This window comes from Hibiscus syriacus, unplaced genomic scaffold, assembly GCF_006381635.1.
Source record: "Hibiscus syriacus cultivar Baekdansim isolate YM2019G1 unplaced genomic scaffold, ASM638163v2 tig00109945_pilon, whole genome shotgun sequence".
NCBI lineage: Eukaryota > Viridiplantae > Streptophyta > Magnoliopsida > Malvales > Malvaceae > Hibiscus > Hibiscus syriacus.
In genome coordinates, this window is record NW_024062535.1 from 8,684 (window position 1) to 80,772 (window position 72,089).

The 72,089-nt window shown below is 33.8% G+C and overlaps 1 protein-coding gene and 1 pseudogene across 1 annotated transcript; both read right to left on the reverse strand.

The window, feature by feature from the left end:
- Nucleotides 1–21,493: 21,493 nt before the first annotated feature.
- Nucleotides 21,494–22,771, reverse strand: LOC120210907. The gene is made up of 2 exons (XM_039209556.1): nucleotides 22,184–22,771; nucleotides 21,494–22,021 (listed from the first exon to the last, which is right to left on the reverse strand). The coding sequence occupies exons 1-2, from the start codon at nucleotides 22,769–22,771 to the stop codon at nucleotides 21,494–21,496; spliced, it is 1,116 nt and encodes a 371-aa protein (XP_039065487.1).
- Nucleotides 22,772–25,423: 2,652 nt separating this feature from the next.
- LOC120210935 lies at nucleotides 25,424–29,387 on the reverse strand (annotated as a pseudogene).
- Nucleotides 29,388–72,089: the final 42,702 nt, after the last annotated feature.

A 72,089-nucleotide genomic window follows, 5' to 3' on the forward strand; every position in this document is an offset into this window, starting at 1 on the left:
TATGATTAACTCCATCACTTACACTATTCACTTAGTCTCAAACCTCCTGTTTAATCATTTAGCTCAAGCCCTCTATTTCACATTTTTGATACATATACTACACCTATCCACTTTCATTAGTAAGGGGTGACATCATTCAAATCTTACAAATACTATATCAATAACAATGACATTCTAGTGACATGTATACACTTTTTGACTAAAAACAAGCTCGATTTAGTCCTAGAATCGACTAAACATGCAGCTCTGATACGAATAAATGTAACAACCTTAACTCGTATATGTGTACTATTACGAATTAAAGATGCCACTTTGATTGTTCAAAACATTTATTAACCCAAAATATGTAAATTTTGTTTCTTCCAAAAATTTCCAAGTTTTAACTTTTATTATAAAATAATTTATTATAAAATCAAAATATAATAATATTCTATCTTGTATTTCAAATATGGTTTCAAACAACAACTAGGCAATTATATTCCTTTTTGTATCATAAATAAAAATGTATACTTTTAAAATCCAATTAATTAATACTTAAAATATAATTTAATATAATAATATTTATTCGTACAATTATTTATATTTAATACTAACCATATTGATGATTTGTATACATTTCTTACTCGTATATATGCCAACTAGAAAATTTATAACAAAATAGGATGACATTACTATTACTTGTAAACATTTCTTGGTGATTGATGCCAAGCTCAGGTCCTTACTCCTCTCGCTTTCTTTTACCCACACGTGAAAATCATCACACGCTAAGTACGCACTTATTGAGAAAATCATAATAATAGTCAATGTAAGAATCATACCACTTTTTCTAACATGTTTTAAATCACATCTAAGGCTTCTAATCTCTTATTTACTTCCTTGACAACTCAAATCTACTAATAAACCTCAATAAAAACTCATATTCCAACATACCATTCAAAAACTCATTTTCTTAAATCTCAAATAAATCATTCATTTCTTATTTTTAATCTTCTTTAACCCTTTTTTAAGCCTCTATAACACTCGAGGTTTCAATAACAAACCAAAAACTGAAGAAAAAACTAATTAGATGAAGCTTACCTTTGGCTATGGAGGAAAATACATGAATACGGTAAGAATAAGAAGAAGTGTGGATGGCTTAAATTTTGATTTCCACTTCCCCTTTTTCCTTTTTCTAATCCCTAATAGAAATGAATTTTAAATTCATTTCCCTTTAAAGGACCAAAATGCCCTCTTAATTCATCTATTGTTATAATCTAGTCTAAACCACTATTCCAAATCATTTTTCATCTTTTATCATTTATTCAAATAAATCCTCAAATTTAAAATCTTTTCTATAAAGTCAGAGACCTGATATTCGGGTATTACATTCATATTATGTTAAGTTAACTAAACTCTTATATAATGTATGTGGTTTAAATTCTAGTATTCGGTTTAATGTATTAAGAATACAAATGAAATGAAACTACCTTAGCTAAATTAGAATTCATGGTCCATCGAATTAATTGATAAGTAAATTGATCGAGATTTGATTAATCTTGTATTAAAAATGCCTCTTCAATTGTAATGTCCACTGCGTATGTCTGATTCAATGTTTAATGATCTTGTACTTGCTTATTGATCTCGATAATGCTCCCAATCCTTGATTCGAATTTTGGGGTGTTACAATTAAATGGTAATTATTTCTTTTTGGGTCAAGTCTAGGACTAAATCGAGTCTCATACATCATATAGGATTACATTGAGCCACCTAGGAGATGTATTCAAGCATACTTGTATTCTTGTCTATCCTAAAATTCCGCTTTTTATTCTATCATAGAATGTCGGAAAAAAGAATGGTTCCGGATAGTGAAAGTCCCAAGGGGTCCTCAAATGAAGGAGATAGTGTAAGGATGGATTAGAATCCTAAAGAACAAGCCTATCAAAGAGCCCAAGTTCTTGATCAACAGGGAAATCCTACCGTAAATTCAATCTAACAAGTATGTCTCCTTAGAATTAAGGAGATGTTCGATCAACTTGTAGTCAACCTTAGACGTGATCAACATGTTATTTCTCCTATTGTATCGAACAAGGCTTTTATCAACAAGCTGGCCCAACACCGGGCATATACTTTCACTGGTGCCAATGAAGATTAACCCAAAGAGGATGGTTATTATCTTGAAAACAACATCCTAATTTTGACCAAGAAATTGTAATGCTCAAATGAGCATAAACTCGAGTCTGTTGTGGCCTTGTTGGAAGATGAAGCTCTGAGTTGGTGGGAAACCACTATTCTGACTACTCCTACTGAATATGTTACTTGGAAGTTCTTTATAGAAAAGTTCAACAAAAAGTACATTAGTGAACAGTATTTGGCTGAACGCATGAAGCATTTCTTATACCTTAAACAAGGTGGTCGTCTCATTGAGCAGTATGTGAGCGACTTCTACAAATATTGAAAGTACGGGTCATAATACATCTAGAAGGAGAATGAAAAATGTTGAATGTTTATCAAAAGACTGAATGACGAGTTAATTCCTATATTCACTACCCTGTATATCACTGACTTCCAAAGCTTGGCGAATCAGGCTATCACCACTAAAGCAAATATAAAAGCTTCTGAGAAATGCAAAAGTGGTAGTTCCTAGAAAGATAAACGACCTAGGAGTGACGAAAAGACCTGTTGGCATTCTAAGAAGTCCAAACAAAACCAGGAAAACTCATCCAATCATATTTCTACTCATAACAACAACTATATTGCAAAGCCTCAATTAGTTTCTAAGCCTACAGTCCCGATGGTCTCTGTGGATAGTACAAGGAATTCTAAGAAGGTTGTTTAATATCCTACACGCAAATTTTGCGAAAAACATAATCTCAGTCAATTTATGACTCAGCAGAACTTATGCTACTTATGTGGAGCCTCGGATTACTACATCCGAGATTTCCCATAGAATACAAATAAAGTTCTAAATAGAAATTCTGCTATTGCTAGTTCTAATCCTTAAATTAGAAACAAAGGCCCTAACAGAGCCCAATCAAGATATTAAAATATCATATAAAGGTGTATTAGGTAGTTCATACCCAAAATCATTCATAAACCATTTAGTCAAATATCATATAAAAACGTATAGGGTAATTCATACCCAAAATCATATGAATATCATTTTGCAAAACAATATAAAATAAATAAAAATATGATTTAAATTCCTCTCTTTTTAAATCATTTGAGATTAACTCATCACAAGTCTTCCTCATATCATACATATATAAAATAGGTAATAAAGCATTCACCTGATGCCTTCTTAATAAACCTTACTTTCAATATAACTTCATTCTTGTGCTTTTTCCTTATCTTTAGGCTTGTTTGTAGTTCAATCTTGATCATGATCTATATAAGGGTCATTACCTAAAATATAAAATTCAAAGCATATGTTACTATCCTACTAACACTGGAGCATACTAACAAATAAATTTGAACAAATTCTTTCGTTATTTATTCGATACTAGTTCCTCGTTCAAATGTCCACTTTAACCTTGATAATTCAAAATAACAATTTGAGTCCCTTACTATTTGTATTCATCAATAGCTCATGCAATATATCTAAATTTTACATCTCAATCATTAAAATGAATTCTTTTAGAATTCAACATTTTCAACTCATTCAAAATGGTCCCTTGCCATTAAACTTAAAATTCAATAACCTAATATCATATTCAAGTATTCTAACAATGCATTCAAGGTTAGCACATTTAAATCCCATAATTTTCATAATATACAAATTGGTCCCTATGACTTTTCTTTCTTCCAAATTGGTCCAAACAACATTCTAAAGCTTGTAGAATCATTTACTCATCATTTCTAACCTTAGAGAAATTTATCAATAATTTTCCCATTTTTTCATATAGGTTAAATATACATAGGTAACCCTTGTATGATTTTCAATTTGATTCAAGTATAAATTCAACCTTTAAAGATCATTTCCATGCATCTCTGACATTTCCCATATCAAAATCAATCCAAATTAAATTTTAGTCTTCACAAAATTGGGATTTAACCATTTCTAATGGTTTTCAATCATCATACAAGCATGGAAATGATCTTACATCATCAACTACATCAAAATCAAACCTCCTCTTTATCCACCATATTCATGAAACTAAGGTTGCAACTAAGGTTTCAAGTAAGGAAATCATACCCCTTTTGGGGTTTTATAATTCTCCCCCTTTAAAAAATTTCCTTAAATTTTCAGTACGTGCATATTAAAAAAGGTGATGAAGCATCTTTCTCACATATTCTTCTCTTTGCCATGTCGTATCATTGACTTTGTGATTTTGTCTAAGGAACTAACAAGTAGGATCATTTTGTTCATTAGTACATTGACTCCATGTGCCAGGATCATTACTGATTATTCCTTGTGAGTTAAATTTGGTTAAATCTTTATTTCTCGACATGTGAAGGAATTGATGGATACTTCCAGAGCATCGACACATGAAAAAACATCATGAATCTTGTTCATTTCCAGAGGTAAAGCTAACTGAGAAGCCACCGAACCAACTCTTTTCACGATCTCGTGCAGTCCAATAATTTTTGGGTTTAACTTCCCTTCTTGCCCATTCCAATTTTTAGAAATATTTTATCACAGACTTGATATTTCATCTCTTTTCTCTATAAATCTGAATAGGATTTTTGTCGTTAGATAGAAGTCTTTGTTAGAGTATGCCCAAAGACCAATCATGTGATGATTGTATTGACATACTATCTTTACTACATTTATTGAATAAATGTATTACCGTTATTTTCTTTTGTTCAATTTCTATGTATTAAATAAACTAAAAGATAATAATGTCCATATAATAATATGATTATTATTGAATAATCCTTGGTAGAGTATAATTATGAGCATGGACAATAATAATACATTTAAAGTTTAAAGCTAACATGTTTTCGATTGATGACAATCCGTTGTCATTGACATAGAGATGTTAGAATCAATACATGAATATGTTTTTAGAGAACAATGATTGGCTATGATCATATTTCTTGGATTATTATGTAATGGTCATGATATTGCTCATTGTGACAACTATATGTATGATGCTTAGACTTGATATCATTACTATCTCAACATATATTGTTGTATGTTTTGATACAGTTAAACATACTCCGTAACTGGTTGAACTATAAATAATGATATTGAACATATCACGATATATGTAGTGGGGTGTGAATGATCAAGATAGGATTTGTCCTTCCTACATAATAGTAAACATATAACATGCCACTTGATTGAGTGAGACTACAAATGCATGGCGATGCTTGAATAAGTTTATATGATATATCAAAAATTATTCATTTATTATAGTCTAATCTAGATCTCAAAAAAATAATAGATGGGTTATACAAGTGTGACTATTCCAACACTTGTGCCTATTCTAGATAAAAAAGACAAAAGTATATAATACATTAGAAGAGTTAATCACGAAGATGCTATGTTGAATCATTACTTCCTAATATATTGCTAGATGCCACTCATTATTTGTAATATTATAATGGTTCTAATAGTTACTACTAATGTTACACGAACCTACAGGGTTACAACCCAAGGTTGAAAAGAGCAATTTATAAAAGAGTTATACATGTAAAATTTTAATTGTATATGTAGAAAATGTATAATTAATATTAATATATATATTTGACATATATATGAGGTTGTAATTTTAATTATACATGGAATGTCGATTTAATTAAAAGAATATAAATAGAGTAATTATATTCTTTTTTATAATTTTCAAAATTAAAATCGTAAGGGTTAGGGAAACACAATATAAAAGAGATTTTATTGGTCTAACAACCGCTTAAACCCTTTTGAAATGAATTTTCTCAAAATAGTTTATGAGGAAAATCAATTGCTCTCAACTGTGTAGAGGCCGAGACATTGTACCAATTCAATTGTGTTAGGCACATTTTTTTTTATATAAATCTTAATAAGGAGCCATCTTGATGCTTGCTTGATAGTTGTTCTTATAAGTAAAATATGTTAAAGGAAAATACTTTTCCACAAACCTTTTAATTCAAACACACATACTCTTAATATATTTTTCAAAATCTAAATAATTCACTTTGATTGTCCATCTATCTGTGATGAAAAGTTGTGCTAAAATTAAGTCGAGTACCCAATGCTTTATGTAAAGACTTCTAGAATTTAAAAGTAAACCTCTGGTATATATCAGATACTATCAATACTAGCATTCCATGTAGTCTAACACTTTCCAAAATGTATAGTTCAACATAATTATCCATAAAGTAATATTTTCGAGCTGAAATGAAGTGAGATAACTTGGTCATTCAACCAACAATCATCTAGATTTAATATTTCTTATTGGTGTCGAAGGTAGTTATGTTACACAATCTATTGTAACTCGTTCTCATTTCCACTAAGGAATGGAAACATGTTGCAACAATTCAAAAGACACTTGATGGTCTGCTTTAACTTGTTGGCGTGTGAAAGATTTGGAAAAAAATTCAGTTATAGTTCTTTTCCTAACTAGCTACCAATATCGACTTCAACGAGCTTAAGAAATAGAATACGTATACCCATAATATATATATGTATACAATAAAGTTGAGTTATTCCGCTAAAGCAATTGGTTAGAGAGGAAACTCGAAATCCCTGGCTTTATGAATAGATTACATTCAAACCATGACATTGATCGGGTACTTGGAAATCTGGTGTATGCTCCACTATGGTTGTCAAGTCGAAGACTTTGTGACGACATGAATCCTTCAGCTAGCCTGATAAAGGCAATTATAAAATATATGTGCAATAAAGATGAATTCAGCTAGCCAAACATTGCCAAATTAAATCAAATTTAATAAATAAAGAGTTTCGGTGAATATGGACTAAGGGAGTTGAGGAACACCTGTTATAGTTAACTTCACACGAGCACTCAGAAATCTCTTTTTTAGATCGCTATTTCTACACTGCCTTGATTAGAGGAGTCTATGAAGGTTGAACAAATAGAAGATTTTAGAGAACTAAAACAAAAGTGTTCTAAAGAGTCTAGCAATTAACTATGCTAGTTGTGACATTTTATCCGCCTTTGATCAAAATGCCAAACCAATAAAGAGGGGAATGCCATGATCTTCAAGGTGACATAATATATGAAAAAAACTCAGAGTTTAGGCAGCTAACCTCGAAACCAACCTTTCAATCTTGATATTTGACAAAGATTTGCAGCTATCAAAGATTAAAAGAGAAGTTGATTCTTTTGATATCCAATGAACTCCTGTTTATGATTTGTTTCAATTGTGAAACTTAGATGGAGGCAATATTTTTTCAAAACTCTTTTGATATTTTTCAAAATTTTGAAAATCTAAAGGAAGAAAAACATTTTCAAACAAGATAAGTTCTCCGGAAGTATCTTAGGTCAAGGTTTGCAAGAGTACATTATGGTGGAAAATGAAGATTGTGCAACTATTGCATAAAAGGTGGTCGCACAAATCCCTTGATAAGGCATCGCAACACATGAATAAGAACGTGAGAGCTGGGAGTCGGTGAACACTTCCAATAAATGAGTACAAAATCTACTCCATCAGATCAGTGAACATCAAATAAATGAGAATACCAAATTTTGACCAAAAATAACCACTTGAGACTTTTTTTATCCTTTCTTTATTTAACCATTCCTCAAAGATAGCAATAATATTGACACTTGTCAAATAGCTATAATTTATTGAAGGATTAAAAGTGTAATTAATTCTTTGATATCCAATGAACTCTTGATTTGTGTCAATTGTGAAACCTTGAAAGGGGTAATATTTTCAAATCTTTGATTAAACATTTTTGAAAACTCTTTTAATTGATGTTTTTAGACTTTTTGAAAATAAAAGAAGAAGAAAAACGTTTTTCAAACAAGATAATCTCTCAGGAGTGGATCTTGGTAGTTGACATATGGCTCTCAGACACGAAGCTCAAGCTTAGAATCAGTGCTGAAGCAATCAATATTAAAATTTTGGGGCATCTTTGAAGCAATCAACATCGAATGTTGGGGAATCTTTGGGAATTCAACATCCTGATATGAATGATCAGATCTTCTGAAGGAATTTCCTCCACCAGCAGGAACAAGCAGACTATCAGTATCATTTGATGTTGTTTCTCTCGAAACAAAGTGTCGTCCCACTAGAGACAGTTTTCTTAAAAACGAATTTTGTCTCTAGAGATAGTTTCTTTTGAAAAAAATATTTGAGTCTATTTTTTTTGAAACAAAGTTTTGTCTCTCTTGAGACAGTTTCTTGTGGAACAAACCTTTGCGTATGTTTCCCTTGAAACAAAACAAACCATTTTTGAGTCTGTTTCTTTTGAAACAAAACCATCTCTGAGTCGTTTCCCTTTAAACAAATTTAGTCTCTTTTGAGACAGCTTCTCTTGAAGCATCATCTTTGAGTCAGTTTCTCTTGAAACCATTATCCCTAAAGATAGTCTGTCATCCTCATCAAGTAGGAACCGTGTCATCCCCCGACCAGACCTCCTCATTACATAGGAGTCATGTCCCCCTTAGATAATCAGTTATCCTCGTCAAGTAGGAACCTTGTTTATTCCTAAACATGGTCTACCGTCCTCATCACATAAGAGCCATGTCATACCTCGACCAGACCTCCTCATCACATAGTAGCCATGTCACCCTAGATAACCAGCCATCATCATCGCGTAGGAACCATGTTATCGCCCTTCCTAAAGATGACCTGAACTCTTCATCAAATATGAGTCATGTCATCCACCAACCAGATCTCCTCATCACGTAGGAGTCGTGTCATCTTTAGACGACCATAACTCTTCATCGCGTATGAGTCGTGTTGTCCCCCACCAACAAACACATCAAATTTTAAACAAACAAAAAAAGAACTAGACAAAAATTGGTTGTCCTTTTCGTCTTTGCACTATTCTTGTTAACACAAGAATGTGCAAAGAGGTGCAGTTGTAGACAACCGTTTTTTTTAGTCTACCAAAAATATTATATTATTATTATTATTATTATTACTATTATTATTATTATTATTATTATTATTTATTTACATATTATACATTACTTTTGTAGGTTACTTGGTCAAGCCCAATTACAGTTAAGGCCCAACACCCCAAAGCAGCCTAGACATATCAACCCAATTACAAGCAAAATCCAATAACCCACTCGGTTCCAGATTACAACCCAAAAACATCCGACTCGACCCAGTATTTGACCTGGATCAGACCCGAATCCTTATCCGACCCAGCCCCTAGGGTTTTTGAAACCCTAACCCTTAGGGTATGATATATGCCACTTGTCATTGTTGTCACCGTCGACTGCTCCTGCACCATCACAGTGACTGAATCAATCAGTCCATCAAATAAAATCAAAGCAAATCAGTCTAAAAATCCTGAGGGAATTTATTTTCAGATATAAAGCAGACAAAAAATGAAACCATTGGGGGATCAAATAAAAGAGGAGATGGGGGATTCGGTGAGAGGAGTGGGGAAAAAAGAGAGGGTTTTCGAAAGAAAAAAAGAAATGAAATAGAGAGAACTAGGGAAGCTTTTTGAAGAGAGAAAATAGAGAGAGAGGTAAACTAAATGGTTCCATAATCAAGAAGAAAACAAACATCAAAAGAGAAAAAAACAAAGAAATGAAAGGAAAAAGGGGATAAAAAGTTTACCTTTTTCTCTAGATCTGCACAGATCTAGCCCCCATATCGAAAATCCGACACCAGATTTGTGATGAGAGGGAGGAGACGCTTCGGGTGGTGTCTTCTTCCCTCTGCTCCGTCGTCAACAGACAGTGATCATCGCTGGCAAGCAGCAGTCAAATTAACGGATGCTCTCTATTTTTTTGGAGTTTCTTAAACTCCAGTTGAGAGCTCTCATGAGCTCTTTCTGTCTCTCTTTCTCTCTCATTCGGGTAAGAAAAAGAAAAAAATGAAGTTGAGGGGATTTTGGGTGTGATTTCTAACTTATATACAAGCTTCAAAACGATGTCGTTTCAAAGGGGACCTGGAAAGCATTTTCGCACGTGGGTTATTTACTAGAGAGGTCATTTGTACTTTGTACCCTTCTATTTTAATCATTAATGTAACTTTAATTTCTTTTTATTTCGATCTCTTGTTTCGTATAAGTTGTAATTTAGTCCTTGTTCACATTTGAACGCTTTTATGTTTTATTTAAAGCCAAGGTCGTCATGTTTTAGTCTATTTATACTTTAGCAGTCTATTTTATTGGTTATCACATTTTAGTCCTTATATGGTTGGTTATTTCATTTTATTAATGTTTGAATTTGGAAATAATGTTTGCAAATCTTGTATTTTAGTCACTGCTTGATATATGGTTTAATTGTGATCTAGACATTTGTGTTTCTACTTATTTCATTTTAGTCCATGGTATTATTTTATGGGTTATTTTTGTTTTTGGTCCATGTATTTATTTTAAATTGATTATTGGGGCTCTGATTTGTTCATATTTATTTATTAGGTCCTTTCTGTTTCTGTTAGTACCATTTTTAGTCCCTTAAATTTTTATTTTTATTATTTTAGTCCTTTAAATGTTTGTATTTGCTATTTAGACCCTTAAGTTTTGACTTTTACTAATTTAGTCCTTTAAGTTTTGTTTTTTCTATTTTGGTCCTTTAAGTTTCTATTTTTCTCCATTTTGGTCCTTGTAAGTTCAAATACTTACTTTTTTTCTCATTTGTATTTCGGTTTGTAATATTTATTTGTTTTCATTTCAATCCCTTATGTAGGTACATGTTGTCATTGTTATTATTTTATGTTGTAAATATTTTATTTTACATCGTATTTGTTTCTGTTATATTTCCTTAAATATTAATATTATTCTAATAGTTTCGAGAACGATATTGGTAGAATGGGCGTGGAAAGCACACTTGATCGAAGTGATGTAATCCAATATGACATTTGAACCAAATATGAACTTGAAATAATTCAATTGTATTTTTGCTAATTATTAATTCATTTCTTTTTAGGTAGTACATTGCAATGAATGTCTATAAATAATAATTTATTTCATTTCATGCAAATTGTGGATCTTCATTCTACATTTTATATTCGGTTCATTTTTTTAGTTAATCAATTTATTTTGTAAATGTAAACGTCGATTTTTTAAGTTATTTGATTCATTTTTTCAAATTAAAGATAGAATATTATTTTACGAATGAGAAATGCTTGAAATAGCTTTCCCAACGGAGGATTGCAAATTTCACGATTCCTTATCGAGTAAGAGGATTTTCTTTAAATAATCCATTCGAATCAAATTAATTAAATGTTTGATAAATGGATCATAATTTAACTTTATATTTGATTTATGATTTCCACCATTTACGACAACAAGTAAGCGACAAAGTACCAATTTTGAGCGCTTTGGGGGTGCTAATCTTTCCCCACGTGTAACCGACTCCCGAACCCGTTTTAATTGAATCTTTGTAAACGCAGACTAGTTTTTTTGTTTAAAAATGATTTTTCTTAAAATTGTTTTTAAAAGACGTTTTTAGGTATTCGACTTACATATCCCAAAGGTTGATGGCGACACATTTTCCATTTTATTCAAATCAATTCCAAATCACCAATTTTTCCAAATTAAAGTCATAATCATTTTTTAAAATAATATTTAATTGTTTTATCAAAAAAATGGTTATGACTTTCGTTTTGATATTTTTGAGCTCATTTTTTTAATATTTTTTGGATTGGGGTTTGTATCTATATTTTTCCGCTTGATTTTCGACTGAATTTGTGTGTAAAATTTTTGATTGAATTTGTGTGTAGGATTTTCATGAATTTTATTATGTCATTTTGTTGGCTGTTAAGCAATATTGAGTGTAGAAGCAGCTCCATAGAACTGCATTGGATTAAAGAATATGGTTTTCCATTTTCCAGCATTGGATTCCATTGTTTATAACATCATTGGTTGGGAATTCTTCAGTATATTTGCTTCCAACCAGGATTTCCCTTCAATAACCACTCACATTCTTGAATGGTTTAATTTTATGTCCAACCCAACTAAAATCGTTTCAGCATTCTGGTTTTCGACCTCTCAAAACCTAATATATATGTTCTGGACATGTTGCAAAATTTGTCTGTAAATTAAGTATCAAAAATTTCCCTACAACAATGTGGTATTCATTTTCTATTTATTATTGAATCTAATTAATCTACGTTGATTGGTTTAATCAGGTCTCACGACGACAGCTCAGCAGCTCCAGGGGATAAGCTCGACAACTAAGCGAACATGACAGAAGAAATTGGGGCTAACTTTGATTAGTTTAGATATTAGTCTGCAGCAGTGAGATTTAAAACCACATTCTATTTCTTTGTTTTTGTGTCATATGTTCTTCCTCTGCTTTGTCCGAAACATGAAAACCTTGTGGGCATATGGCAATTCATTGGTTTTTTGAATCCAAAATTCTCTACATTTTCTATTGTGATTTTAGCCATGCACTTGGCGGGAATCTTGTCACTAGGGAACTTTACTTGACAAAACAGATATAACTAAATACAAGTATGTAGGAATGTTAAACCTAGAGTAATTTTGCAAGGGAATTTCTTTAGGGGTATAAGTTGAGTCTATGTTGTTGCCTGCCTATTAGATCTTTTTAGAATGCTTTAGATTATCTACTTAGACCTAAGCATTATTGATAAAAAGTGCACCCCTGTTTTGAATAAGCTTAATATCTGCAATTTAATTTTGCTTCCTGCTATGTTATTTTATGTTGCTAGTACCTTACCTAAACTCTTTCCTTTCTTCAGTTGTTTTCCTTCAAATTTATTCTCTAAGGAACGATTGCTGCAGTTTGTTCATCCGGTAAGGTAAAAATATAACAACTTAGGAACAGTTAGGGAGATTGTTCTTCTAGTTTACCTTCTTTGGTGCCCTCAAAAAGTATAATGATGAACAATGTCTTAATTATTGTTGTTTGCAAGCATGAAAAATATGGAAACATGGTGCAACACGATAAAAAAATGGATCTCCTATGCGTGGAGGATAGTCCATTTGATCAACCGACGATGTTAGCTGTTATTTCAATCCTAAATGGACAGCCCGTGTTTTCCACTGGGAGGAGGATTGCATAAACAAATGTAGGGGACAAAAAGATGAAAAATTACTGTCAACGACCTAACCATGTCTACCATGGTGGACAATCTTTCGAATCTCAAGTGTATGGTGGAGCCATCATTTTGTCATTTCATGGAAGCATCTTAACTGGTTTCATAGGTTCATACTTTGTTTATTGTAGTGAACAATGTTGAACTATATTACATTTTACTTTAATGAATATAAATTTTGATTTCTTTTTTATTTAATATTTCTAATTAATTTGTGTCATAATTAAATTTTAAGCTTATTGTTATTGGATAATGTTATAGGATATTAAATATGCGTAATACAGAGCAAAAAATGATATATATTAAATCAATTATTATTAGCGGCGTTCTTAAAATAAACGCCATTAGAAGTCACGCTCTTTTGCGGCGTTAGTTTTAACTGCACTTTTTGTAGCATCGGAAGGGTTTTTAGCAGCGCTTAAAAATATTGCTATAAGAATAAAAAATACTACTAAAAACATGTTTTGTTGTAGTGTACAGAGGGAACCCTAGTGTCACATAGCATTGAGATAATTCCCACAAAACATACTGAATGATCTACTGGTCCTCACATAGCCATCAAGTAGATCACTAAGGGGGAACCCAGTGTCACATAGTATTGTACAATTCCCGCCTAATTGAAGCATTGTCTTAGTCTCACATATCCTTCAAGTCGAGCTTTATCATATCTGACATACTGAAATGATGGGATTATACATGCATGACTAACACAAACATGAGGTAGGTCTGGTGGTGTGGTCAAAGGAATTTTACATGCATCATAGGGCAACACACTAGCCTACATTGTATACTCAAAAGACTCGGGGTAAGAACCAGAATTTACTTGTATAGGAAGCTTACCCAACTGAACTAGACTGACATAACTACCCATGCATATCTAAGGTCCACAAGCCATATAACACTAACATCGGTAACCCACTCCTCGCGAGTGTTCAGGTCTCGCACCCTAGCTAGCCCTTAAAGTGCCTTGTGTACTGGTAATGCCCCACTAGGGAAACTAAGCTAACCTGGGTACACCTTAACATATTTGGACTCACTAAAGTGAAGTTAATGTCATATTAGTTGCTCTCGCTCGTTCTCTCATCTAGAACGTCATGTGAATGCTTACTTATTAACTAAGGAACTAACTAGCTCGATATCTAGCTGGGGTTCATTTATGAGTAGCGGTACTCTATTCAACATTATCGTACTTCTCTTGAGAACCTCTTAATGTGGAAAGGACGACTTACTCTTCTTGGGTTCACTGACATTATTAAAACTTATGTTTTTCACTACCACTGGATTTGGCATAATCATCGTACTATCTATCAGATGTCTCCTATAACGATCATCGGTCCCAACTATATGTATAAGTCCTCGATTGAAAATACTTTGATGTATTACACTTAATATGATACACCTGATGTAACCTTCTCTTACAAGTGTTTCTATGTATGCTTGCCCATTTATGTCCCTCGCGAGCTAAGTCTTACTAATATAGATCGTACTTAGCTCTTGTATGCCTCAAACGGGTCAAAACTAACCATTCAAAGAGAGTAATATCGATGCTCTTCTTGTAGTATCGATATCTTAAGGTCAAGTATTTATACCCTTATGAGTATCGGTACCAAAATTGTATTTTGTTATGAAACTGGGGCCTCAGTATCGATATTGTCACACTGAGTATAGATACTGCTTGAGCAGTATCAATACTACCCATGGTAGTATCCTTACTCCTAGTCAAAATCCCTAACTTTTGCCCCAATTCATCTAGCATCGATATTGTTTATTCCATTATCGATACTCAAACCCTGAAATGATTGTTTTAGGCTCAAGAATCACTCAAAAATCATTCTAAAGGTCATAGTTTGATTATAAATCATGTACTAAAGTTTTCGAGAGTTAACTAGGGTCCTTAGGTATCATAAAACGCATTAATGACACCTAGAACATCTTTTAATCTTAAAATCAACTTTAAACCCTAATATGCTAAACTACACAAATATTATCAAATACTTGAAATTTATGAAAGATTAATACTTCAAATGATTAGAAATACACTACCTTCATTTTAGAAATCCAAAATGAACCTCCTTTAGCTAACAAGTACCTTCTTTTTTGAACTTGGTTGATTTTCCACCCTTTTTCCTCTAGCCAAAAAGAAGACAATTATTTCTAAATACAAGATTGAAATGAGGAAGGTTATGGAAGAATTTTGAAGCTTTGGGGAGCATGGAAGAACCTCAAACACTTATCTTCAATTTTCCATAGCTATGGAGAAGGAAGATGAATGAGGAAAACATAAATGAATAAGAAGAGATGGGGAATAGAAGACCCCATGTCCAAAACAAATAAAACCCCCAAAATCAACTTCCATTTTCCCCAATAGTCTAATTACACTTTTTGTCCTTTGCATTTTGTCTCATATTCAAAAATACCCTTTTTAAAGCTAATTGGGCCCAAATCCAACCCAATTAAACACAACGGCTTAAATCTTAAAATCTACGGGTCACTTACCGCTTAGGTAAACCCAAAACTACTAGCCTAGAATTTGGGGTGCTATAATAAAAGCCAAATGAATGGCCCAAAGGAGGTGAATGAACCTAATTGTGAGAAAAAAAAGTGTCAAAATACATTATGTAAGGACTAAAAAAATGAAGAGGCACCTTTTGTCAAAACAAGTCATGCATCCTTATATGTTCAAAGACTCAATTTTTTCTATTCCTACTAATCTCACAAGTTCACCCAGTGTTTTTATTTTTCTCTACCAGGATTTTTTTAGAAGTATTAAGAGATCCACCTAACAGATTACCGTCGAAAAGAGGAAAGCAACACCAAACCAATCTAATTCAAGGTTCTTTCATACCTCATCAGAAAAATAATTTCGAAGAAACCAAAGAGTTAGATTTGTTGCAAAAAGTCCACACTCAGAAAAGCCTTAATAACTACGTTATCTCTGTGTTGAATCACGATTTACAAGAATTCAAAGGTAAGTATGTTGTTACTCATTTTAATGATATTATAACCTATTTTTTTATCTTTTATGCAGGTTAAGCCACTTAAAGTTGTTATCCATACTAACCAAAAATCCTTTAAGTAGTCAAAAAACCAAGATTCGAGGGTGAATTCTTTTAAGAAGGGGGAATGATACATGCTCCAGAGTCCATAATGATGATAACACATTTTTCTTTAGATTTATGTTTTACTCGAACCTATCAGAAGACTAAAGTCTAAAAAATTCAACGCATATCTATTCGGCAGGCATAATGTGAATGAATCATTAAAAGATTCTAATGTTTCTTCCTTTGAGTTTTCAAATTCAAGGTCGAATATTTTTGAAGAGAGAGAGGATGATACATGCACACAAGCCTAACATCAAAGGAAGATGGACTAACGCTTCTAATTGATCCACACGACCAAGCTTTGTAAAAAAATAATAACAGAGCAGTAAGACTTCAGACTATTTTTTTAATGGGATCCTAATTTTATTTGGTCAAATTTCTTCTAGAGTTATGACCATCTATCTGTTATTTTCCCAATGGTTATTGAATTACATCAATCCGATATTAGGAACTCAAGATACGCTCATTTTAGGAAAAACCAGGCATGCAGAAATTCCTATACGGGATTAATATGAGAATGTACGCAAATGTACCTTAGGTTCCCTATAGAATGTACACGAATGTACCTCATCGAATGTAAAAATGTATACCATATAATCACTCCATCTCATGTCATATCAATTGTACCTAGGACTTTCAATGCATATACAATGGGTTTTTCATATCAAAATCATATAGCATTTATTTATCAAAAGTATCCATAGATACTAATATATCAAAATATCATATAAGGTGTATTGGGCAGTTCATACATGAAATTATCCATAAACCATTTAGTAAAATACAATATAAAATGTATTTGTAGTTCATACCCAAAGTCATTCATAAACCATTTAGTAAAATATCATGTAAAAACATAAAAGGAATTCATACCCAAAATCATCTGAATATCATTTTGTATCAAAATAAAATTTAAATTGTTTTCTTTCGAAACCATTCGAGATTGAATAATCGTAAGTCTTCCTCATATCATACATATATAAAATAGGTAAGAATACATTCACATGATGCCTCACTAGTAAACCTTACTTTCGATATAACTTCACTATTGTGCTTTTTCCTTATTTTTAAGCTTGCTTGTATATCGATCACGATCTATATAATTGCCATTACCAAACATATACAATTCAAAGCATATGTTAGTATCATATTAACATAGGCACATACTAACAAATAAGTTTGTAGAAATTATTTCGATATTTATTCAATCCTAGTTCCTCTTGTAAACGTCAACTTTAACTTTAATAATTCAAAATGACAATTTTAGTCCCTTACTATTCGTATTCATCAATAGCTCACATTGTATTTTTAAATTTCATCTCAATCATTAAAATGAATTCTTTTAGTATTCATCTCAACATTTCCAAATTATTGAAAATGGTCCCTTGCCATTTAACTTCAAATTCAAGCACCTAATATCATATTCAAGCATTCCAGCAATGCATTCAAGCTTAGGACATCAACTTTTAACCAACTTCCATTTAAATCCCACAATGTCCATAATATGTGAATCGGTCCCTATGACTTTGAAAACATAGAAATTGGTCAAACAACATTCTATAGCTTGTAGAATCATTTACTCATCATTTCTAACTTTAGGGAAATTTTTCCATAATTTTCTCATTTTTTTCCATATGGGTCAAATATACATAGGCAACACTTGCATGATTTCCAATTTGATTCAAGCATGAATTCAACCTCTAAAAATCATTTCTAATGGTTTCCAATTTGATTCAATCCAAATTAAATTTTATACAAAAACCCAAGTCTTGGTCGAAATGGGATTTAACCATTCTAATGGTTTTCAATCATCATGAAAGCATGGAAATGATTTTATGTCATTAACTACATCAAAATATATCCATAGAACATCAAAATAAAACCTCCCCTTCATCCACCATATCCATGTGTTGAAAACATTTTTGTGTTTCGATATAACAAATTAGTTTAAATGAATTTTAAGATTTTACAAATGATTTTCTAAGTATATTCGATTCAATTAATCGAATATCAAATTATTACTCCAAGTCTTTTAAGATCAATTTCAAACCTTACTAAATGTGTAAAATTGTGTTTTATACTTAATATATTTTTGAAACAATTTTCACAAAGTATTTTGAACCAAAATCAAGCCTAAAATCAATTTTTCAGAGTGATGCACCGATGCACTAATCCATGCATCGATGCACCATGAATTAAATTGAACATCGAATGCATTTCATGCATCGATGCACATACCATGCACCGATTTACTGAGGATTTTATGAAAACATCGAATGCATTTGATGCATCGATGCACCAGCCATGCATCGATGCACTCTGGCTATTTTTAAACATCGAATGCACTTGATGCATCGATGCACTCTTAGTGAACCGATGCACTAAGGGTTCAACAGTCAAAATATTTGAATTTTACACTGATGCACCATGGGTATGGATCGATGCACTGACGCTCCCAACTGAATTTATTAATTGTTTTCACACTTAAACGAATCTATTGACTCAACTAATCATCCCCAACGTTTAGAATCATTTGAAGGTGTATTTAAACAAGCTTAGAAGCCATTTATCAAGAACAAGAAACAACAAGCAACTAGAATCAAGAGAGAATCAAAGAGAAAGTATCAAACCTCAAGTTTGAGCATTTCAAGCCTATTTTTCATTCAATATTCATTTTTCTTTCAAGAACACTACTTGTACTCAATTATATTCATTCTTGAGTGTTCTTTTCTTTGTTCTAGAATTGTGCAAACAATCTACCTTGTGAGGATTTCCTTGTAACTTTGCAAATTTGTATTGTTCTCTTTGGGAGAGAGTGTTCTTAATAATTTGGGGTATAATTCTTGAGGGTTTGTAAGGTTACTCTTTGTCCTCAAAAGAAAGACAAATTAGTGAATTTGTGAAAAATCGTTGTGCAATTACTTTCAATTTTCTGCAAAAGCTTCCACCAAATTTTTAATTATCAATTCACCCCCTCTTGGCCGATTCCGTCAATCGATTAACTCAACATCATGAAACTAAGGTTCAAATCAAGGAAATCATGAATAATTTATACCAAGTGATAGAGAAATTCATTTCATTTAGATTAATTTTCTTTTTCTTTTTTTGGATAATTTGATTTTATTACCCAAAAGAAGGAAAAGAAACGTGCTACAATCAATACAAACTACTAAAAGACATTAGGCACCAAACCCCTACTAGCAACCTAGGTAACAACCAAACCAAATACAGCAAAAATAAACAAAATAAGAAAGCAAGTAGCAAAATGCAAGCAAGGGCAAGCTCCCCATAAGCAACCGCCCATAGACCTGCACACATCTGCAAATGTAGAACCAAGAAGCCCTCAGCAAATCAGCAACCACCAACACTAGCCAATGCTCCATTCCAGGCAAAGCTGAAGATTAACATTGTCAACCTTGTTTATGCTATATCCCTATAACCTAGCCCCAACCGATCTCCTAATACTTTCAAAGATATCATCAGCTGTCCTAGAGAAGTCCCTGAAACACCTAAGATTGCGTTCCTCCCACACAAAGTATAAAAGGCAAATCCAAGCCAATTTCAAAATACAAATCAACAAAAATTTACCCCTGAAATTGGCTACTGTCCAAGCCAAAGAATCACTCCAACACAATTCCCTGTGGGGGATTCTACAAGTCTGCAGCACCTTGCTCCAAATTCCCCTAGTAAAAACACAGTCATTGAAAAGATGGTCCATGTCTTGAAGCCCAGCATTGCAAAGAACACAACCTCCATCCAACTCCATTCCCATATTGTTGAGTCTGTCCTTAGTAGGGAGCCTATTCAAAACAGCCATCTAAGCAACAATTGACATTCTTGGGACATGTAAGGGGAACCAAATAAGGTGTTCTCATCTGACCTTTTCCCTCTTATCTCTTAACACCTCCCACACCCACTTACTTTTAACCATATTCTAGTTCACTATACTACCAAATAAGACAGCAGCTTTATTCCTAAGCTTAAGCAGATTTCTCAAAATCCAGCTAAACTGAGGTTTAGGACTGACTTCCCAATAAGCAGTCCCCTTCAGAGCATATTCTTTGATCTAGGCCACCCAAAGTGACCCTACATTAGCTAAGATGTTCCTGATCAGCAAGAATTAGCACACCTTGTTCCAACAACCAAGACTCTTCAAACCCAAACCACCCTCTGATTTTAACCAACACATTTGCAACCAGATCACTCTAGCCCCTAGCAGGAATGTCACCACCCTTCCAAAAAAATCTCATAGAAAACTGTTTAACCTGCCTAATGACCTCATTTGGCTGAACCAGCTGCCTACACCAGAAATTTGAAATACTAAACAGGACAGATTGAATAAGCTGCAACCTACCCCCATAGCTCAGCTTCAATTTAGACCATATGTTCAGTTTACTTCTAATCTTATCAATCAAAGGAATTCAATCCTTGACAGTTAATTTTCTAGTGACTAAAGGCACCCCAAGGTACCTAACAGGGAGTCTTCTCAATTTAAATCCAGTTACTGCCAGCATCCTACTTAAGATATCATTTTGCACCCCATAAGAAAACAGTTCAGATTTACCAGCATTAAGCTGAAGACCAGACAACTCATAGAAAACCTCCAAAACCCCAACAACACCCAAAATAGAGCTCTCATCACCATGACAGAAAATAAGCAAGTCATCGGCAAAACTAAGATGGGTGAGGGAGACACGTTTGCATTTAGAATGGAACTGAATTAGGCCATTACAAGCAACATCATTAAGAAAATGAGACAGCACATTCATAACCAAAACAAAAATATAAGGGGACAGAGGGTCCCCTTACCTAATCCCCCTTCTCCTTTTAAAAAATCCCACTAAGCTCCCATTAAATGCCACAGAGAACCTTGCACCAGTGATACAAGCCCTGATCCAAACTCTAAATTCCTCAGGAAGCCCTAAGGCAGCAAGAACTTTCAACAAAAAATCCCAGCACACATAATCAAAAGCCTTACTAAGGTTAATTTTAAGAGCACATCTAGGGAACAATGAGCTGCGAGAGTATCCCCTAACTATTTCCTGAGCTAAAAGGGTATTATCAACTATGTTACGACCCTTAATGGATGTAGACTGATTCGGTAAAATCAAGTCTGGAAAGAAGCTAGCCAAACGATCAACAATGATGCTAGTAATGGTTTTATATACAACCGAGCAGCAAGATATGGGGCGAAACCCCTTAGCCATACCTGCATTAGGAGTCTTAGGCACTAGGACAATGGTTGTAGCATTGAAGGCAGGCAGCAAGACACCAGTCTAGAAGAAATCTCTAATGGCAACCAAAAAATCAACTTGAATAATATCCCAGGCCACTTTGAAGAAGTATGTAGTATACCCATCAGGCCCAGGACTCTTCTCATTACCTTGCTTAAACAAAGAAGCCTTGATTTCCTCATTAGAGATCTCCTTCACTAGGGAGGCAACAGTAGCACAGGGAAGTTCATACCCTAACAAACCCTTAAAAACATCTGCATCACAGCTTTTAACACAAGAGTCCTCCATGCCAAGTAGCACTGTATAAAACCTCACCATCTCAGCAGACATGGTCTCAAAAGTATCCAGCCTAGAGCCATCCTCAGTATAAAGCAATCTAACAGTGTTCTTTCTTCTCTTCCTCATCACAGCATAATGGAAGAACTTTGTATTCCTATCACCCTCCCTAAGTAAGTAGACTTTGGCTTTCTGTTTGTAGAAAGAAGCTTCAGCCACTTCAAGGTCATGAAGCTCATTTTGAAGGCTCTTCTCCTCATCAATGTAGCAACCAGCATGTGAAAGATTTGCAAGCTACACTTGCTCAAGTTGATCCCTCTTGTCCTTAACCCTTTTGGAAATATCCTCAAAATAACACTTATTAAGCTCTTTTAATCTTGGTTTGAGCCTTTTCAACTTAGTAAACAGACAGCACATGGCAGTTCCTGATACCGCAGCCTACCAAGATTCGTTTACTATATTCAAAAACTCCCCATGCCTAGCCCAACAGTTGAAAAACTTGAAAGGCTTGGGTCTATTAGCATGATTTTCCTTAAAGAAGGAAACCAAAGCAGGGCAATGGTCAGATACTCCTTGGGCTTTAAACTCAACAAAGGAGTTAGGAAATTCCTCAAGCCACTTAGAGTTAATGAGAACTCTATCCAGCTTACGGGCTAGGAAGTTCATATCCTGCCTATTAGACCAAGTATAAACAAGCCCCACAAATGGGTGGTCAATGAGCTCTAAGGAAGACAAACAATTTCTGAAAGCTTCCATATCAGCAGATTCATATGGGCCTAAACTCTCAAAGTCATAACTTTCAACAACATTAGCAATGATGTTGAAGTCACCTCCAACAAGCCAAGAGGACTCATCTACCAAACCTTCCACCTCTTCCAACTGCCTCCAGAGATGCAGCCTTTTTGCCCCATTGATACTAACATAGACAGCTGTAATGACACAACTGTGACCACTAACCTCACCAACCAGAGATAAGGATTGATCAGAGACTTTCAAAAGAGAAAAATTGAGACATTTCCTCCAAAAAAATCCACAGCCTACCATTCTCAGAGAACTCGTGATTAGAATAAATATCCCAATCCAAAGAGTAACAATCAAGAACTCTATTAATATTGGCAGTCCTCACCCTAGTTTCCATAAGGCAAATTACATCCACATTTAACTTGCCAAGCTTCGAGAATACATGTACTTGCTTCAGAGGGCTATTGAACCCCCTGACATTCCAAAAACAAACAATCATTGAGCAGGTAAGATCTCCCCCCCAACAGCTCCAACAGTAGCTCCCACATACTTTTTTTTTATTTTTCATTTCATTCAAAAGGGAAGCAATACCCATAGAAGCAGCTCGGGGTTTCCTAACACCTTCCATACCAGCAGCAGCTACTAGGACCTCAAAACGATTGGAGGAGCCAACAAGTTGCTTCTTATCTTTACCTCTCCCCTTAGCCTTCTTCTTCTGAGAAGAAGCATGCAGAACAGGCAAATCAACTGCTTGAGGCAAAGAAGCAGAACCATCAGGAATATCAGTAGTACTAAAATGAAAAATAAATTTCTCACCTTGCTACGGAGTTCACGGCAAAGGAGGAAGAAGTTAAACCAAATTCATGAATTTTCTAATCAAATATCTAAGTACATTTTTCATTTTAATGGTTAAAATTAATTAAAAATTCATTTAATGAAAAATGACAAATACTCCCTTAAAAATTCATGATAATTACCATGCCACATGTAAATGTCATCATTCTTAAATCATCCTATGTCAAATAAGAACAAATATATTCAAATTTTCCAACTTTTCCCTTATATGTTTCTAAAAATTTCAATCTTCTTATTTTTCATCCAACGGTCTCGGTTTAACTTGGAAAATCAATCTTAAATACAATGATACATGCTAATTCTACTAATTTAGAATATGGAAATGACATTTTTAATCTTTTCCTATCATCCTTTAGAATTTCTCAAAAAATTGATTGATCTGATTATCCTAATTTTTCTCAAACTTTATCACTTTATAGCCTTTAATACAAATTCCGGATCAAAAATCTAAAAGACACGAAAATACCATTCTTTGGAGTGAAATATTCATTTATGGGTCAAAATACATAACTTTTAAAAATTACACTTTAGTTCCTAAACTTTTCCAAAATTTATACTTTGGCCACTAAACTTTTAGAAATTAAATATTAGTCACTAGACAAAATTTTGGGGTTTTACAAGTTCACTCAAACAAGGTGTTTAACTCTCTTTTCCTTGTTCCAAGTTGTTTTTCTCTTATTGATTTCTATAGTTTCCTCATCCCCTTTGTGGTTGATTCTAGTGTGTAACTCCCGTAGCTCTTTCCACAATTTTGATGTTGAATTTCCTCGGTTTGTGTTGACTGATAAGATGAATAATGATCGGGATAGTGGAGGGAGGGTTGTACATATGGTTTCATTTGATGACAGATCGGTCTAAGTATTATTTCTTAGGACGTCCAATTATTATCACGACAACTCTCAATCAACACATATTTGAAACATTATAAATAATCACGCAATAAAGAGTAAAGACATACACTTTTCTTCTGCTAGGCATTGATATGAATCACTATTTTGAACGGTGTAGATTCATTGATTGTATCCCTTATAAAAGGCGGAGCTCCATTGATATGAACCCTATATACACACATATAGGGTTGTAAATAAATCAAACGTTTAGCGACTCGTTTGACAGGAAGATCATTTATGTTTATTTATTTATTAAAGGAACGAATATGAACAAGATTTTTCGTTTGGGTGATTAAATTAACTAACATGAACAAATGACTCGTTCGATAATTTACGTTCGTAAACACTCAATAATCAATTCGTTTATGTTCGTTCGCTTAATTAAATTTATATTAATCTCTAAGAACTTTTGCTTGATTTAAAAGGAAGCTACTTTTTATGTTTGATCATTTGAGTTCTTTTGTCGTCATTTATGATATTAACAAACAAATATGAACGAACAAGAATACGTTACATTCCTTAATGAACGAACACGGACTATCGATTAAAGTTAAAAGAATCAACATGAAAATATCATCATTCATGTTCGTTCTATTCATTTACAGCTCTACTAACACGCATAAACATTCGATTCTTGTTTTGCTTCGTTTTGTGATAATTACTGTCCTTGTAATAGTTTACAAAAGCATGAAAGCAACTACTATCTAATTCTACATTGAAATTCTCCTTTCTATTCCATATTTGACTTCAAACACAAAGTATAACAGCATATCAAGTAATTGCTTTCATTTAAGTGCATCTATTTGAAAATGGTGTTTCATAAATGATATTTTCATTTCAATAAGATTATTTTTTAAGGGGTAAACTGACCAAAATCTTTAAAAAATTCATAAAATGAACATCCCCGGAAAGAGGAGATAACCCCTATATGTAAGATTACCGAATTCAATCATATAATCTTAACAGTAACACCAAGAAAATAAGATTCCTAGAACCAAATTCTCCCTTACTATTTAAAGAGGCTAAATTGAAGATACTCCTAAAAGCTAGCCTTTTCTATATTAGCGGTCTTCTAGGGGACTTTCCTATATAAGATACTAATAGCAAGCAACCAAACCAAAGAGCATGGAATTTAGATTATTATTATAAGCCAAATCAACCAACCGATTTGCTCCAAGTTCGGAATCCAAACTCAAAATAAAATGCAACTCTCTAGTGTGTTAAAACACCATATATGTCAACAAGTTTATAACAGTGTCTCCAACTGCCCAAAACTAATACCAAAACAAGAACAAAAAAAAAAGGCCTCAGAATATAACAGTAAAATTAGGGGTCAACTTCCTCCCACCCTAAATTTCCTGCAAAATAAACCACAAGTGAGGACAGTAGAACAGAAAATGATGGAGTGCAATTCAAGCAATCAACTTCTAAACAAGAAAAACAGATACAAAACTACACCATCACAATATTATGACACCAAAATTACGACGCTCTAAATAAGTACAGCATATGATGTTTATATTCAAAGAAAAGTATATATATTTAACCATGCAGAATCATGCTAAGATACCATAACAGATTGCCATTAATCTTTAGTAACCTACAACATTACTTATTAAGCTCTTAGTGGCAGTTTCCAGAACAACTACCCATCGCCAAAACAGAGCTTAAAAACGAAATGGTTTTCTCAAAATCCTCAAAAAGGGTTGTCTTTACCACAAATAATAATCAATCCTGGGTGATTCTTGGACAACATTTCTATGCCTCCAAATCAAAGCCTGGTATTGATGTTCCACCCTTTCCTAGCTCACCAATTTAGTATGGGTTTGACAATGTTGCTAAAGAACAAGGGAACTATTTGGTTTGATACTCGTTCTTTATAGGCGGTCAGCGGGGGTGGAAAGGATTAAAAACAGTTATGAATCCTGGTGATCTTTTTGAGAAGATGCAAGTAGGAGCCTAGTGAAAACTGATGAATATTCTGTTTAATCTTCATAGTAGTGAATATGAAAATAAAAGTTCAAAACAAGGCCAAGGATACCAAAATGCATGACAGCAAACTAAGAGAATGATTTATAACCACAGTGGCATAACAAATTAACAACAAAAAGTAGAGCATTTCTAGAGGAACAGGATGCCCAATATATAATGGTTGCCTTTGTAAGTCCAGGACGCACAAATGGAAAGTACATCATGTGAAGTTAAATATTATATAAAAGGGAAAAAATGGCTAAAACTTAGACAATAAAAACAACACACTTATGCATCCAAATCGTAGCATGATTAACTTGTGAAATCCAATCAGAGAAACAATACCTAAACAGATACTTGTGATGATGTGGGTATGGGTTCATTCACAGAGAAAAGCCTTTGAAAGCTGAAGCTCTCTCGCATTGGACGTCAATCCTGTCAAGCAGCTTCGAAAAGCCATAAGTTGAAGATAGATCTAATGTGTTTTTTTCACTCACAGCACCATCATATCTTTCACCGCTATCAGCTTCCACGCAACCAACATTACCAAATATGCTTCCAACAGGATGAATTATCTGGCCAAACAATTGAAAAGAGCTAACACCTACTTTGATTGAGCTGCAGCCAACATTTTCAATAACTTTTGTGCCAGACGAAACGATGCTGCTCTGGCTATCTGGTGACAAGTTATTGGACTGTGAACTGCCAATGTTAAGCTCAGTGGATATCCTATTCAACTTGGGCAGCCAAAAATTGCTAGAGAATCTATCAGTGAACATCATTGGGGTATTCTCACTCACATAGTTGGCTGAACCTTGCACGTGAAAATGATTTTGCCTGGCTCTCTGCATGCCAGCAGGAAAATAATTGTAATTCAACAGTGACGGATTCATGTAGCTCATTGTTGAATTGGTTAACCCTGTCATAGGGAATAAGATTTCTCCCTTTGAATCAGTAAGCCCAGACTCACGAGAAAGCTTGGACTTATTTGCCAAAGGAAATGAGGAATGAAGCGGTAAGGAGGAAGCAATTTCAACTTGCCATGGGCTCACTCTCTTTGAATTCTGGAGAACATCAGGATCATCCCATGCAACCTAATGGTATAAAGATAACAAAGCCGAGAGTCACCTAAGGTAAAGTGGAAGATATTTTATAATTAGCAAAATTAATAAAAACCTAACACCTCTCAAATACCTACATGTAAGATTAAATAAACCACATCCTAGCACAAAACTCAACCCCCAAAATGTGGCCTCCGAAATAGAGAAAACGAAAAACTAAGAAGAAACTATTCAGCCACTATTACTAGACACATACACATGGGTCAAAGTGCATATAAAACCAGACCTCTATCAAAGCACCAAAAGTTCGCTTGTTCCCTACCAAGAAGATCAGATACAGAGCGTACCACAAGATACATTTCAACCAAGCAGCAAAACTAAAAATTGGCAAATTGATACAAACTGAAGTTATTAAACTGTATTTTTCTGGTTAGTCAAGTGGCTCGAAGTTGAAAACATGAGCACTTATTCTTTTAACAAATATAAAGTAATTTTAGATTCACACAGAGTAAATATCAAGACAAATATATAATGTTACTCCTAAGGAGAAACCACCACACAAAAAGTAATTCAAAATTCACATGACAAGCCACTCAAAAGTCAAACACAGCCTATAAGAAAAGAACGAAATTGATGCAGATCATTCCCAATCTAAATAAAGTACTAAAAATCTGAACTGCACTAACACAACCTTGAACCTTGACCGATATCTTATGGAAACTAACTCCAATATTTGTTATACATTTTTCTGGTTTATATATCTCCAATCTCATTAAAAGGATAAATTAATGATTGTGAGAACCTCAGTATAGAGCACTGATTTTAGAGGAAAATAAGCAAAAATTGATATATACGAAACTAAAATGCAGCTCCACTCACAATCAATCTACCATCAACACTTGTTCTAAGAACGCATTTTGACTGATACAATTTTAAGTCAATGTTTTAATCATATAGAAAATATAGCACCTTCTGGATTAATAACCAATAAATTGTTAACGCTGAAGTTATCAGCAAAATGCATTCTATTTAACAACCACAATTCAGACCGAGTCCAAAGCATTTTTACCAGAAGCATTCGCCAAGGAGAGGCAATCCAGGGGACAGAATCCGATGAAGCAGCAGAAATAACGGTCCCTTGAAAGCACGACATTCTTGAGGAATCCTCTGTTTCAACCGCGATCTTCACTCTGGTCCCAGCAGACCAGTATGTACTGAGTCCAGCCTCCACCAACTCCGCTCTCACCACAAAATCAGTCCAACCCGGCCGAGGATAGTATACAACCTCGAATGGCAGCCCCTTCGCGGCCCTCTCCGCTGTTTCCGCAACCGCCTCGGCCGTAATCATCCCTCTTCCTTCCCCTTTCATTGCTCCTTCGTCATTTGGTTCTCTCCACCTCCCAGAATCCCCTCCCCCCTTCTGCTTTCTTCATCACCCGACAGACTCCGATATACATTTTTTCATTTCCTTCCCTCATGAAGACGACGGAATCACCCGCAATGAGCTTCTTTTGATTAACAAATTTGCTCCATCCTGTAGTGAGCAGATGCCGCCGCGGCGTTCCTCGGTAAATGTGGCGAAATTCCCAAGTCCCGCCGCGAACGTCGGTGACGGAAAGAGTCTGAACCGGCGGCTCAGCATTGTAGTCGACAGGCGGAAAGATAGAGTCAGCGCAAAATAGCGGGACGGAGAACCCGCCGCCATTGTTAGCATCGGACGGCGTTAAAATCTTGGCAAACGAAACGAACTTATCAGAATCTTCAACTTCACAATTAATGTCAAGAAATTGATTGGGAAGTCTAGAAGGTTCGACAGGGAGGAGGAAGAGTTTCACGAATACTTCGTCAGTTTTGGGATCAGCGAGACAATGAACGTCGGAGATAACGCAAGCGATTGCAGGTCTGGAGAGTACGATAGAAGATAGTAACGGAGCCGAACCACAGGATTGTTCCACGTGTCCTTGAGGAAAGTAGTAAACTCTGGAGTTAACGATGGGGATTCGAACGGAGGAGCCAGCGCAAGCTCGCCAGATCCTTAAATCGACGTGGCGTACCTCCGCAGCAGGCGGCCGTGGAGGCGGCATCGATCGGCTTAGGGTTTTAAGGGCAGAATCGGGAAAGAGAGCCAGGGTCGGAGAAACAGGCAGGAAACCAAAATCCTGATGCAATTCTTTGATTAGTTCCAAATTTACAGTTTTAGCCCACGACCAATTTAAAACTCCCTCTACCCTCTCTACGTCACTCTTGCCCTTTGCTTGTTCTCGTTCGCTCTCTTTCTTATTTCAAAACAATATTTTTTTTTGTTTGGGTAATAAAAAAATCATAAAGCTACCATGTTATTCTTGTGTTAATCAAATTAAATGGTAAATGACCATTTTGAATTACTTAGAAAAGTTAGTATGAATTCTAAAATAATTCATAAATGGTAATTAAATTGTAAAGTTTATGAAAGTTTAGTAGTTTGGTGATGAATATGAATATATAAATGATTGAAGTGTCATGATGGAAATATTGAAGTTGTTATTGAATAGTGAAGTGAAATTATATCGAATAAGTATCAAATATAAAGTATGAATTTTATTATTGGATTCAGAATAAGTTAGTACAATACTAACATATGCTTCGAATATTTTGTGTTGTGTATACGATTTTATTTAGACTACAATATATATCATGAGCATAGAAAATCAAAAGCAAATATAAAGTATGAGACTAAAAGGTTATCATCGTAAAAAGATCCAGTGAGGCAAATAAGATAAGTGCATTTATTTGTTTAATTATAGTGATTGAAGAAGACTTGAGATAAGTCAACCTTGGATGATCTATTCTTTAAAAAGAAAAGTTTGAATCACAATATGGAATATTTCCATAATGGTTACCGAAATGATCTATGATTTATTTTTGGGTATGAATTACCCAATATGTTTTTATATGATATTTTCTGAAAAGATATTTGAATGAATTCTCTCAAATGATTTTAGGGCATGAACTACCCAAAGTATTTTATATGATATTTGTATCTTAATTATGGATGATTTCTGGTATGTAAAGCCAAATGCATTGGTCCTGATAAATGATGTTTCTACTAGTTTGAAATGTTGGAATTATAAATGACGTGAATTTATAGAAAACCCCATTGTATGTTGCATTAAGAGTCCTATGTAATTGGCATGCCATGAGGTGGAGTGATTCAGAATCTGATCTGGTACATTTGTTTACATTATGTATAGAACAATTAGTGCAAATGATATGAGGCACTTGGAGTGCATGCTTCTATTTCTGATGATAGCACCTAAAGTACTTATTGTGCACACTCGTTTGATACACGTACCTTGTATTCTCATATATATACATTGGACTATGAATCTAAAATATGAGACATGAATCTGAAATGTGAAAGTATTGATTATGAAAATTGAGCATGTGATCGAATTGAAAAGAATATTTTATAAGTTACAGTAAATTAACATTCGATTTTCATGATTTTCACGAATTTGTGAGATATTGATGTTTATCAGGTTTGAAAGATGAGGAAATGACCTATTAAAGTTAGCTTATGAATTTCAAAAGTTTTATATAAAGAATTATTTCATTTCAATTTTATTAAGATGTTTATATTTTATATCACCTTAGTTTGTTTATATTGTCTCACTAAGTTATACGTTGCATGTGATGATTTTCACGGGTATATACTGATAAAGATAAGGACATGAAGTGATGAGCATTGCGAGCATTTCTCTCTTGGAAAATCATACTGACTATAGTATCAGTAAGACATCTTTAACTTATTAGTGACATCAGTAAGTCAGCTTAAAATGGTTTGTAATAGTAAATTATAACAACATTATTATGGTTGGTAGTGGATATAAGCAGTAATATAAATGAATAGTATATTACAATATTATGTTTTAAAGTTAATTGATTGATTTTTTAAATTAGGCAGTGTTTAAGTACTTTTATATATGTTATGAAACAACATTGAATTGCCTAGTTGCTACCTAAAATCATATTTAGAGTGGATTATAAATTAATATTTTATAATTTTATGGGATTAATTAAATTATTTTAAATGGAACAAAATTTTTACGGGTTTTCGAATATGAAATGTTATAAAAGTTAATATGACTTCTTTAACTCGTAATTAAATATGTGTACATGTTAAGGGTGTTACAAGAATTGTAATACCCCAAAATGTACTTTTTGAAAGTTTAGTGGGAAATTGTAAATTTGGGAAAGTTTATGGACTAAAATGATAATTTTTCCAAAAAGATATTTTATCCCTTGAATGAATAGTTCACCCTCAAGAGTGACGATTCCATGTTATTTAGATTTTTGAGACCGAGTTTGTATTAAAATTTATAAAGCGATAAAGTTAAAAAAATTTCGGATAATCAAATAGAATATAAAATTTTGGATATTTTGAAGGATGATAGAGAAAGGTTAAAAATATCATTTTCATATTTTAAATTAATAGAATTTAACATGGATCATTGAATTTAAGATTGATTTTCCTTGTAAAATCGGGAACGTTTTATTAAATGGCAAGATTGTAATTTTTGGAAAAGTGTAATATCCCAAATTTTGACTAGTGAACAAAATATAATTTTTGAAAGTTTTGAGGCCAGAGTATAAACTTTAGAAACGTTTAGGGACCAAAGAATAATTTTCAAGTTTTATGTATTTTTCCCCCGTAAATTAATAGTTCACTCCCAAGAATGATATTTTCGTGGATTTCAAATTTTTTATCCAATTTGTATAAAAGGCTATAAAGCGATGAAGTACAATAAAATATTCAGATAATCAGATAGAATCGAAAATTCAAGAAAATTTGAAAGATGATAATAAAAGGTTAATAATGTTATTTCCATATTTTAATTTAATAGAATTTAATATGGGTCATTGGATTTAAGTGGATTATTCCACGTTAAATCGGGACCACTAGATTAAAATGGCATGATTGTAAATTATTGAAAAACGCAAGGCAAAGATAGAAAGTAATAAAATATCAGTTTATGTTTGACTTTGATGATGTAAGGATGATGAAATCATAATGTAACATGGTAATTATCATGATTTTTAAAGGGCATAGTTGTAATTTCTCATTAAATGAATTTTTAATGTATATGATTAGTATTATAACAAGTGTATTAGGATATTTTAAAGGGAAAAATCAAGAAACTCTCCTTCATTTTCTCCACTTTGCCGTGAACACCATAGCTATAGTAAGATGTTTTTCTTTTTCATTTTCAAGCCATTTTATTAGGTTTTTGGATGAAAACATGAAATAGAAAATCAACATACATGAAATTCCCTATCATTTGTTGTAATTTGTTAATGCTTTCCATGCTTGAATCACAAGTTCATGAAATTGATGGATGAAGGGGATGTTAGGTTTTTATGATTTAAATTTAGATTTTGATGTGGTTGATGTTATGGAATCATTTCCATGCTTGTATTATGATTGAAAACAATTTGAAATGGTTGAATCAAAGTTTGGTTAATTAGGGTTTTTATGGAAAGTTGAAGACGACTTGAAATTGAATTGGATTTGATTGAGACTGTATGGAAATGATGTTGGGAGCTTGAATCAAGATGGAAATCTTTCCTAAAGTACTTTATTATATTTGGCCGTGGTGACGAAATTAAGGGAAAGATATGGAAAATTTCCCTAAGGCTATAAATGATGTATGAATGATTCTACATGCTTTAGAATGTTGTTTGGACCAATTTAGAAATTTCTATAAGTTTAAGGACCATATTATAAATATGGAGAAATTAGGGATTTAAATGGAAATTATGCATAAGTTGATGAACTATGCATGAATTAAATATTTGAATGTGTATTTGTGCTTTTAGAAGCTTGAATTTAGGTTAAATGATAAGGAACCATTTTGAATATTTTGGAAAAGTTAATATGAGTTCTATAAAAAATCATTTTATGGTTAAAATGTGAATATTGAAAATGTTTATTGTTTAATATGAATAGTAAAAGGGACTTGAATTTTCATTTGATGTATTAAAGTTAACATTGATGTTGTGAAATGAAATTAGTATCAAATAAGTGTCAAAGGAATTTTTAGTAAATTTTATGTTAAAATGTGTCTTTCATGTTAGTAAAGTATTAACATGTACTTTGAAATTGTATGTGTTTTGTAAATGATGTTTGTGTAGATTGTGATTGTGATCGAGATCGAGATACAAACAAGCTTAAAGGCAAGGATAAAATACAAGAGTGAAGTTGATATCAATAGTAAGGTTTACTTGTGAGGCATCAGGTGAGTGCATTCTTACCTCTTTTATATATGTATGATATGAGGAAAACTAACAATGAGTCAACCTCGAATGATTTGGAAAGAAATGAATTTAAATCGTATTTTAATTTATTTTCATATTATTTTACAAAATCATATTAAGATGGTTTTGGGTATAAATTACCCAATACATTTTATATGATATTTTACTAAAAGGTTTATAGATGATTTTATGTATAAACTACCCAATGTTGATACTTTTTGATAAAAGGTTTATATATGATATTTTACTAAAAGGTTTATATTTGATATTTTTGATATGTTAGTATATGTTGATACTTTTGATATTGATCTTGGTTAATATATTTGTGGGTACTATTTTCCCCTTGTAGGTCTTACAAGGGGTTTTAAATGAGGCCCTTTCTTAAAAAAAGTTATATTATTGGTATAATTGTCATGCCATGAGGTCAAGTGTTTATTGATCGATTCTGTCTAGACCTTTGGGTGCATCATAATAGCATGATACATTTTATGACATATTTATATGTTACCTGCATGTATACGATGTTAGTGTGATTTATTCCTGATCATATGTGTAGTGTTGTTTTATTTTACAGTACATGTACACCCATATGGCACCTATGGTTCAATTGATTCATAGGGCACTAAGTGTGCAATCTATTCACATCCAATTATACTACACATAGTACACTCATATATGGCTCGTGTAACATGCATTCTCATTTATTTTATATGGAGTGTGGTTTGAAATGAAATAGGAAAGTACATGTCTGATCGATGAGATTTATAATAAAGGTTCCATTGAGAACTTTGGTTTGACATTGAATGCCTTATGAATACACTAGTTTTTTTTCCATTTGGGTTTTATTATTATTATTATTATTTTATTTATTACTATTATTATTTTATTTATTATTATTATTATTATTATTATTATTATTATTATTACAGACCCAAAAAAGACTGGCCCAGTTACAAGAGCCCAACCCAGACTGGCCCAATAGAAACCCTAAACTTATTTAGGGTTTATATCTCATCCCCAGCCACCAGCTCCTCAACCGTTGGATCTAGCCTTGATCCAACGGTCTAGATGGCTCCAGCAAGAAACCCTAGGGTTATGATACCCTAGGGCCAATCGGCCGCCGTCTCTGTTGCCACCGTTCCCTGCTGCCACGACTCCAACAGGGGCCTCCAAAAGTTTCAACGCTAACCATCCACGTTAAAGGCTACGGTGAGTCACCGCTATAGTTTGGTGACTCACCAAACTTCGTCCTTTTACCCGGTCTGAGACAAGCGCCGATGATGGCTATAAAGACATCGATCGAACCTGCAAAAGAGAGACAAAGAGCAAGCCAGAGAGCAACACAGCCACCAAAAACCACCAAAATATCGAGACAAAAATTAAGAGAGACTTACCGAAAAAGCGGCGTTGCCACCGGAGTTCACACGCACCTCCACGCACCACCAAAAGCCTTCAAAAATCGAAGGTACTTTCGTAGATTTGCTCTGATTGGGAACTTTTTAAGGGAAACAAACATCGGAATCGTCATTAAGACGGTTCGATCTTCATTTGGGGTGATTTTCAGAAATCCAGCCACCGCGGAATACGGCGGTCGGCCTTCCTCCGGTTGGAGGAATTATAGAGAAAGGTGAGAGAGAGAAAAATTTCTCTCTCTTAGAGAGAGAATGAAAAGAGAATAAATGAGAAATAAGGCCTTAAGGCCGGTCATAATAGGGTATAAATACCCTCACCAAAACTACGTAGTTTTGGTGAGGGTCTCTGTGTAATTTTGCGTATGGGTTAACTGTACCCGTAGCCACTGTAATTTTAAAACTTTACAATTTAATCCTTAAAGCATGTTTTTATTTATTATAATTTGGTATTCAAATTTTAGTTTATTATAATTTAATCCATAACATAATTATATATATTTTAGGTTAATTATAATTTGGGTTTCGAAATTTAGTTTATTATAATTTGGGTTAATTGTACCCGTAGCCATTGTAATTTTATTAATTAAAATTTTAATCCTGAATAAATAATTAGGTTAAATTACATTGTTAACCATTATTTTTCATAATATTTCGAATTAGTGTATTTAATTTTTAAATGCTTTATATTTTAATTCTGTAATTTTAATTTTATTTGTTTTTATTATTTAAATTGCAATTTATTTTTATTAGTATCCTTTTATTTTCAATATATTTAATTATTATTATTATTATTATTATTATTATTATTATTATTATTATTATATAGTCATATAAATATATATAATAATAATATTTATTTATTTATTTTTAATATTAAGAAAGGGATGTCTTAAAGCAACTAGAAGTCCTTTTCTGATATTTTCAAATAAATAAATATCCTAATTTTATAAATTATATATATTTATTTTATTTTATTTTTTTAATTATTTTTAGAGAAATTTTTTATTAATATTTATTTATTTATTAATATTAAGAAAGAGGTTGTCTTTAAAGTAATCCTTTTCTGATATTTCTAAGTAAATAAATATCTTATTTATATAAATATATAAATATATATTTATAAAAATTAATATATTTTCTTGGAATTATACTAATAAATTTGAAATCGCAGGATTATGAATTAAATATATTTTTGAATTCTTAAATTTCTAATAATAGAGAAAATTTATAATTAATGGGTACCAATTTTGGGCGTTATAGGGGTGCTAATCATTCCCTAAACGTAACCGACCACGAATCATTTTTTACTAATTTTTTTTGTTATACGCAGATCAGTTTATCTTTTAAATTATGTTTTCTTAAAAACTATTTTAAAATATTGTTTTTAGGTATTTGACCTACCTAACCCAAAAAGGTCAATGGCGACTCCTAAAACATTTTTTTTAAAAATCAAAATCATTTATTTATTCTTTTTATTTTTCCCGTCAAGTAAAAATTCGTACCCGAGAGAAAATCGGTTACGACAACTTGGCAACTTCGCTGGGGACCTGGTCAAGCTTTAAAATCAATTATAAATTGTCTCTATTAATTAGAAATTAAAAATTCATATTTATTTAATTTATAATTCTTTTCTTTCAAAATTTTTTATTTTTTTCATAATATTTATTATATATTCTTCTTTATGAATGTTTTTTTATTTTCAGATATTAAATTTCATTTTATTTGTTTGTCAAAGGTTCGAATATTTTTCCTCACACACAACACTTGCATTGCATAACATAAGCTTTATAATCATGCTTGTCCCTTTTAAGTGGGAGTGAAAGCGACGTCTTCGTGAGAATTTATTCTACGTGTCAGACCTAACAAGTAGCTTTTAGGGTTCATATGCTCTATGTCTTCGTGAGAATTTATTCTCCGTGTCAGGCATAAAGAAATGTGTCCCCTCGAATTGAACTCGATCCGCTTATGTCTGTAATAGACTAGGATTGAGGGTTTGGTAGCCCAAGGGGGCATCGACAAGGACAATTCGAGTACCTTTACTCTTAGAATTGAAACTCTGTATATAGTAAACCCTAGAAACTCTTTCGATCTGAAACTATGCCAAAATATTGTCCAAAATAGGTGTACACAAAGGAGAAATGAATTCCAACTTTTTCCTTTTAATTTATTTCCTTTTTGAATAAATTGCATGTGAATTTATATTATAATATTATTTAAAGTATGCTATGTAGAAAACATGTTTAAATAAAAATATTTGGGTAGACATTAAATTAAATTTGTCCTTCCTTATTATTTGAACTAATTCATTTCTTTTTATATTTTTCTTTTATTTTGATGTTTGTATGGTATTATACAGGATTAAAGGTATTGATCTTCAAGTTAATCGTCTCATTGGAAAACCTTCATCTATGGATAAAAAGTATTCAAATCAAATAGTTACAAACTCAGAAGTAAGAAAGTGGTCTGAAGAGTTACAAAGACAGGGGGAGACAGTCTGCAGGATGATTATGTACCAGATTTAACAAGTTATGCTCCAGTTTCTCTAAAAAGAAATGATATTCAAGATCTGCGAGGCATTTGGGAGAGTTGGGACTCAAACAAAAAGTTGTGGTTCTATCAGTATTACGAGGACATTCCATATTTTCTTTATGTCGAAATTGATGATGAATTGCTTCGAGCCCTGATTCAATTCTAGAATCCAGGTTATAATTGTTTCACTTTCAATAAAAAAAACTTAGTTCCTACTATTGAAGAGTATACAACTTTGCTACATATAGAAGGGGATTTGGAGAATCGAATTTATTCAAGGTCAATCAAAACTCAACCTTTTAGAGTTAAATTAGCAAAGATTGCAGGAGTACGAGAGGAATGGGTAGTGGCCCGTACAAAACAAAAGGGCGAGGGCGAAGGCATTTCTTGGACCAATATCAAAGAAATCATTCAGTCATCCAGATGATAAAATACGATTTGATCTCCTTGCTCTGGGTATATATGGTATGGTCATTTTCCCGAAAGCATTGGGATACATTGAGGCAACAGTAGTAGATTTATTTGAGAAGCTACAAAAAAAGGTCAATCATGCTTATGCAATTCTAGCAGAAACCTTTTGATCAATAAGCGCTTGTAGAAGACTGGGAGGTGGACAATATTTTGGATGCGCACAATTGTTATATGTCTGGATCCGAAGCCATTTTTCGAGGATAGAAAAGGTTTCATACCGTCGCTTTAGTACGGACTACTCACCTTTGAAAGAGTTTCTGGAGCAAGAATGGCCGAAAGAAGTCACGAAAGACATGTGGATAAATGTCCCTCGAAATCTGTAAAGCAACGCATCATTTGGCGTATAACACCCATAACACGTATAATTATACCTATACAGATTATAGATGTTAGTCGAATTTTAAAACCATTTTTCCAATTCAAAAGCGATTTAAAATTTATATTCTTAAAATGGTAAATTATATTATAAAAAAATATATCATATCATATAAATCATGTTTCATTGTAACCAATTTAATTCAAAAGATTTTTTTTAAATAGTGAATAGTACCCATGAACAGTAACTTCTATAGTACTTTCGAAAATACATATAAATTCATAAAATTCCATTTTGTTTTCAATTTTGTTCAACAAAGCAAATAAAACATAATAATTACATGCCACTAATTAAGTCTACATTACATCTTAGGATGTCTTACTGATATAGAAATATACTACTTGATGCTTGACGTCGCTTTTTACTCCTTATTCCACTACTGGCTTTTTACCTACGTGTGAAAATCATCACACGCTAAGTATGTACTTAGTGAGGTAATTAAAACAATAAACAGTGCAATACAATTCATGCATGAATTTCAATTTCAAATCAAATGCCATAAAACCATGCTAATAACATATGCAATATTTTACCATGATCAAAATATCCTAACTGAATATAAAAAAAATATTCTTTCCAATATACTTGTCATTCATTCCATAAACTCGTAAGCTTATTTGCATAACTTACCATTTATTAACCAATAAACCATAAACCATAGACAATAGCCCAATATACAACCTTGAGGACCCTAGGTACACGAGTCAAATATAAGCACCGTAGTGCTAATCCGTATGACACATAAGGTCGTGTCCACCCTCTGTACTAGGTATCCTTAAGTACAGTCCCGTATGGCACATAAGGTTGTACCCACCATATACACTAGGTATCCTTTAGTGTATCCCGTATGCAGCCTGCTACTGGACTCTATGGCATGCCAACTATACCCTGTCCCTCAATAACTTACTTGGGTATACAGTCTATTTTATTTAATCCATCCATGGCAAAGTATATTATCATAATTTAACATTGGGCAGTTCATACCCGAAATAATATTCATGGTAAAATATCACATTTTCCAAAATCAAAGCATTATAATTTCATACTCTAACATATCAATGTCATGTCAATTTTTAAAAATACGGTATAATATCATGCTGATAAAACAAGGTCGACTTATCGCAAGTCTTCCTGATGATGTATAAAACATCCATGTATAATTTCATGCATGTATTGCACTCACCTTGACACTTTATAATTTTTCCAAATATTTGTGCCTCACTATAGTCCACAATAAACCCTTTTCTATCTGACTTACTTCGATCACAAATCAATTACGATCTGTATAATTCACAAATTCATAATAATACATATGTTAGTTTTATACTAACGTAAACATATCCGAAAATAACTCCATAATATACTTGAACTCATTTTCTATCAAAATATTCAATACTTAACAATTCCTTTTAACATTGGAACCAACTTTTCCAATTTACACAAAATGGTCATTCACCATTTTATCACATACACTCTTAATACCAATAATTTCAGCATTGAATTTATTTCCCTTCAAATGCTTTTACAAAAGCATAATTACATTTAAGTTCCCCAACAATACAGATGTTGTACTTAAATCATAAATCTTTTCAAGCTTCCAAAATAGTTATTTTTTCACATATAACACTCATTTAAATTCCCAATCAACAATTTCCAGCATAATACAATCAATTATACAACACTTATACAACAATCCCTCAATTTTCCAAAATTTATGAATGGATCTCTAACTTTTCAAAAATTACAAAATGGTCCTCAAATTTTCTAAAACTTGTAGAATACTTCCTTCATCATTTTTAACCCATATATAATTTTTCCATATTTTTTCTCACTCAACAATCCATGACCAAAACTTAAAGAACAAGTTCTAGAAAGATTAAATATGTTCCAATCATTATACATGCTTAAATATGAATATACTACCTCACAAACATCCATATTCATCATCAATTTCATGATCCCTTATATGAACACAAACCCTTAGATTTGGGATCTTTGAACACCAACAAGATTACCATGCAATATTGGTACCAAAAGATAGAGTTTTTCGCGTATAACAATTTTCTATTTACAACTTACTCAAAATCCTAAGTAAATTACTTGAAATTTGAGTTGAAGTTTTCTCTTGCCTTAGGAGAAAACCCACAGCAAGCTTGGATGAGGAAAAAGCTGAAAATACTCCTCCATTATTGATAGTCTAATTAAAATAATCCATCACATGGCATAATATCACATAATGGCATTTTTTTTATTCAAATCAATATGAAATTCCATTTTTGCCATTAATGAAACTCCATATTCACCATAAAACCTATACACCTCGTCCTTATCATCTTTCAAAGTCAAAGATGAATTATTTTGACTTTAATTTACGAAAATTCCCATGAATTTTCAAAAATTGCGTTTTTGTCACTAAATTCCACTGTTTCGATTAAATATGAAAATTGCACATTTCCAAACCAAATTTCTCCGATCCAAAATATAATTTCCATAAAACCCCACTCTCAAGATTAAACTATCTAATTATGAAATAAAATTCTCTTTTAGGAACTTTATCACTTAATTCCTAAAATTTATTCCAAGTTTTATACTTTGACCATCAAACTTTCAAAAGTTACATTTTGGTCACTAACCAAAATTTGTGGTATAACAATTCTCCCCTCCTTAAATAAAATTCGTTCTCGAATTTTAATACGTTTATGATGAAAACATGTGAGGATATTGCTTCCTCATTTCCTCCTCTCTTTCCCACGTAGCTTCATCGACTTTATGATTTTGCCAAAGTACCTTAACAAGGGGAATTGTCTTGCTACGCAATTCTTTGATTTCTCGAGCTAAGATCTAAACTGGTTCTTCTTCATAAGTCAAATCTGGTCGGATCTCAATTTTCTCTGGTGCAATGATATGTGAAGGATCTGATCGATACTTTCTAAGCATCAACACATGAAACACATTATGAACTTTATCCAATTCTGGAGGTAATACTAATTGATACGCCACCAGTCCAACTCTCTTTAATATTTTATAAGGTCCAATGAATCTCGGACTTAATTTTCCTTTGCGCCCAAAACGAAATATCTTTTTCCAAGGTGATACTTTAAGAAAAACTTTATCGCCTTCATGGAATTCAATCACTTTTCGCTTCAAATCTGCATAAGACTTCTGACGATCAGCTGCAATCTTGAGATTATCTTGGATTATTCTCACTTTATCCTCAACCTCCTTCAATAAATCAGGACCAACCAGATTTTGATCTTTTAACTCAAACAAATTTAATGGTGTCCGACACTTTCTCCCATATAAAGCTTCGTAAGGAGCCATCTTGATGCTAAAGGCAAATACTTTTCCCAAGATCCTTCAAACTCAATCACACATGCCCTCAACATATCCTCCAATATCTGGATAGTCCGCTCAGACTGACATCCATCTATGGATGAAATGCCGTACTGAAATTCAATCGAGTACCCAAAGCTTTATGCAAAGAATTCTAAAATCTTGAAGTAAACCTTGGATCCCTGTCAGATATGATTGATACTGGCACTTCATGTAACCATACTATATCCTTGATATACAACTCTGCATATTTATCCAAGTCATAGTCGATTCATACCGAAATGAAATGTGCTGATTTAGTTAACCGATCAACTATCACCCAAATGGAATCCTTCTTATTTGATGTCAATAGTAGCCCTGTAACAAAATCCATAGTAATTCTCTCCCACTTCCATTTTGGAATAGAAATCGGTTGTAACAATCCTGAAGGCACCTGATGTTCAGCTTTTACCTGCTGACACGTCAGACATGTCACAACAAACTCAGAAATGGTTCTTTTTTATACCCGGCCATCAAAATCGACTCTTTACATCATGATACATTTTTCTCCTATTTGGATGCATAGTCAGTGGACTATAATGTGCCTCATAAAGAATATCTTTCTTCAATTGATCATCATGTGGAATATAGATTCTTCCTCGGTAATACATACATCCATCTGACTTGATTTCAAAATCCTTAGTCTCACCTTTTTCCACTAGTGAAATCTTTTCCAAGCATCTGTCATCTTTCCTTTGTAGCTCTATTATCCGATCTAAAAGCATCGACTTTATTTTTAATTCAGCCAATAGTACGCCATTTTCTTTCAACAATAGTCACACATCCATAGCTCTCAAAGCTACAAAAGTTTTTTGACTAAGTGCATCTGCTACAACATTTGATTTTCCTGGATGATAATCAATAATCAAATCATAGTCCTTTAAAAGTTCTATCCATCTTCTCTGTCTCAAATTGAGCTCTTTTTAAGTCAACAGATATTTCAAGCTCTTATGATCCGTGTAGATGTGGCATCTCTCACCATACAAATAATGACACCAAATCTTTAGAGCAAAAACTACCGCTGCTAACTTAAGATCATGAGTAGGATAATTCCTTTCATGTGTCTTTAATTGCCGAGAAGCATAGGCTACACCTTACCTTCTTGCATAAGTACACAACCTAAACCATTATGAGATGCATCACTATACACCACATATTCTTTGCCCGATTCCGGTTGTACCAACACGGGTGCTTCCGTTAGAATCTTCCTTAGAGCTTCAAAACTCTCTTGACATTTCACAGTCCAAGAAAATGAAACATCCTTTCTCAAGAGCTTGGTCAAAGGAGACGCAATCACCGAAAAGTTTTTCACTAACCTTCGATAATAACTAGCAAGTCCCAAAAAACTTCGGACCTCTGTAACATTCTTTGGAGATTTCCACTCCAATATTGCTTCAACTTTTTTAGGATCAACTCTTATGCCTTTTGCCGAGAAAACATTACTAAGAAAAGAAACTTCAGATAACCAAAAGTCAAACTTTGATAGTTTGGTATATAACTTTTTATCATTAAGTATTTCGAGCACAGTACAAAGATAAACATCATGTTCAATCTTTGTCTTTGAGTATACCAGAATATCATCAATAAAGACCGCTACAAATTGATCTAAATAAGGTTGAAATACTCGATTCATCAAATCAATGAATGCTACTGGAGCCTTTGTCAACCCAAACGACATTACTATGAACTCGTAGTGTCCATACCGTGTTCTGAAATTTTTCTTTGGAGCATCTTCCTCTTTAATCTTTAACTGATGATATCCCGATCGAAGATCAATCTTAGAGAAAACAACTGCTCCCTTAAGTTGATCAAACAAATCATCAATCCTCGGAAAAGGATACTTTTTCTTTATAGTCACCTTGTTCAAATGTCGATAATCTATGCATAAGCGCATTGATCCATCTTTCTTTTTCACGAACAACACCGGTGCACCCCAAGGTAAAATACTTGGTCTTATAAATCCTCGACCCAGTAGCTCTTGCAATTGAGCCTTTAATTCTCTTAACTCTGTTGGGGCCATTCGATAAGGAGCCATTGAAATAGGTGTTGTACCTGGGAATACATCAATCCCAAACTCCACCTCTCTATCTGAAGGTAGTCTATGTAGCTCATCCGGAAACACCTCTGGATATTCTCGTACAGTTGGAATACTTTCCAACTTAACTTCTGCAGTTCTGGTATCCAACACATTTACCAAAATTGTCTGACATCCCCGTGACAATAATTTCTTAGCAGTAAAAGCTGAAATCACATTGGATAAGGGATTTAACCTTTCTCCAACAGATATTACCTTTGAACCCGTTGTATCCTTTAAAAACAATCTCTTCAAATGACAATCTACCCAACCATAGTAGGAAGATAGCCAATCCATGCCCAAGATTATGCCGAATTCCTCAAAAGGCAATTCTAATAGGTTTGCAGGAAATTCCACTCCTTGTGTCTTTATCGGACATTTGTTACTAATCCGACAAATATTCGCACTATGACCCAATGGATTGATTGCCACAATATCCCTAGAAATAGGTTCTAAAAAGATTCCCCTATCTCTTACCGATTTTTATATAAGAGTATGTATAACCAGAATCAATCAATACAAAAATAGGTTCATCAAAGAGATAAAAGGTACCTGCTACAATCTCAGGAGCATCTCTGTTATCATCAGTCTTGATGTGATAAACTCTTGCAGTAGTTTTCGATGCAGCCTCAGATGTACCAGGCCTGCCACCTTTTCCACTCCTAACCTTCTGAGGTCCTGCTACAGACTGCTATGAAAATAGTTCTGGACACTCCATTTTAAAATGACCAGGTTGTTTGCAATGAAAACATTTTCCCTCAACAACCAAACACTGACTTGTATGTCTCTTTCCACAATATTCGCATTCAGGAACAGGTTGTACTCCTGAACCTCTAGTACCCATTGAAGTTGCATGTCTCTACTTAAACTTTCCTCCAGAAAATCCTTTTCTGCCCGTGGATACTGAGGAAGCATAACTTTTCTACTGCTGGCCCTTGTTGCATTTGGAAAAGGGTACAGGTGCAGAGTATGAGCTTCCAAACCTTTTATTTGTCTGAGCCTTCTTCGCCTCTATATCTTCAAGATCAACTTTTTTCCATAGCTTTAACCTTGTTTACCGCTTCTTGAAAAGCAGTAAAATGATGAGAAACCATAATTCTCTTATACTGAGTATCCAATCCATAAATAAATCTATCAATTCTAGACTTCTCAATCGAAATAAATTTCGAAGCAAATCGACTTAGCTTATGAAACTCACATTCATACTCGTAAACTGTTATGCCTGATTGCTTTAAATTTAGGAACTATTGCATTATCTCATTGACAAACAAGTCCCCAATATATTTTTCCTTGAATTCACTCAGAAAGAATTCCCATGTAATCTACTCAGTGGAAACTCGTGCGATGACTGTATTCCACCACACTGGCTTGCTCCATCAGTAGAGACACAACCCCTTCCAATTTTCCTTGATCATGACAAGGAATCATGTTTAGCATATTCTTGACATCATTCAACCAGAAGTCAGCAGCCATCGGATTAGTATCCGAATAACCTCAAAATTTAGGTGCTCTCATCTTCCTTAGTTCTTTCGGAACTGACACTAGGGTTTAACGGTTAATAATGGTGTCTAGAGCTTCTAAGAACAATCCCCGATCCTAGACATGCATATCCTATTGATTTAGATTAGACGGTTCTACATTCGACTAAGCATTGGGTGGATTCTGATTCACCTCGTTACTCCCACTCTGTACAGGAGTAACATGCTCGCCTGCCCTACTCGATTCTTGATGATCTGACATCTGAGCACAGTCAAAATCATCATCCATTAGTAAAGAGAAACTTTACTCCTAATAAGCATCATCACAGTATATATACAACTATTAGTAACTTTTAACATCCTAGTTACATGTACACATTTTTTAACTCAAAACAAACTCGGTTTAGTCCTAGAATCGGCTAAACCTGTAGCTCTGATGCCAATAAATCTAACACCCATAACCCGTATAATTATACCTATACAGAATATAGATGTTATCCGAATTTTAAAACCATTTTTCCAATTCAAAAGCGATTTAAAATTTATATTCTTAAAATGGTAAATTATATTATAAAAAAAATATATCATATCATATCATATAAATCATGTTTCGTTGTAACAAATTTAATTCAAAATATTTTTTTAAATAGTGAATAGTACCCATGAACAGTGAACAATAACGGTAACAGTGATAGTACCCATGAACAGTGGGGGAATCGGTACCCTATAGAGGGTATTGCTACCCCAAATGCATTCTGGAAATTTTGCTTAAAACGTTTACTGTTCACTACTACAGTAACTGCTATAGTGAGCTACAGTAACTTCTATAGTACTTTCGAAAATACATATAAATTCATAAAATTCCATTTTGTTTCCAATTTTGTTCAACAAAGCAAATAAAACATAATAATTACATACCACTAATTAAGTCTACATTACATCTTAGGATGTCTTACTAATATAGAAATATACTTCTTGATGCTTGATGTTGCTTTTTACTCCTTATTCCACTACTGGCTTTTTACCTACGTGTGAAAATCATCACACGCTAAGTATATACATAGTGAGGCAATTAAAACAATAAACAATGCAATGCAATTCATGCATGAATTTCAATTTCAAATCAAATGCCATAAAACCATGCTAATAACATATCCAATATTTTACCATGATCAAAATATCATAACTGAATATAAAAAAATATTCTTTCCAATATACTTGCCATTCATTCCATAAACTCGTAAGCTTATTTGCATAACTTACCATTTATTAACCAATAAACCATAAACCATAGACAATATCCCAATATACAACCTTGAGGACCCTAGGTACACGAGTCAAATATAAGCACCGTAGTGCTAATCCGTATGACACATAAGGTCGTGTCCACCCTAATCCGTATGACACATAAGGTTGTGTCTACCCTTTGTACTAGGTATCCTTTAGTGTATCCCGTATGCAGCCTGCTGCTGGACTCTATAGCATGCCAACTATACCCTGTCCCTCAATGACTTACTTGGGCATACAATTTATTTTATTTAATCCATCCATGGCAAAGTATATTATCATAATTTAACATTGGGCAGTTCATACCCGAAATAATATTCATGGTAAAATATCACATTTTCCAAAATCAAGGCATTATAATTTCATACTCTGACATATCAATGTCATGTCAATTTATAAAAATACAGTATAATATCATGTTGATAAAACAAGGTCGATTTATCGCAAGTCTTCCTGATGATGTATAAAACATCCATGTATAATTTCATGCATGTATTGCACTCACCTTGACACTTTATAATTTTTTCCAAATATTTGTGCCTCACTATAGTCCACAATAAACCCTTTTCTATTTGACTTGTTTCGATCACAAATCAATTACGATCTGTATAATTCACAAATTCATAACAATACATATGTTAGTTTTATACTAACGTAAACATATACGAAAATAACTCCATAATATACTTGAACTCATTTTCTATCAAAATATTCAATACTTAACAATTCCTTTTAACATTGGAACCAACTTTTCCAATTTACACAAAATGGTCCTTCACCATTTTATCACATACACTCTTAATACCAATAACTCCAGCATTGAATTTATTTCCCTTCAAATGCTTTTACAAAAGCATAATTACATTTAAGTGCCCCAACAATACAAATGTTGTACTTAAATCAAAAATCTTTTCAAACATCCAAAATAGTCATTTTTTCACATATAACACTCATTTAAATTCCCAATCAACAATTTCCAGCATAATACAATCAATTATACAACACTTATACAATAATCCCTTAATTTTCCAGAATTTACGAATAGATCTCCAACTTTTCAAAAATTATGAAATGGTCATCAAATTTTCTAAAACTTGTAGAATACTTCCTTCATCATTTTCAACCCATATATAATTTTTCCATATTTTTTCTCACTCAACAATCCATGACCAAAACTTAAAGAACAAGTTCTAGAAAGATTAAACATGTTCTAATCATCATACATACTTAAATATGAATATACTACCTTACAAACATCTATATTCATCATCAATTTCATGATCCCTTATATGAACACAAACCCTTAGATTTGGGATCTTTGAACACCAACAAGATTACCATGCAATATTGGTACCAAAAGATAGAGTTTTTCGCGTATAACAATTTTCTGTTTACAACTTACTCAAAATCCTAAGTAAATTACTTGAAATTTGAGTTGAAGTTTTCTCTTACCTTTGGAGAAAACCCACGACAAGCTTGGATGAGGAAGAAGATGAAAATACTCCTCCATAATTGATAGTCTAATTAAAATAATCCATCACATGGCATAATATCACATAATGGCATTTTTTTATTCAAATCAATATGGAATTCCATTTTTTCCATTAATGAAACTCCATATTCACCATAAAACCTATACACCTCGTCCTTATCATCTTTCAAAGTCAAAGATGAATTATTTTGACTTTAATTTACTAAAATTCCCATGAATTTTCAAAAATTGTGTTTTAGTCACTAAATTCCACTGTTTCGATTAAATCTAAAAAATTGCACATTTCCAGACCAAATTTCTCCGATCCAAAATATAATATCCATAAAACCCCACTCTCAAGAGTAAACTATCTAATTATGAAATAAAATTCTTTTTAGGAACTTTATCACTTAATTCCTAAAATTTCTTCCAAGTTTTATACTTTGACCATCAAACTTTCAAAAGTTAAATTTTGGTCACTAACCAAAATTTAGGGTATTACATGGCGCGCCCCTTGGAAAATACAAAGGGAGTTCTTTTACAAATTTGCTGACTACAATTGGGTGATGCTACTCGGTTTATGGGGAGGAATTGGATATGCACCACTTCTAGCTATAAGGCAGTACGAGGGTCGTCAATTTTTCATGTTACTGTTGGGTTACATTCGTATGAGTTTTCATTTTGTAGCAAAAATTACAAAAGAAACATCATGGATGTCGTTAAAGCTTGGAAAACAACTTTCTGTATTCGAGCCAAAGCAGCGAAAGTGATGTTAACCCATGATTATGAGGAATAGAGGTGTGTCAGGAAAAATGAAAATATTCCTCTACCAGATCAAAATGAGGATATCTCTATGGAAGATCGCATTCGGGCAGTCCCATAAGAGATAGAAATCCTAAGAGCTGAGTTTGAAGCAGAAAGAGAGGGTTGGTAGAAAGAGTTAGAACAAATACGACGAGATAAAGCTATGTTGGCTGTCGATGTTGACTTTCATTCAGCACAATGTGCAATGCTGAGGGGAAATAAAGAAAAAGTAGATGGTGAGTTCAAAACATTAAAGAAGAATTACCATGAGCTGCAAAAATCCCGGAGATCATCAGGATCGAGCAGAGGAACAACACAGATGACCAAAGAGTTGAACATTGAGAAATACCGAGTCGAAAATTTGAAAGGAAAAAATAGCCGTTTACTCAAAAGCCTTCAGAAAGGAAAGCAAAAAATAGAAGATCTTGAGGTTGACAAAAGGAAGCAAATTATAAAGAACAAAGCTGAAAGTCGCGAGATTATGAACGAAATAAAGAAAGAAATGGATCGAGCCAAAAAATTAGAAGATATGAAGAATGACATTCTTGAGGGATTTGAAGTTCAGAAAAACACCATGTTCAAGGGATTTGAAGCTGAAATGAACAATATGATTGTCGGACTTGAAGTTAGGGGACAAAGGATTGAAGAGTTTGATGTTGAAAAGGAAAAATGGGATTTGGAAAGAAATAACTTCAATACCAAACTCGAAGCAAGGCAAGAGGTAGCTAACAATTGGATGCAACGATGTATAAACAAGAATGTACAAATCCATAAGCTTAATCAAAGGACACAAGAAACACAAACAAAACTTGAAGTGGATTTGGATCAGTGTAGAAACAAAAACACAGAGTTTAATGCTTACATCTTGCAACTTGAAGAATCATTATTCCAAGAGAAGGTTCGTCTAGGACCTAATGATCTTAAAGAGAGTTATGAGGAGAACGCTTCACTACGAAGACGAATCCGAGATCTTGAAAGTACTTTGCACAGCTGTCAAGTAAGAATCACTGAGTTAGAGCAAACTCTCGATGGAACTAATGAACAATGGCAAAATTCGACTGATTTCTATGAAGAAAGAAGTGAAGATAGAAGCAGTATGGTAGTCGAGGCCATGATACAAATGAGAGAAGTTGCCAGATATATTGGGGAGTTAGCTGCTGAAGCAAAGATTATTGAGCGTCACGTTGATCCGATCTCTATGTTCAGAAAGAAGATATCATGGCTGATGAAGGAAATCATAGAGCTTAATAGGAAAGCTATGCCGTATCTGTAGTTATGAACTATTATATGGAAAACTTTTGTATGCTGATGGAAGTTGTTCTATGACAGTTAACTTTTTGGGATCAATACCTTTTGCATACTGTCAACACACCTTTTCGTCCTACTAGGATTCAAACTCCTAAAAATAGGATAGAATTTTGCTAGGATTCAAACTCCCAAAAATAGGATAGAGTTCTACTATTATTTAAACTCCTAAAGATAGGATCCACAAGCATTATAAATAGTCATTGTAACTTACTATTGTAACAGATTCGAGGGAGGACATATGAAATACCAAGAAAAAAATTACAAGCAACTCGTAGCCATTTTTTGAAGCATTTATATTTTGAAAGGTAAAGTTCATACCTTCGCATGTTATTTTTCCTTACCTTTGCTGTGTTTTGATTTTGAAAGAAAACTGAGAGAAGTGTTTTTGGCCGATGAACGGGGGCGTTTTCGAGATCTATTTTTGTAGATCTAGTCCCCGAGGCTTGTGTTTTTGAAAAACTATTCGGATTTTTATAAACAGGTCGTGTGGATCCGACTGTGTTTTGTCGTTTTTTCTTCGATTGGCTTTTAATTTTGACCCTAATTCTTTTTTTATTTTAATTTAACCCTTATTATTTATATGTATATATGTATATATTTAATTATATTTAATTAATTTATTTATTATAATTTTTTTTCATTTTTCTTTGCGTTATATTATATTATTTTCCTATTATTATATATATATATATATTATGTTATTATTTTTTTATCTATGTTTACTTATTTACTATGTTTTTTAACTATATTTTCCTACCGTTATATATATATATTCTTACTTTATTTTATTTTATATTTCTATGATTACTATTTTTTTAGTTAATATTATATGTATATTTATTTTTCATTTATTTATTATTATTATTACTATTTAGTATTTTATTATATTATACATACATTTTTATATTTTTATATATATTTTTTCTTATTTTATTTATACTATTTATTTATTTTCATTATATTTTTAGTTTCTTTGCTCTTATTATTATTTTTCTTTTTTAAAAAAAACACTTTACCTTTTTTATTCTTTTTGTATATATATTTTATCTTCATTTATTTTATTTTATTCAATTTCATTTTTTTTTCATCCAATTATTTTATGTTTATTATTATTGGTTTCATTTATTTCCTTGGTTTACTCTTTAGTTTTGTTAATTTCTTTTATTATTGTTATTTTCTTTTAAAATCTATTTTTTAAGGGTATTTCCGTAAACTCATTAAGGGTAAGTAATTCGGATCAAATTTTACCTTTTAATTTAACTTACAATTTTCTTAATCAAAGACAACTAGAAATTACGTAGTACCGAAAGGACGGTTCAAGGGTGCTAATCATTCCTTGACCGTAACCGACTCCCGAACCCGACATATATGTGGAAAGACGCAGATCATGTAAGAAATAGGGTATCCGTTCAACCCATTTGTTTTAAATAAATGATCGGTGGCGACTCCAATCCACATTTTTCAGGTCAAAGCCCAATTTTGGGGCCCAACCGAAAGACGGTTGCGACAGCTTGGCGACTCCGCTGGGGAGACAGGTAAGTGAGTTAGGCTAAGGTAATTTTCAGTTGTCTTTTTAATGAAAAGGGTAAGTTTAAATTTTAAGGTAACATTTCGATCCTTATTACTTACTTTTGATTATATTTTCGAGTAAATAGTTGTACTGACCATTTTTTAATGATTTCAGCCCTTAAAGATTTTTCATCTAAGGCTCTAAACCCGAGCTCCAAACCCTGCTTTAAGTGGGGCTGAAAGCGATGCCTTCGTGTGAATTTATTCACTGTACGGGCCTAGCAAGTAGCCTTCGGGATTCATATACCTTATGTCTTCGTTTGAATTTATTCACCGTGCGGGCATAAGGGAATGTGTCCCCTCGAGTTTAACTTAGTCCATACAAGCCTGTGATGGGTTTAGGACTAAGGGTCTGGCAAGCCCAAGGGGGGACCGGCAAGGAGAACTCGGGTACCGTTTTTAGAACCTAAACTGGCAGACCATGGAGAATTAGAGCCTACCCCGAAACCATATTTCCAAAACCTAGGATATTTTTACCTTAACCATGTCTTTTTTTTTCCTTTCGTCATTTATTTATTTATTTATTTATTTTACTAACATTTCTGCCTTTGTGTTTGTTTTTTTTTAGCATTTTCATCATAACAAGAGGCTATTGATCCTTAAAAAGCATTTGTTATACACAAAATAATCTGAATTAATGGACAAAGGTGTTGTAATACAAGAGATTAAGAACGTCGATGCACGACTATGGTCCAAGATGACTCAGAAAGAGAAGGGAGATAGTCTTCAGGGGAACTACGTGTCAGAGTTGGTTAGCTATGCCTCTGTCATCCTAAAACAGAATGATGTCCAAGAGTTGCAAAACATTGGGGACAGTTGGATGAATGACAGAAAGCAGAAGTTCAGCCAACGATTTGGTGATATTGCCCTCTTACATCATGTCAAGACTGATGAGCCCCTGCTCCGAGCACTGATTCAATTCTGGAACCCAGGATATAGTTGCTTCACCTTTAACCGGGAGGACATGGTGCCCACTATCGAAGAGTATACCACACTACTGCACTGCGAAAGCATCAGACTAGAGAAGGTATATATCAAACATATCAAGGGTCAGCCTTTTAAGAACAGAATGGCCAAGATTGCAGGGGTTGATGAAAAGTGGGTGACTGATCGACTCCAACACAAAGGTAACGGGGAAGGAATCGAGTGGATCCATATAAAGCAACTAATGAAGAACCACCCTGATGAATGGAAGACTATAGATCTTTTTGCACTGGGTCTGTACGGTTTGATTATCTTTCCGAAGACCTTGGGGTGCATCGGCGCAGCCGCAATAGAACTATTTGAACAACTTCCAAGGCGAGTCAACCCAGCGCCGACCATCTTAGCCGAGACCTTTCGGTCTCTTAATCATTGCAGAAGAACTGGTGGAGGAAGGTTCAGTGGATGTGTTCAGCTCCTTCAAGTCTGGATTCACAACCACTTCTGGAAGACTAACGGGGTTGCCTACCACCGATTCAGCACTACCTATTCACCATCGGGAGAGTTCATCACTATGAAATGGCATGAAGGCGCTTCGAAGGAAGAATGAATGAAGGTCTTCACTCATCTTCAGGACCAAGATATAACTTGGAGAGCCTCCTGGTTGTTCCTCAGTGATGTTCTTTTTTGATTTGGGGATTATGACACTATGACCTTACTTGGACTTTGGGGTGCAGTTGGGTATGCTCCGTTGTTGGCACTTAGACAGTATGGGGCACGTCAGTTTATATCAACAACATATGGATTATCTACATCAGAGTTTGTGTATCACGGTGACAGTTATAAGAAGAGGATCAAAGAGGCAGCCGAGTCATGGAAGAAAGTATCCCGGATGGATATCGTGGCTGTCAGAGATATGCTTACTCCGGATTATATAAAGTGGCGAAGATTGAGAAAGAATGATAGCATCTCGATGCCAGACTGTGAAGAAACCTGGACCATGGAGGAACATCTCAGGCCTCTCCCTTCTGAACTTGAGATAGTCAAGGCAGAGTTTGAAGCTGTGAATAATGAGCTGAAACAGAGAGTTAAGGAACTTGAAGCTGAACGTTATCAATGGAAACTAGATGCCGATTCTCAGAAAGATAGAGCAGACAAACTGGAAAGGGAGCAGAAAATAGTCTATTTTGAGCTTGAAGACTTGAGAAAGGGGTACCAAGATAAAGTCAAGGATAACTCCTGAGAATCTAACACCTGAGAATCCAAATGGCTGATTTGGAGAAACAACATGAGAAAGTTGGTAAAATAATAGTTCAAAAAGAAAGCGAGTGAGCTTCAGATAGTGCCCTTCGACAGGGGATTGCAGTGGTGTTTCCGTTGGGAGCAAGCACAACAAAGGGTGAAGGCCAGAGACGCTGTCATCCGAGATTTCCTAGATCAAGTACAAAAGGCAGCTCGCCATCTACACGGCCTGGCAAGGGAAGTTGGAGTGGTCCAACAAGGCATACAACCAGTGACAGATGAAAATAGAAGACTTGTCAACCTGCTGGAAGCTGTTCGGGTCTAGAGGATTTAGTCCAAATATACCTTTGATTATTTTTGTCTTTTACAAGATAAAACATTTTTGTCGAAATAAGGATTATTTATAATAATAGGCACTTTTCTGGATCAATGCCTCGAACATTTCATGCATTTTTTTTATTTTGCGTTGTGCATCTACATTTCATTTTTTAGCATTTTCATAAACATAAAATTTCTTCATGGAGGATTCGATGAAGTGGTTTTAACCACATGACACCACATGGAAGCAAGATTGTAACATCAAAAGAAAAAAAACTGAAAACAATACAGTGGGAGCCTGATCAGCGGATTGTAGGACAAAGCCTGCCAGGATGATCTAAGAAAAGAATCTCCATATCCTAAGGGCTACGATGTTGAAGCTGTTAGCTGTTACCACACAAGAAGCCCCAAACATTCCTCTGAAAACTGTAAGGCGCTTGCCGAAGAAGGGGGCATGGCATATACCATTTACACTTAGAGGATTGTTTTGTTTGAACACATCTTTGATCTTTCATGTTTGCTTAATCTTTTAAATGATTGAATTTATGCTGCTTTCTAAGGTGGAGCAATTGAACAAATTTTAATATTTAGTTCTTCGAATATTAAATGAATTAATGATTCTTTTAATTCTTCAAGAATTATAGATTTTTGACATATGGAAAGATTAGACCTTTCTTACCCTGTCTCAAACCCTAGAATAAAATACCTTGATTCTTTACCCAAAACAACTCGTGGTCATTACCAAAAGACGAAATTTTGACATTACCTCCTTTTGAAATTCTTGAACATTGACTTTATCTTTTTGATACACTCAAACCTTTCTTCGAGTCAATAAGATCACACCAATGTCTTTTTTAGACTCAAAAATAACCTTTCTTACCATTAAAACCCAAGGCATTGAGTTGTTCATTTTAACATGAGCATTCTTCTAAAGAACCAACTTGGGGCATCTCGCGGGGAGCCTGAACATTGAGACATCTGGGAAAAAAGAAGAATTCATTCAAAATAATTCTATCATACATTAATTACACTGTTTTCATGTGAACAGAATTAATCTTGAAAATCTATCCCCCTGGGGATACCTCTTCTGTGAAGATTTACATGTATGAAATGATGAATGGCTTTCTTTCTTTATCCCTTCACAAAAGGAGAAAAAAATATCCCTTGTGTCCCCTTTTGAGCCTATAGTATTTTTCTTCTGATTCAACCCTAACCAAGGATCACCCTCCACACTGGGGGGCAAGGTGGAAGAAATATGCTCACATGAGCGAAGACATTAATTCAGATGAGATACCAAAAGGTAAACCAAATGCCAAGTGCGAAGATTCAATTAGAACAAAAAGGGCAAAAACAAAAAAGAAAAGAAGCAAAAAAGAAGAAAACAAAAAAAAAAGAACAAAAATCAAAAAGAAAAAGGGACAAAAAAGCACATGCAAAGATTCCCTAAAGACAAATGGTACATCAAGCTTCAAACTATGAGATTGATCAAGCACAATCATTCCCGAATCACTGAATCACTTCACTCGAAGATCATAGAGCATCAAGAGAGAGAAACATTTTACGCAAGATTGAAGGCATCAGAATGAATTGATCATTGGTTCAACACCCTGAAACACTTATTTGGGCCTATTTATCCTTTTCTTTCATAATCATGAACCCTGGCCTACATTACGTGCCTTAAAAGTCCCTTCTAATCATACATGGATTTCTAAACAAAAGAGAAAAATAACAAAGGGGGGTTCAAGACGTAAATCCTGAATAACGTCTTGAAACCAAAGGAGGATTCGAGTTGAAAACCTGAAAAGGCGGCTCGAATATAAAAATTGTGCAACTGAGGCGATCACACAAATTCCTTGATAAGGCATCGCACAATCTAAATGAGACTATGATAGCTGGGAGTCGGAGAACACTTCCAGTAGAGGAGCATGCAAACTACCTCATCAAACCTTTGAGCATCAAATGCCAAACCTTTGAGCATCAAATGCCAAACCTTTGACCAAACACAATAACCTGAGACCTTTTTATCCTTTCCTTACTTAACCATTTCCCAAAGATATCTTTGATCTTGGCACGTGTCAAATAGCTATAATTTATTGAAGGATTAACATTGTAATTAAACATTTGATATCCAATGAACTGTAGTTTTATGATTCGTCTCAATTGTAAAACCGTGAAATAGACTATTTTCAAAACTTTTGATTAAACATTTTTCGAAACACTTTATTGATATTTTCAGAACTTTGAAAATAAAAGAGAAAGAAAAACATTTTTTTCAAACAAGACAGTCTCTCTATAGTGGATCTTGGTAAATGACATGCGACTCTTAGACACAAAACTCATGCTCAGAATCAATGCTGAAGCAAGAAATGAGGAATATTTGGGGAATCTTTGGAGATTCAACATCAAATATTGGGTCATATTTGGATATTAGGGCATCATTTGGGGATTCAACATCCTAATGCAAATTATCAGACCTTTTTCAGGAGATAAAATATAACCAATTCATGTTACATGCATCTTATGTATACATTTTAGAGCATCATATTTATCATTTTCCACATACATAATTTTTTGCAGCTTTTAGAGTCAAGTTTCAACTTCAAGACGAAGGATACTCGATTCAAAACCACCTTTAAAGATTCATGTTGGTTGCTTAACTCAGCAGCAAGAAGCTACACTTCGACCAACTCGACAGATTGAAAGTTTCTCTCGAAACAACATAATTTGCTCGAGAGTGGATTTCAACTTCACGAAGAAGGATATCTAGCTCGAAGCCAAACTTTACAATAAAGGGGTCTCCACGGTTTCAACTTCACGGCGAAGGGAATTGTGTCCACCCGCAACATACAATACTTGGATTTCAACTTCACGACGAAGGATATTCAAGTCAAGGCTCAACTTTACAACGAAGTGGCTATCCACGATTTCAACTCCATGACGGAGGATATCGTGCCACTCGAGACAACACAAGTTCAACTTCACAACGAAGGGACGACTGGTTGTCAACAAACAACTTCCCAAATTCATAGCCAATTTCAACTTCACAGTGAAGGATATTGGACTCCAGACAACACAAGTTCAACTTCACGACGAAGGGACCGCTGGTTGTCAACAAACAACTTCTCAATTTCAGAGCCAATTTTAACTTCACAACGAAGGATATTGGACTCCAGACAACGCAAGTTCAACTTCACGACGAAGGGACCGCTAGTTATCAATAAACAATTTCCCAATTTTAGAGCCAATTTCAACTTCACAGCGAAGGATATTGGACTCAAGACAACGCAAGTTCAACTTCATGACGAAGGGACCGCTGGTTGTCAATAAATAACTTCCCAATTTCAGAGCCAATTTCAACTTCACAGCGAAGGATATTGGACTCCAGACAACGCAAGATCAACTTCACGACGAAGGGACCGCTGATTGTCAAAAAATAACTTCTCAGTTTTAGAGCCAATTTCAACTTCACAACGAAGGATATGGGACTCCAGACAACGCAAGTTCAACTTCACGACGAAGGGACCGCTGGTTGTCAACAAACAACTTCCCAATTTCAGAGCCAATTTCAACTTCAAAGCGAAGGATATTGGACTTGAGACAACGCAAGTTCAACTTCACGACGAAGGGACCGTTGGTTGTCAACAAACAATTTCCCAATTTCGGAGCCGATTTCAACTTCACAGTGAAAGATATTGGACTCCATACAACGCAAGTTCAACTTCACAACGAAGGGACCGCTGGTTGTTAACAAACAATTTCCCAATTTCGGAGCCAATTTCAACTTCACAACGAAGGATATTGGACTCCAGACAACGCAAGTTCAACTTCACGACGAAGGGACCGCTGGTTGTCAACAAACAACTTCTCAATTTCAGAGCCAATTTCAACTTCACAACGAAGGATATTGGACTCCAGACAACGCAAGTTCAACTTCACGACTAAGGGACCGTTGGTTGTCAACAAACAACTTCCCAATTTCAGAGCCAATTTCAACTTCACAGCGAAGGATATTGGACTCGAGACAATGCAAGTTCAACTTCACGACGAAGGGACCGCTGGTTGTCAACAAACAATTTCCCAATTTCGGAGCCAATTTCAACTTCACAACAAAGGATATTGGACTCGAGACAACACAAGTTCAACTTCACAACGAAGGGACGGCTAGTTGTCAACAAACAATTTCCCGATTCCAGAGCCAATTTCAACTTCACGACGGAGGATATTGGACTCAGAACAATGCTACTTACTTGGATTTCAACTTCACGACGAAGGATATCCTATTCCAAGTTCAACTTCACGACGAAGGGGCCACCCGCGGTTTCAACTTCACGACGAAGGGAATCATGCACACAAGCATCATCCATCTTTAGATTGGATTTCAACTTCACGACGAGGGATATCCAACTCAAAGAAGATTATCTGTCAACAAAGACCTTCGAGTTCGACTACGCTCAGCTCCAAGGCACATCATTTACAGCATAACTCAAGGCTAGAAGGGTTATCTGCCATTAAAATTGTCGAGTTCGATTCCATTCAGCTCGATGACACATCAATCGCACTACTTTCTGGTTGCAATCGAGGAATTCAAGTCGAGAAGAGGACCTGGGTTAGCTGTGCCTGAGTGACAAGCAACCATTTTCAAGCAGCATAGCTTAAGTAAAGAAAAAGCTATCTGTCAATGAAGATTTTTGAGTTCGATTCCGATCCAAGGTCTTTAAACCGAGAAGAAGACCGAAGGGCAACGGGAAGCCACGTGCTGATTCAAATTCTGAACTACGGCTTGAATTTCATATCATTTCAAGATGAACTCGACTTCACGATGGAGGAGTCATCCGTAACTCAATTCGACAGGGAGTTATTGAAACATCAGAGTCAATTTTCAACTCCACTGGATGAAAAGTGTGTCTTTTAATCTTTGCCCTATCCCCGTTACACGACTCTGGGCAAAGAGGGGCAGCTGTCAACACACCTTTTCGTCCTACTAGGATTCAAACTCCTAAAAGTAGGATAGAATTTTGCTAGGATTCAAACTCCTAAAAGTAGGATAGAGTTCTACTATTATTTAAACTCGTAAAGATAGGATCCACAAGCATTATAAATAATCATTGTAACTCACTATTGTAACAGATTCGGAGGAGGATATACGAAATACCAAGCAAAAAATTACAAGCAACTCGTAGCCATTTTTCGAAGCATTTATATTTTGAAAGGTAAAGTTCATACCTTCACATGTTATTTTTCCTTACCTTTGCTGTGTTTTGATTTCGAAAGAAATCTGAGAGAAGTGTTTTTGGCCGATGAACGGGGGCGTTTTCGAGATCTATTTTTGTAGATCTAGTCCCCGAGGCTTGTGATGAACGGGGGCGTTTTCGAGATCTATTTTTGAGATCTAATTTTGACCCCTAATTCATTTTTTATTTTAATTTAACCCTTATTATTTATATGTATATATGTATATATTTAATTATATTTTATTTATTTATTTATTATAATTTTTTTCATTTTTCTTTACGTTATATTATATTATTTTCCTATTATTATATATATATATATATATATGTTATTATTTTTTATCTATGTTTACTTATTTACTATGTTTTTTTACTATATTTTCCTAACTATATATATATATATATATATATATATATATATATATATATATATATATATATATATTACTTTATTTTATTTTATATTTCTATGATTACTATTTTTTTAGTTAATATTATATGTATATTTATTTTTGATTTATTTATTATTATTATTACTATTTAGTATTTTATTATATTATACATACATTTTTATATTTTTATATATATTTTTTATTATTTTATTTATACTATTTATTTATTTTCATTATATTTTTAGTTTCTTTGCTCTTATTATTATTTTTCTTTTTAAAAAAAACACTTTACATTTTTAATTCTTTTTGTATATATATTTTATCTTCATTTATTTTATTTTATTCAATTTCATTTTTTTTCATCCAATTATTTTATGTTTATTATTATTGGTTTCATTTATTTCCTTGGTTTACTCTTTAGTTTTGTTACTTTCTTTTATTATTATTATTTTATTTTAAAATCTTATTTTTTAAGGGTATTTCCGTAAACTCATTAAGGGTAAGTAATTCGGATCAAATTTTACCTTTTAATTTAACTTGCAATTTTCTTAATCAAAGACAACTGGAAATTACGTAGTACCGAAAGGACGATTAAAGGGTGCTAATCCTTCCTTGACCGTAATCGACTCCCGAACCTGACATATCTTTGGAAAGACGCAGATCAAGTAAGAAATAGGGTATCCGATCAACCCATTTGTTTTAAATAAATGATCGGTAGCGACTCCAATCCACATTTTTCAAGTCGAAGCCCAATTTCGGGGCCCAACCGAAAGACAGTTGCGACACATACATTCCTTTTGCATACATTCATTATTCATTGCATTATTTTCTTTATGTATAATTTTTATTTTACATTCAGATAAACATTCATTAAGTAAAATTTGAAAAAAATAATATGAAAAGGATTTTTAATCGCAGTTATCCTGGCCAAAAAAGAAATTCCACACCATTACGGCACTAGAAAAGCGACTAAGAAAATGGAGGATAAAATACAACGTCTCAAGGAATAGCATAATAAAGAACAAACAGAAATGAGAATGAAATTAAAGAAGATTGAAGCCAACATTGCAAATTCACAAGAAAATATGATGCAGAAAATAGAGGATATGCTCAAAAAGTAAGCTACTATTGGAAAAATTCATGAAAATCCTGTATCTTTTGACCAGGAACCTATATATCCTTTAGGTTTCACACCAGAACTGGTTTATCATCCTGGTATCACACCTGTGTAAATCCATGCTCGCACATCGGCACTTCAAGAGACCAAACCTAATGAAAATCAACAAGTGGATCTCACGTCTTCAAGCAAAAATCCGCTTATGTCAGATGTGAAGATAGGAGAATTTAATGCTAAGCATCTAATTCCAGATTTGAATGAGTTGAATGAGAAAGAAAAAGCCAATGAAGAATTGACTAGACAGATCAAGAGCTTGGAAGAAAGAATAAAATCCATAGAGGTAACTGAATCATTCTATGGGTTTGACGCCAGTGAGTTAAGTTTAGTCCCAGACCTAATCCTCCCTATTAAGTTCAAAGTTCCTGAATTTGAAAGATATGACAATACTACATGCCCTTCGTCCCATATTACCATGTTTTGTCGTAGAATGATGGGTCATGTGAAAGACGAGAAATTGTTAATTCATTGCTTTCAAGATAGTTTGACAGGACCAACATTAAAGTGGTATACTCAATTGACCAAAGCCCACATCAGATCATGGAAAGATCTGGAAAAAGCATTTCTAGAGCAGTACCGCCACGTTACTAATATGGTTCCCGATAGATGGACTTTCCAAAATTTGGAGAAAAAGAATAATGAAACATTCAGACAGTACGCCCAAAGATGGCGTGATACAACAGCACAAGTTCAGCCACCACTACCAGAAAAAGAAGCCACAGTGATGTTCATCCACACTTTAAAAGCTCCATACTTAAGCCATTTAATAGGAAACGCAACCAGAAATTTTGCAGATTTGGTTATTTTTGGAGAACTCATTGAGAATGTCATGAAAAGTGGCAAAATTGAATCAAGTGAGGGGTCTAGTTCCAAAAGACCCATGTATCAGAAAAAGGAGAACGAAGTTAACAATGCGAACGCTTACAACAAGGATAGCTCGAAAAGTGTTACGATAACCCAACCAAAGGTTAAGAAGGAGGAAATAAACACTAATCGAACGAAATCCAGAGGATCTCGCAGGGAAAATGAAAGGCTTTCCTTTACACCATAACTAGTACCCTATGCTGAGATCTATGATTCACTGTTAAAGGCATATGTAATACGGCCTTATCCTTTGATTCCTATGCAACCACCATTCCCTCCATGGTATGATATAAAAGCACATTGTGTTTATCATGACGGAATTACAGGTCATTATATTGAAAATTATTTAGCATTCAAAAGGGTGGTCCAAAATTTGATTAATACTGGGAAACTGGAATTCAATTCACCAGCTACGTCGAATCATCCACTGCCAAATCATGGAGATAAAAGCGTGAACGCAATCCAAGAAGAGAACAGAAGGAAAGCAAAAACTGATGTTTCTGAAATTAAATCTCCCTTTGGTTGGATATTTCAACAACTATCCTTATCTGGTATGATTCAGCAAGAATTCAAGCTAAAGCCTAATGAAAGAGAAAACTATTGCGAATATCATCAAGAAAAAGGACATGAAATTCAATTATGCCCTAAATTTAGGGGATTGGTACAAAAACTGATGAATGACAAAGAGATAGAGTTCTTTGAAGAATAATCAGGAAAAAGAGAAGATGACATTTGCGCCTCAGAAGATTCTAAGTCCAGGCAGAGAACAAGTGATCCTGTGATTATCACTGTGAAATCATCTACAGTGAATCCTGCACCAACAAAGTTGAAAGTGGTTATCATAACTCCTTTACCATTTCCATATAAGGATACCCGCAAGGTACCTTGGAATTATACTACCAATATTTCAATGGTAGGAGGATATGTTTCTCTGGAAAAAGCAGAAGAGAAAGTACAGAGTGTGGATTTGACATCTGAAACAGTAAGTGAATTTGGATTCTTTACAAGAAGTGGGAGGTGTTACTCTCCCAAGACATCGAACGCATCAGAACAAGCAAACGTAAAGGGAAAAGCTACAGTGATACCCCAAAAGATATTTATGATGAATCCCTGCCAACAGTCAATGAGCTCGTAACGGAAAAACAAGCACAAGAATTTTTGAAATTTCTGAAACATAGCGAATATAGTGTGGTTGAGCAGCTACATAAACAACAAGCACGAATTTCAATTCTTGATTTGTTGATGAATTCAAAAATACACTGAAATGCTTTGATAAAAGTTCTTAATCAAACATTTATCCCTGAAGATATATCTCTCAACATGCTTGACAGGATTGTGGGGCACATAGCCGTTGATAACTACATAATGTTCATTGATGATGAAATACCTAAAGGTGGAATGGGATCAGTGAAAGCTTTGAATATTACCACGCATTGGCATGGCCATGTTTTGCCAAGAGTATTGATTGATAACGGATATGCTCTCAACTTGATGCCGTTGGTCACACTTCAAGGGATGCCTGTTGATACATCACATATGAAGAATTATCATAATATAGTGAGGGCATTTGATGGAACTCAAAAGGAGGTATTATGAAAAATGGAAATATCACTGTTAATAGTACTAGTAGTATACAATGTTGACTTTTTGGTAATGGATATCCACCCTACATATAATTTTTTATTGGGGAGGCCATGGATTCATTCTGCAGGAGCTGTTCCTTCTTCGTTGCATTAGAAACTGAAGTTCGTTGTTGATGGTCAACTAATATGTGTGGGAGTTGAGGAAGAAATCATTGCTTCTGTAACAAGTGATGCTTCGTATATTGAAACAAATGATGATGCTCTCGAGTGCTCTTTTCGAGCTTTGGAATTTATCAATGCAACCTTTATTGCTGAGGGAAGTAAAATTTCGCGTCCCAGATTGTCTGATTGCACTAAAGTGGTTGTACGACAGACTTTAGGCATAGAAGCTAAAACCGAGAAAGGTTTGGGAAAGAATCTTCAGGGAAGTTCAGTTCCTTTAAGTATGAAGATGAAAAAAGATCGTTTTGGGCTTGGATTTAAGCCCAACTCTCAACAAAGGAATAAAGAGATGAAAAGAAGAGGTGAAGATAGAAGATCAAGGCTGAAAGGAGAAGAAATTTCATGGGAACTTATGTATTTTCCTCATTTGAAGTTCACATTCAAATCGGGAGGAATGGTTAATATGGAACAATAATTGGTTGATGCTCTTAAAGAAGAAAAGTTGACGAAATATCAAAACATGGTTGAGGAAGCTATGGAAGGATTATTTATCAACATGATCACAAATGACCACAAGACTGGAAAATACTTGGCTGGGATTCATCCTTGTCTTCTTGGTGAAACACTCAACAATTGGATTGCTGAGGATCTCCCTGTAGTTTTTAATATTACCTCAGAGTAAACTCAGAACCAACCTTTATGTTTTAGCCCAATAATATGAAAAGTTTTTGTTATCTTGTAAGGGCAGTTATGTTAAGTTCACTTAATATCAAATATAATAAGTTTTCTTAAAATTTTCAAATCGCAATCATTCTTTATACTTCACATTTTTACATTATTTACATTCATTATTTCTCATTCTTTATATTTATTTCATAAATTTATTATATCTTTTCGAAAATATTTCCAACTTAAATTTGCAGGTGTCACAATGTTAATAACATGATTATTCCTAAATTTAATTATGAGATAATTTTAGAGCGGCATATATGTTTGGAAGAAATCAATGAGTGTGAGGATGAAGTAGAATGTGATGTTCATACAGAATTGTTAAGGCTGGTAGAAAAAGAAGATAAATAAATCTTACCTCACAAAGAAGAGATTGCGACTGTAAATCTGGGAACCAATGAAAAAATGAAAGAAGTGAAAATTGGTACTACTTTGTCAGCCCAGATAAAACGAGAATTAATAAATCTTCTCTAAGAGTTCAAAGATATCTTCACATGGTCTAATTAAGATATGTCTAGTTTGAGTACAGATATAGTGGTGCATAAAGTTCCGATCAGTCCAGAATATAAACATGTTCAACAAAAGCTCAGATGAATGAGGCCAGAAATGGGTAGCCAACATAGTTCCAGTACCAAATAAAAATGGGAAAGTTCGAATGTGTGTAGATTACAGAGATCTTAACAAAGCTAGTCCAAAAGACAGCTTTTCATTACCTAATATAGATACATTGGTGGACAATACTACATGACATGCATGGTTTTCATTCATGGATGGCTTTTCAGGGTATAATCAGATAAAAATGAATCCCGAGGACATGGACAAAACAATATTTATAACCATGTGGGGCACTTTCTGTTACAAAGTAATGCCATTTGGATTGAAAAATGCAGGGGCAACGAATCTGAGAGAAATGGTAACTATGTTCCATGACATGATGCATAAAGAGATTGAAGTATATGTGGATGACATGATTGCCAAGTCCCGAACCGAAGAAGAACATATTCAAAATTTAAGAAAGCTTTTCCAGAGATTGAGAAAGTATCAATTAAAGCTCAACCCCGCTAAATGTACTTTTGGGGTAATATCAGGGAAGCTTTTGGGATTTGTAGTCAGCCAAAAAGGAATTGACATTGATCCAGATAAAGTAAAAGCAATTCAAGATCTTCTACCACCTAACACAAAAAAAGAAGTTCGAGGTTTTTTGGGGAGATTAAATTATATATCTCGGTTCATTTCTTAATTAACTGACAAATGTGATCCAGTGTTCAAATTACTTCGAAAGAACAGTTCTGAAATATGGAATGATGAATGTCAAGAAACTTTGGATATTATTAAGAAATATTTATCCAATGCCCCATTTTAGTATCACCAGTGCCTAATAGACCATTAATTCTCTACTTGACAGTCTTTGAAAATTCAATGGGATGTGTACTGGGACAACATGATGAGTCTAGAAGAAAAGAAAAAGCCATTTATTATCTGAGTAAGAAGTTTACTGATTGTGAAATTTGATACCCACCAATAAAAAAATTATGTTGTGCCTTGTGTGGGCTACTCGAAGACTCAGACAATACATCTTATATCATACCACTTGGCTGATATCTAGACTTGATCCTTTAAAGTTCTTAATGGAATCACCAGCTTTGACAGGCAAAATGGCTAGATGGCAGATGTTGTTATCCGAGTTTGATATCGTATATGTCAACCAAAAAGCAATAAAAGGAAGTGTCATAGCAGATTTTTTGGCCAGTCGTGTATCAGATGATTATCAGTCTCTGAGTTTTAATTTTCCAGATGAAGATTTGTTGTGTATATCCATGAATAAAGAAGTCATAACAAATGATGAATCCTGTAAGCTTTATTTTGATGGAGCATCCAACACCTTGGGACGAGGAACTAGGGCAGTGTTAATTTCTCCAGAAAATATTTATTATCCTTTTACAAGCAGATTGGAGTTCTTTTGCACCAATAACATGGCGGAATATAAAGCTTGTGTAATGGGATTGAAGGCAGCCATAGAAAGAAAAATTAAATTTCTCAAGATATATGGAGATTCATCGTTAGTAGTGTATCAACTACGAGGAGAATGGGAAACAAAAGATCCAAAATTGCTAGAATACCAAGATTTTATCCTCGAATTAGTGAAAGAATTTAAAAGTGTCACATTCAATTATCTCCCTCGAGAGGAAAATCAAATAGTAGATGCTTTGGCTACATTAGCTGCTATGTTTCAAGCAAATAAGAAAGTTGATATGATGCTGTTTAAAATACAAGTATATGAAATTCCTGCACATTGCTACATTGTGGAAGAAGAGGCAGATGAAAAGCCATGGTATTATGATATCTTACAATATATCAAGTATTGAAGTTATCCACAAAATGCATCTGAGATTGAAAAAAGAAAATTGAGAAGAATGGCTGGTGGATACTTTCTTGATGGTAAGACTTTGTATAGAAGAAGCATGATCAAATGCTATTGAGATGTGCAAATACTAGCGAAGCCAGAAGTATCATTGAGGAAGTACATAGTGGGATATGTGGAACACATGCAAATGGTCTTTCCATGGCTAGAAAAATAATGAGATATGGGTATTATTAGGCTACTATGCATACAGATTGCATTGATTATGCAAGGAGATGTCATAAATGTCAGGTATATGCAGATAAGATTCATGCACCTCCATCACCTTTACATGTAATGACAGCACCTTGGTCATTTTCTATGTGGGGAATAGACGTCATTGGGGCAATCACACCAAAAGCATCAAATGGACATTGTTTCATCCTAGTGGAAATTGACTATTTTACCAAGTGGGTTGAAGCTGCTTCATATGCCAATATTAAGAGGTCTACAGTTTGCAAATTTATAAAGAAAGAAATAATCTATCGGTATGGGCTACCAGAGAGAATCATTACAGATAATGCTATGAATTTGAACAACAAAATGATAACTGAACTTTGTACACAATTTAAGATCAAGCATGCAAACGCAGTGACATATCGCCCAAAGATGAATGGGGCAGTTGAAGCAACAAATAAGAACGTCAAGAGAATCATTACAAAGACTACTGAAACTTACAAAGATTGGCACGAGAAGTTATATTTTTCTTTATATGTATATATCGAAATATTGTGCGAACATCTACTGGGGCAACGCCTTTTTCTTTAGTCTATGGGATGGAAGCAGTCTTACCGATTGAAGTTGAGATCCCATCACTTCAAATCTTGAGAGAGGTAAAATTGGATAAGTCTGAATGGATCTAAGCTCGATTTGATCAATTGAACCTTATTGAAGACAAGAGATTGAAAACTATTTTCCATGGGCAGATGTATCAGAAACGGATGATGAAGTCTCATGAAAAGAAAGTACATCCAAGAGAATTTCAAGAGGGTGATCTAGTGCTGAAAAAGATCTTGCCTATACATAAAGATTTCCGTGGGAAATGGATGCCTAATAGGGAAGGACCATATGTTGTAAAAAAATGTCTTTTCCGGAGGAGCGTTGATCTTGGCAGAAATGGATGGAAAAGTTATGAGAAACCCAATAAACTCAAATTTTGTCAAGAAATATTATGCTTGAAAAAGAAAAAATGAAAAAAATAGAAAAGAAGGGTCAAGATGAAAACCCGCAAAGGGCGTCTTGCAACTAAATGAAGGATTTGAGTTGAAAACCTGAAAAGGCGGCTCAAATGCATGTTGATATTAGGCATCTAGCAATTAAACCCTCTTAAGAGTTTGATATTTTGGGAGAAAATTTACATCTACAAGTATTGTGGCAACGTTTAAGATCTTCCAAAAATAAGTTTACCTCAACGCTCTAAATTATATCAAATTGATTAGTTTAGAAATACTTATGCTAATAATTTGTTGAGTCATTTGAATTTTTATCATTCCCATGTTTTCCATGACTTTGAATACTTTCTATATATTTATTAATAGATTCCAAGTTTATCTTTTCGAAATTCAATTTATTTTCGAAATTCAATTTATTCTTTTATATAAAAATCTTGCAAATGGATTAACATAATTTTGAAACAAGCAAAAAATTTATGGCTATCACTTTATGTTAATACTTTTAAATGCATGGAATCCAAAGTAAGTTTTATCAACATTTGCAATCATTGTTGAAAAGCGAACAAGTTATTACCATCATAAAGTCATTTGGAAGCAAGTAAAATAGAAAAGTAAAAAAGAAATTTTGAGCAGAAGCTACAGGAAATAATGAATGTGTTGTCAAAATCTGGGTAGAAACCACAGGAAAGGATGAATGTGTTGTCAAAGGTTTTACGAACCAGTAATTATGGTGCTGAACCAATGTTGCGATCATATGGTGTTTCCATTTATTGATCCGAGATGAAGTTTGTCTTCTTCGCCACCAAGGTTAAAAGTGAGATATGATAAAGATTTCTTTCCAGGAGAAAGGGAGCTGAAATTTTAATAACAATAAACTAGTGGAGCCAACTAAGATTGAACAACATATTGTTGTTAAACATCTCAACATGATTTGGTCTGAATGGCTTTGTTCGAGATCCAATTAGATATAGAGACATGAAAGGAATTCGGATAAATCTTCCTTGTGATATGTTTCAAGAGTCAAATCAGAACAAACATTGTTTATTGTTCTCCTAATTAATCTGCTGAGTTTGGCATGTCTACATCTACATTCTTCAAAGATGATAGATTCTCTTATCAAAAGTGAAAGCTTTATTGGATTTCTACGCAAGTTCATAAAAAGAAAGCCAGTTTTATCAAAGAAAAAATGGGGCATCAAGATCATAGTTCTAACTACGACAAGAGTTCCATGAATGAAACATTTCTTCTGAGACTTTAATGCAAATGAAGCAAAGAGGATATAGAGTCTCTTCCAAAAAAGAGAATACCAACTTAAAATGATTTTGACTAAGTGAAAGAAGACTGAGTTTGCCACTTTGAAGTAAAATAAAGATGAACTTAATATTCATGCATCATACTTAGACATTTGCAAAAATAGGGGCATTTTCATTCATTTTATCCATGTTGAATATTTGACAGGAATTTCAAAGATTTTCACAAATATTCGAATCCATCACTCAATGAATCAACATTTCCAGAAGAGTTCATAATGAGAAGAATTCATCTGAAGAAGAAGAACTCATCTAAAGAAGAAGAAGAAGTTCATAATGAGAAGAATTTGTTAAACGTTTTGCTAGACTCTATCACAGAAGGAGATAGATCAGTATACACTTTTCCAGAGAAAGTTCATAATGAGAAGAACTTATCTGAAGAGGAAGAACAAGTTCATAATGAGAAGAACTTGTTCAACCTTTTGCTAGACTCTATCATAGAAGGAGATATATCAGCCTACAATTTTCCAGAGAAAGTTCATAATGAGAAGAACTTATCTGAAGAGGAAGAAGAAGTTCATAATGAGAAGAACTTGTTCAACCTTTTGCATGACTCTATCACAGAATGAGATAGATCAACATCAATATTTCTAGAAGTGTTCATAATGAGAAGAACTCATCTGAAGAGGAAGAAGAAGTTCATAATGAGAAGTATTTGTTCAACCTTTTGCATGACTCTATCACAGAAGGAGATAGATCAATATCAACATTTCCAGAAGTGTTCATAATGAGAAGAACTCATCTGAAGAGGAAGAAGAAGTTCATAATGAGAAGAACTTGTTCAACCTATTTCTCGACGCTATCACAGAAAGAGATAGATCAGCATCAATATTTCCAGAAAGAGTTCATAATAAGAAGAACTCATCTGAAGAAGGAGAAGAAGAACATAATGAGAAGAATTTGTTCAACCTTGCCTTAATTCATCACATATTAAGCCGAATTAACAACCCCCTTTCAAAGATCAGCATTTCCAGAAGGAGTTCATAATGAGAAGAACTGATCTGAAAAAGGAGAAGAAGTTCATAATGAGAAGAACTTGTTCAACTTTTTGCTAGATTATATCACTGAAGGAGATAAATTGTCATCCCCAGTGGAAAAGTTCATAATGAGAAGAACTAATCCCAAAGAAGAAGATGAAGTTCATAATGAGAAGAATTTGATTAACATTTCCATCCTAATTAAGTAAAGTCAAATGAAAAAAAAACTTATTATCTTTTCGTCTTTGCCCTATTCTCGTTAACACAAGAATGAGCAAGGAGGGGCAGCTGAAGACACTAGTTTTTTTCCATTGGGTTTTTTATTTTTTTTATTATTATTATTTTATATTATTATTATTATTATTATTATCATTATTATTATTATTATTATTATTATTATTACAGGCCCAAACAAGACCGGCCCAGTTATAAGAGCCCAACCTATACCAGCCTAATAGAAACCTTAAACTCATTTAGGGTTTGTATCTCAGCCCCAGCCGCCAACTCTTCAGCTGTTGGATCTAGCCTTGATCTAACAGTCTAGATGGCTCCAATAAGAAACCCTAGGGCCACACGGTCGCCGCCTCTGTTGCCGCCGTTCCACGCTGCTCCACCCTCTGCCACGATGACAACAGGAGCCTCCAGAAGTTTCAACACCAACCGTCCACGTTAAAGGCTACGGTGAGTGACCACTATAGTTTGGTGACTCACCAAACTTCGTCTTTTTACCTGGTCTGAGACAAGCGCTGGTGATGGCTATAAAGCCATCGATCAAACCTGTGAAAGAGAGACAGAGAGCAAGCTAGAGAGCAACACAGCCACCAAAAACCACTAAAATATCGAGACAAAAATTAAGAGAGACTTACCGAAGAAGCGGCGCTGCCACCAGAGTTCACACGCGCCTCCACGCGCCATCAAAAGCCTTCAAAAACTGAAGGTACTTTCGTAGATTTGCTCCGATTGGGAGCTTTTTTAAGGGAAACGAAAACCAGAATCGTCATTAGGACGGTCCGATCTTCATTTGGGGTGATTTTGAGAAATCCGACCATCGTTCACGGTGGCCGATGGCGGCGGAATACAGCAGTCGACCTTCCTCTGGTTGGAGGAATTATAGAGAGAGGCGGGAGAGAAAAAATTTTCTCTCTCTTAGAGAGAGAATGAAAAGAGAAGAAATGTGAAATAAGGCCTTAAGGCCAGTCATAATAGGGTATAAATACCCTCACCAAAACGACGTAGTTTTGGTGAAGGCCTCTGTGTAATTTCGCGTATGGGTTAACTGTACCCGTAGCCACTGTAATTTTAAAACTTTACAATTTGATCCTCAAAAGCATGTTTTTATTTATTATAATTTGGTATTCGAATTTTAGTTTATTATAATTTAATCTTTAACATAATTATATATATTTTAGGGTGAATAACCGATTTAGCCATTGTAATTTTATTAATTAAAATTTTAATCTCGAATAAATAATTAGGTTAAATTACACTGTTAACCATTATTTTTCATAATATTTCAAATTAGTGTATTTTATTTTAAATGATTTATATTTTAATCCTGTAATTTTAATTTTATTTGTTTTTATTATTTAAATTGCAATTTATTTTTATTACCATCCTTTTATTTTCAATATATTTAATTATTATTATTATTTACTAATATAAATATATATAATAATAATTTTTCTTTATTTATTTATTTTTAATATTAAAAAGGGGTTGTCTTAAAGCAACTAAAAGTCTTTTTCTGATATTTTCAAATAAATAAATATCCTACTTTTATAAATTATATATATATTTTATTTTATTTTTAATTATTTTTTGAGAAATGTTTTATTAATATTTATTTATTTTTTAATATTAAGAAAGGGGTTGTCTTAAAGCAAATAGAAGTCATTTTGCGATATTTCTAAGTAAATAAATATC

Bases quoted from the DNA above. Each gene is read 5' to 3' on its own strand.
- LOC120210907 (XM_039209556.1), bottom strand. From the start codon at position 22,771: ATGGTAGGCTGTGGATTTTTTTGGAGGAAATGTCTCAATTTTTCTCTT. The intron at 22,022-22,183 runs GTAAACGAATCT...GAGCAAGTGTAG, and splicing joins ATGGGGAGTTTTTGAATATA to CTTGCAAATCTTTCACATGC.